The sequence below is a fragment of the Solanum stenotomum genome, chromosome 6, assembly GCF_019186545.1.
Source record: "Solanum stenotomum isolate F172 chromosome 6, ASM1918654v1, whole genome shotgun sequence".
In the NCBI taxonomy this organism is placed as follows: domain Eukaryota; kingdom Viridiplantae; phylum Streptophyta; class Magnoliopsida; order Solanales; family Solanaceae; genus Solanum; species Solanum stenotomum.
The window spans coordinates 22203696-22275784 of NC_064287.1; the positions used below are offsets into that span (position 1 = coordinate 22203696).

The 72089-nt window shown below is 37.1% G+C and overlaps 1 protein-coding gene across 1 annotated transcript; it reads left to right on the forward strand.

The window, feature by feature from the left end:
- Nucleotides 1-70143: 70143 nt before the first annotated feature.
- Nucleotides 70144-70518, forward strand: LOC125868579 (uncharacterized). The gene has a single exon (XM_049549208.1). The coding sequence runs from the start codon at nt 70144-70146 to the stop codon at nt 70516-70518; it is 375 nt and encodes a 124-aa protein (XP_049405165.1).
- The last annotated feature ends 1571 nt before the right edge of the window (nt 70519-72089 follow it).

Sequence of the window (72089 nt, forward strand, 5' to 3'; positions counted from 1 at the left end):
GAAAGGAAATGATACCATAATGCACGTACTCTATGTGTCTAATAATAATATGATATGACTACTTATGACTTTTTACAAATATAGTACACCTACTTTATGACACACCATACTTACTTTACACTTGTCCACCATTCCTATCTACTTACTTTAATATGCACATGCATAATAATGCATACTTGACTAATTTACATCTTATCTACATCTTTTTTACTACTTTACATTATTTACTTTATCTTTTTTGCCACTATATCTGCCATTTGCATCTTATCTTATCTTTTTTTATCTTGTCCATATCTTATCTTGTCTTGTCTGCATCTTATCTTCATCATCTTCTTTTACTCTAAATCGACATCTGGAATTATATTATCTTTACCGTTGCATTTTGAACATATGTGATCTGGATATTTGTGTCCAATTAACTTGCAATTAACTCTGCCAAAATAAATCCTTCTTTTAGTGCTCGTGTTGTAGGTGGTTCTTTTGGCTTAAGTACTGATAAAGTCTATCTTTGGACTTCATCCATATCTGCTTTCCTTAGCTCCCTTGAATTGGAATAAATCATTAACTGATCTCTTGCATAGTAGCTCCATATAGCGTTTCCGTTTAAATAATTATTTGCTAGCTCTTGTATAATGGTTGATATACCAATTATTCTCTTATTGGCATAAAAGCTGGGTATCTCGCTTTTTTGTATCTCTGGTTGTTGTTCAATATCTTCCGATATTATCATATCTTTTGTTAGTCCTATCTTTACCACTTGTATCGGAGGTTTTATTTCCTCGTATAATATCTTTGTTGTTGCCGTATAAAATTTTACATAGAATAAATTTCCATTAGTAACTCTCTTATATGTAATAAATGTTTTATGTAGTTTCGGTATTCCACTTAGTTCCTCTCCGTCATATGTATATACTGTATTTAATAGTCCGTAGTTATAACATGTCCTTACTAAGTTGGTGTTAGTTTTCGATTGTGCAATCAGTTTATTATAACCTTGTAATTTTTGGGTTAAATAATCCTGGTTGGGTTCTTGGGTTGTAGTAGATCTGGGTTTAAGGTTTAAAAATGTTTGGATTTTGCATATATTTTCTATATAGGTTCTGTAATATGGTTATATGTTATTTTGTCATGGTGTAGGCTATCCGCATATGTAGAAGTTTGTGGTTCTATAGTTAATGTGTTTTTTGGTGTTAGCCTCAGGGTAAATAGTTTTTCGAATAACTGGTTTAAGTTTGAATTCTTATGTTTTTCACTAACTCGTTGACTTGTACCTGCAGCTGTATTTAAACAAATGTTATGAGTTTTTAGGTGTTTCCCAACGTCATCTTTTAGCTCTGGATTTTTTCTGTCTTCTGATCGACATAGCTCCGCATTTTTATAGTCATGCTGCTGACTTATACTAGATTTAGACTTCAGAATATCTTCATTAGTCTTTAGCTTTTGTATCTCGTTGTCCATACTATCCACTTTTATACAAAGTGTAGTAATGGCTTTGAGTATCTTTTCGATTGTATCTTCTTTTTCAGTCTCAGTCTGAGTAGTTTTGTCGTTATAGGTAATCTGCAATAACATTCTTATCAGTTTTTATTACTTCAATTGTAAATGTAAAATTTAATATATTTAATATCAATCTCCTTATTTCTTTTGTTGTTACCGAATCTTGTATTTTTCTTGTTAGCCACCATTTTCCTTGTGTATTATCTGTTCTTATAATGAATTTGTTATATACGATATATGGGTTAAATGATAATAAACACTTATATACCGAATATAATTCTTTTCTATTTATTTCTCATTTTATTTCTGTATTATTAAATGTTCCTCAATAATACCTAGAGTGATGTTCTATCGTATTGCCATCATACATGTATTTTAATACTCCTCCATAACTTTTTTCACTCGCATCTAATTCTATTATATAAGTAAATCTTTTGTTTTCATCTGGAAAGTATAGTTTAGGTAAGTTTTTACATAATAATTTTACCTTTTGTATTTGTATTTGGTCTTTTTTATCGAACTGATATTCTATATCTTTCTTTAATTTTTGTTGTAATGGTTTTAAATTTTCTGCTAATTTTGTTATCTATTCTCTTACTTGATTTACTAGTCCTAGAAATGATTGTAATTTATTTTTCGTATCTAGCTGTTCATTTGAGTTAATTATTTTTTGTACTATATGCATTTGCATTTTTATTCCATTTTTATCTATTTGTATTCCTAAGAATTCTATTTGATTTTTCATTATGTCTGCTTTCTTTTTACTTAGACTTATGCCTGAATATTCTATAATATGTATGAATTTTTCTAATAATCTTATGTGTTCATCTTGGGTTTTAGAATATAGTAATATATCATCAATATATACTACACAATTTTCGAATTGTTTAAAGCAGTTATCCATAAAGTGTTGATATCTACCTGGTGCATTTTTATATCCAAATGTTAATACATTCCATTCATAGAATCCTTGTGGTACAGTGAATGTTGTTAGTTTTTTAGATTCTTCTTCTAACTTTAAGTGGTAAAATCTTGATTTACAATCAAATTTGCGAAAATAAATATATCCTTGTATTTGTCTTATCTTTAGTATTTTATTTGGTATCGGATAATTATATGTTTTAGTTTTCGCATTTAAGTTTCCATAATCAATAACCATTCTGCTTTTTCCTCTTTTTTGTTCACTATGTTTATTAACGATGTGTGCTTACTATTGCTTTCTTGTATATATCATTTTTCTAGTAATTCATTTATATGTATCTTAAATTTGGTTAAATCATTAAAATTATACTTTAATGGTTTTTGGGTTATTATACTATTATTATCAATTAGCTCAATTTTTACTTTTGTTTTATGTTTCTCCCATCCTTGTAAAAGATCCTCACTATATAATAATTCTAACTTATCTTGGATTATTTTTACTTTATCTATAGAGAATATAATTAATTCTATTTTAGGGTCTTCTTCTTTTATATTTTCTAATTTTTGTGTAATTTTTTCACTTCCTTTTATCCATTCTGTTGTTTTTCGTTTTTTATTATTTACTCTTTTTGCTCCTATTTTTTGTTTACACGGTGTCGTGAACCACCAGTGTGTTTTTGTTATTATATGTGGGTATAATTTTTCTAAAAATGGCATTCCTAATAGCATATCTTTTGTAGTTAATTCAAAGTTATATATTTCTTCTATAGTTAATATCTTATCCCATATTTGTATTTTTATATTTTTTGCCTTATATGTGATCATGCTTCCTTCATTATTAAATCCTGTTACTACTATAGGTGTTTTTAATTTTTCCCACTTATCTTCTGGTAAACAATTGTATTTACATATATTAGCTTCTGCTCCCGTATCTATCATTGGTGTATAATATCGGTTGTAATATCCTTCTATTATTATCTTTGCAAGTATATATATTTTCATATTTTTATCATACCAAAGTCCTTTTTATTATTACTCTTTTATTTTCATAATTTATTGTTAACTGTTTGTCTTCTAGATTATATGGTTTTACTTGTTCCAACCATTTTATTCCTAAAATGATATTTTCATTTCCTTGATATATTTTGAATTTTATTACTATTGGTACTCCTCCGATGATTATTTCCTTTTCTGTAGTTTCTTCGGTATACATTAATGCTTTTGGTAGTTCGGAGCATGATTGTTCAATAGTTATTATTTCATCTTCCGTCACTAATTCTCTTGTAATATAGTTTTCTTCTCGTCCTGTATCTATTAATATTAAATATTTTCGTTGTTCCATTATTCCGGTTATGTAGTAATGATGTGGTTTTATATCTTCTTCTATTGATTTTTGTGGGGTTTTATCTATTCTCCTTGAGGTACTCATTTTTGATGATGTTTGGGGTATCTCATTGTTTATTCTTTTCGATGTGCTTAGTCTTTCTTTTACTATTTCTAAATCTTCTTCTATATCAATTTCATTATAACTATAATCATTTTTATCTATGACTGTAACTATTCTTTCAAAGGGATCTTCTATTTTTATTTTGTCTATTTTATTTTTTGCTGTTATTTTATGTTTTGTTGTTAGAACATATAAGTTTTTACATCTAGCTGTAAATATTTTACTTCCTGGGGCTAGTTCTATCCCTGACATTCGCCAGTATAATACTAGTGATTTATCTATATTTCTGTCATTTATTGCTACTGAGTAGTTAGCACTTATTATAAACTTAAATTTTTGGTATATGAGGTTACCTCTTACTGCACTTATTATACTTTTTTCTATGGGTTGTATAATTCTATCATCCGCTAAGTATATTTCTATGGGTGTATCTATTCCTTCTCTAAAACATGCTTTTATTAATATTTCTGTTCCTCCTAAATGTACATATTTAATTGGATTTTTAGCCTTAATATCTTGTATTTCTTTATTTATTATTCGTTTATTTATTATTGGTATTTTGGCCTTTCCTTTAGTGTATTTGCAATCTATGATATGTTCTCTTTGACTTACTACATAATATTCTTCTTTTTGTCGTTTAAACCAGTTTCTTATTGTTGGTATTTCGAATATTTTTTCTACGCTTAGGTCTAATTCTTTTCCTTTTATTTGTTCAAATATAGTATTATCAAATATTATTTTTTGTTCTGCCGATTCTTCATCTTGATATTTTTCTTTAGTTATTATTTGTATATCTGTTTCAGTCATTGATATCGTATTCATTATCTGATTCTGTTACTAGATTATTTTCTTTGTTTTCTGATAATTCATATATACTATCTTCACTTTCTAATTCATAATCTACGTACTCTATTTGTGTATATTTTTCATCGTCTATTATTATTTCTAATATTTGTTTTTTCTTTGGATTTTTAGGTAATTTACAATCTCTAGCTATATGTCCTAATTTTCCACAATTATAACAAGTACATTTCGTTAGTTTTCTTTTTGGTCTATATGGTCTTTTGGTTTTGTAATTTTTACATAGTGTCTTCTTCTTGGTTTTTTATATTTATATTTTGATCTGTATTTTTTATTATATTTCTATTTATTTTTATAATACCTATTCGTACAACCAAATTGAGGTGCTATTTTATTTTTGCAACATGCCAAGTTTTTTACTAATATTTTTTCCACTTTTATTTCTTCTTTATGTTTTTCACATAGTTCCATAAACCATCGTTATAAGAATTTCATTCTAGCTCCTAAGGTGTCTGTTAATTCTGTTTCATTCCAACTTTTTATTATTTTTGAATTAAAAGGTTCTGGTAATTTTGTAAAATATAATTTTCTTATTTCTTTACTTTCTTCTGTGCTATATGTTCATTTATAATAGTATTTTCTAAATGCACATGTATATTCATCTATGTAACACATATTACATATTGCTAATTTTGTCATTAGATTTTGATTTATGATTTTTTTTCTTTATTTTGTTCTTCTACCTCTGTTGTCATACTACTAAATTCATTTCTTATAGCTATTTCGTATTTATATAGTATTTTCATAGTTGTAGTGGCTATTCCACCATCAAATTTTTTATTATTTCTTAGAGTTTTTAAACTTTCATCTGATAAATTTTGTAGCCATAATTTTACTGTTCCTATAAGCGTTCTTTCTATATATCCTGGTGTCTCTATTATTATTAATTATTTTGATATATATCATATCCATAGTTGGATTGTTTTATTTATATCTGCTACACAGTCTAAATCTAAAAAATCATGTCGTTCAGTTATTGGTTTAGGTGTCCATTTTTTATTTAATCTTTTATCCCATATAGTTTTTTCTCTATCATATTGTCCATAGTTTTCATTATAATATTTTGGATCAAAATTTTTTGGATTTTTTACTCTTGATGTGCTTGGTTTTTCATCCATGTCTACGTCTCCTGTATTTACTTCTAAATTCTTTGTATTATCTATGTTTGCTAAAAGTTCCGTATACGTTTCGCTTGTTTCCAAATGTTGTTCATCTAGATCATCATTATTTATTTCATCAACTCTTATTTCAGGTAGATTATCTTGGTTATTTTCTTCTTTTCCTTCTAATTCATCTTCTAATTGTAATTTTTCTTTAAATTTAATTATCTCATTTGCTAATTTTATTTTTTGTTCTTTTTCTTTTTGTTTCATTTCATACATTTCTTTTAACATTGCCAGTTCTTTTTCTAGTTCTATTATTTTAGTATTTTTTACTTCTTCTAATTGTTGTACTTCCCTTTTCGCTTGTTGTTTTATTTTTTCAATTTCCGTTTTTCTATCTATTTCTTCATTTTCTTTTGTTATTCTTATCATAGCAGTTAAACTATCTTCTAGTTTTACCGTTTCTTTTTCTAACATTAAACTTAGATTGTCACCTATTTTCTTATATTTTCTTCCTAGATTAGAAAATATTATATTAATTTTTAATCCGTCATAGTTTTCATATGTTTTTTCATCTATTGCGTATTCTTCCTTATTCATTTATAAATTGTGTTGAAGTTTATATTCTAAGCTTTCTATTTGTATTTCTAGATATAAAATAGTCTTTCTTTGTGTTATTATAGATTTTTTACAAATTCCTGCGAATATGTTATTATTAAGTCTATTTTGCCTATGTTCTAATTCTTGCCTTTTCGCTATAATTATTTCAGTAAGTTTTTCTTTATATTCATTATTCTCGCTATTCATTGTATCTTTAAATATTGAATATATTTATATTCTATTTTAGATATATTATCTATTAATTGATTTAATTTGTCATTATCGGTTTTGTAATATTGAGTTGTTTATATTCCGGATACAATTTGTTTAATTTTCTACTAGTATGTTTCTTACTATGTTTCTACTAGTATGTTTCTTACTAGAAATTGAACTGATTTAGTATGGCAAATGAAGTGCATAGGGAAACTGATTACACTTTCACTACTAGCATATATCAACAGGGCTAGAATGACATGGTCACCATTTCATAATGCTATTGAAAGTTTAATTGAATGATTAAATTCTCATAAGCTATTACATAGTAAGCTTACATAAACATAATACTAAATCTCGGACTCCTCTTCCTCTTCTGAATTAGATGCAATGGAAGGATTAGATGTAGCCCCATTGTTTCCATTAAGCAACACGAAACTCTCAATGTATTTGCTTAAGAAGAATGAATTACCATTACCAGTACCATGGAGTTCAAGATCCTTCGGTTCCCTGCTCAATGGATCATACGATACAAGATCTCCAGCGTCTTGTTCTACAAGAAATTCTCCATTTATTGTGAACCCAATAGCATTTCTAATCCCACCACTCAAATTCACAAAAAAATTCTCCATCTAAGACTTTGTTTTACCATATTGGTTCATCACCCAGACCACACAACTATTAAATGATGTACTATAGTGACTCTTTTTGTACGAAATCACAAAAATCTTTTCCCCACATAACGTAACAGAAAAATCCAAAGAAGAAACATGATATACTTCTTGTGGCAAATCCATTTCACAAAATGTTTCATCCCATAGGTCAAAAACCAACAAGCTATTTAGTGCTTTCCGCAACTTCATTCATACTATAGGAAAGCCAATGAATGGACCCATTTAAGTGAATACTCAAATTATCTATATAGAGTTTACCACTGAAGAAGACCTTTGAGTAATTAATGGGATTCCATCAACATGTACTCAATTTATAGACTTCAACTCCCACAGGTTCGATATAAAAAATTTTACGTCGTATATGAGTTATCCTCACCACTTTAAAATCATGAATTTTGAGATCGAACCCAAATCCAATACAAAATCTTTGATTGGATTCAAAACTAACAACAGAATTTGGGAGGGTGATAGTTTTGCGAATAACAGGGTTCCAAAGAATGACACATATCTCCATAGTGAGACATCATCAACAAGGCAAAACAAACCATTAGAGAAACCCACAACTCTGAAGTTGTGTCCATACCTAGTCATGAATGGAAACTTGAATTCTTTATAGAGGGTGAGATTTTGGGTTTTTGAACAAGGATCAAAGTAGACAGAACAATTTTGTTGTTTCTGGGAGAAGTTAAAGATGAGGAAAATGGGGGTAGCATTAGAATTGATCGATCTGTAAGTAGAGATGAAATGAGATAATACCATTGCTTTGATACACATCGAAACTGTAAAAGGCATTCAATGGGCAGCCTGTAAAGGATTTCAGGCAACAACCGCTCTGGCAAATAGTCCGACATTTTCTCTCTTCTACTTTGGGAGCGGAGATAGAGCTACTATATTGAAAGAAATGAATATATATAGTCATGATCTACAGCATGAATGATGTGACAAATCATCAGTCATTAGAATAAATTGTTGGTCTACTAAACACTTATTACACAATAATTAATTAGTAAAACCTATTTACTCTCTTAAATTATTTTCATTTATGAGTAATTAATGCAATGACGTATAATTTGTGTCTATTTGATTCCATTTAATTGTCAGTTTGTATTTTTCGTTTTGTACATTTCTTTTTGTAAATGTTAAGTATAGTTGAAAATTTTAATTAGAAATCTATGTTAAACAAATTTACTCTCCTTTTCAAATCAATAGTTAATATACAAAAATATATAATAAATGCAATGAATCTTTACATTACATGTCATTATAATACTATATAGACTAAATAGAATCTAGAAGCACTTGAATGCACTTGAATTTCTTTTAAATAATTTACGCATTCCAGTAAATTAACAGACTATATCATGATACAAATGTGTTTAATCAGCATCAAGTAGGAAAGTCATTGTTTTTAAATATTTCATGGGTCATTGATGAATATAACCAATAATTTTAATGTCATTATTGATGAAAAAAACATTTTAAGCTCTAATATATATTGAAGAAAATAAAGGCTAACAAGCAACCTCATGCAACAAATCAAATTAAGTATCCTCTCCTTCACTATTCATAAAACTACTTTCAATGATTATTTCTTATTAGTGATCATATGAGAGTTCTAGCACTAGAACAATACATCTACATGTGAATTGAAAAACACTAATTGGTTGTCTTCCTATATTTCAAGACATTTTCATGTTGAATTTAACAAAACTCTCCTTTCGTATGCTGGTTGGAATATTGGATCAAGAAACAATCATGAATTAGTGTGATGAACCAAATCGTTATGAGTGGCACCTGTTGGAATGTATGCGTCCACTTATCAGTCAAGGACTAGGTCCCTTGACTCAGCAAGAACAATAACTAAAATATGCGCCCACTTGTTTTGATGGGACTAGGTCCTCAGCACAGTTACAATAACAAACAATAAAATAAGTGTTGAAAGTAAAGATTGAACAAACAACTTTAAGTGAAAACCTCGTTGCTCAAGGGAGTAAAACCACGACCTGTTCTCAACAGGACTTTTCAAACTGCTTCCACTAATCTTCTCCAAACAAAAGTAAAAGCCAGTTTATAAAATGAGATTAGCCTATTAATCTCCACACTAAGCAATACCTTCTATCACTTAGCTGAGCCAGAGCAGATACAACACTGCCCGCTATACTAACCCTCGCTGATTAATATAGATTTTTCTAAGCGGATACCACACAGCCCACTAAACCACCACCCTCTGGACGATTTAGATTTTAACTAAGCAACAATGATGTTACCCACTAAATCACCTAACTCTAGATGACTTAGACTTTTCGAAACCGAAACAAGATCTGAATCCTTTATAGATTAGGATCAAATTTACAATGTAATCACATGAAACACAAAGCTCTAAGTACAACAAAGACTCTTTTTCACTCTATCAGGTCCCTTTGTTGATTTGAGCAATGTTCTTCTTTGAAGATGACCTTCTTTTCAAGCTTATGAATTTTAAGAGAAAATCCAAGTTTTGTTTGCCAAATCTTGAGTTTGTGTATTTTGGAAAGATAATATAATGAAAATGAACACAAACTCCTCGGGACAGCCCATTGGCTAAGAGCCTACCTTCTCTGTAAAGACATGCACTTGTCACATCAGAAGTGACAGCTTTACAGTTGTACAGTCGTCCTTTCACGTACGTAGTCTTGCAGGGACCAGGTCCCTTACAGACTTTTCTTAGTAAGTTCTTGAGAAGACGTGCTGGCTCTCTCTCCTTTTGAATGAATGAATTAGTTAGTTGTTTGTCATGTTGACTAAGTCAACCATAAAGAGTTAATACACATTGGACAAACAACCTCGTCCCTTTTGATTGGTGTAGTACTTATGACGGCTTCACCAACTTCTGACGCGGGTAGCTTTCCAGTTGTACCCCATTAAAGATCTGGACCAGAGAACTCTGCATGGGATCAGGTCCTTGCATTTGTGAGACACTGAAGCATACAATCTCGTCCGCTCTTCCTATTGGTGTAGGACACTGCACTTTTCACCTACCACCTGATATAACAGCTTTACAATTATACTCCATTTGTATCTAGATGAGAGCACTCTGCCAGGGACCAGGTCCCTGCATTTGTGAGGATCATCAAAACACCTAGAATATAACATTTTCCCCTTTTTTAATGATTACACACAAATATTCCTCACACTAAGTTTATTCAATCATTTCCCTGTCAGTAGTCCCAATAACAAGGATCTGGTTCCTTGTTAGATCGATAAGTTTGTTAAATAATCAAAACTTCATATCAACTTCGTACTAACATCTCATATTAGCTTTGAACTAACATTTCCCCCCTTTTGATGATAACATACTTATTCACTAGTTCCCCCTATCAGCAAGAACTCTTCGGTAACTGGAGTTTCATCATCCTCGAAGTTTGTCAAATCATCAAAACAACAAAATATCATTTTCCCCTTTTTGATTATAACAAACTTATTCACCAGTTCCCCCTATCAACAAGAATCTTCAGTAACAGGAGTTTCATCATCCTCAAAGTTTGTCAAATCATCAAAACATCAAAACATCAAAATAGCATTTTTTCCCCTTTTTGATAATGACAAACAACTTATTCCTCCTATCAGCAGGACCAGGTCCTCTTCAAGTAGCTAGCATTATTTCCCCCTATTGGCAAGACCCTGTCTTCTTCAAGTAGCTAGCATTTATTCCCCCTATCGGCATGGCCATGTGTCTTCTTCAAGGTAGCTAACATCATTGATCTCATACCTTTAACAATTACTTTCCCCCTTTTGACATCATAAAATAGGGTTAAAGCAGTAAACCAAGTTGACAAAAATACAGTTCAAGCAAATTCATGGCCACTTGGGAAACACTGAGCATGAGTAAAAATGCATAAAGTATTGAGACAGGTCAATAGAAGCAAGACATTTTTTCATTAAGAAATAAAGGATCAGCCATCAAAGCATTGCACATAATATTACAAATGAGAACCAAGACAATGCCCACTTAGGTTCAACAGAAAAGAAGGAACGAGGACTGACTTAGAAAGTTAGGAAGAGAAGGGATGACTTAGAGGCAAGAGATTGAAAGAATAGAATTAGTAGAGCATATCCCTCAACATGGTTTTTTTCATAAGCTTCTCTTAAAGTTCAGCATTCTTTGCTGCCCAGGCTACATGTTGAACCTTCAGAGCTGTCTTTTTTTTATTATTCAACTTGGTCTCTCTGAAAGTGTTGTTTCAGAAGCGGAGCTTTTAGACAAACCATTCCGGTATCGTTGTTAGCAATAGCAACTATCATAACTTCCAACGCATGCCTGAGTTTCTCATGACAGAAAGATTAAAAGAAATCAAACTTACTCAAGGCCTCCGAGATGAATAGATCAATAATTGAGGAACCAATTTTTTTTCTTTTTTTTTCCAGACACCCTCCTATATAGAATACTTTGAGTTCTCTTTCTATATTCACCTATCCAGGTAAAGGATTCGGGGAGCAAGGTCCAAGATATCTCACAGAAGAAAACCTTGTTGCGGCTCATAATTATATTCTACTAAATTGTGTAGAAGTACAACCATATGTGAAGTAAGATTTGAAGCTTTTATTTTCATTTATACATTAAAATTATAATAAAAACTTACATATAAATTGATTGCCTGTGACCCAAAGGAATTTTATTGACTCCCTTCGTCGAAATTTTCCACAAATTACGGAGAAGGAAGTGGATACGAAACTGGATGAAGATTTCGCATCATGGTTCAAAAGATATGTGAGTATTTGTACTATATATTTCCAATATAACTTATCTTAGTTATGAGAAGCTCTAATTATTTTTATTAAATAGGCACGAGTCCACATAGATAATCAATTCATCAAAGCCCTTGCAGAAGGTCCACGTCGATCAGTAAAGCCATACACTGGTTATAATGTTAATGGCTTTAAGTTACACGCTAAGAGTCGTAGTTCTTCTAGATCATCCAATAATAGCGGCGTATGCAAAAAAGGAACAAATTACAATGCAGATGACTATGACTACTATGGTGTGATTACTGATATCCTTGAATTGGAGTACAAAGATAGTACACCGATAAAGAGATTGGTTTTATTTAAGTGTGAATGGTTTGATCCCACACCAAAAGCAGGAATGAAGATCCACCCGCAATATAAACTTGTGGATATCAATCATCGAAGGAAATTAAAAAAGTACGAACCATTTGTTTTGGCAATGCAAGCGGCTCACGTGTATTATACCTCTTATCCTAGTTTACGACGTGATAAGGCTGAATGGTGGGCTGTGTGCAAAATAAAAGCTCGAGGTATTATGAATATGCCTTCATCGTCTTCATGGTCACCTCCTGCTGATAGTGTAGAGCCATTCCAATGTGATGAAGATGGTTTAACATTTGATGTGGTATCTGACAATGTAACTGTTGTACGGAATTATCCAAATGGAGAATTTATAAACTTAAGAGACGACGATGATGAGGTAGAAATTCATGATAAATCTGAATCAGATGAAGATGATGATTATAAGGATGACGAGGCATAGGATGCTAGTGAAAGTGAATAGAGTCAAGTTCTTCAATCTCTTCAACTATAAGAGTAGAGCGATTGAAACGTAGTCGAATAAGTTATTTTATTTCTGTTAAATTTTATATTTTTCTGGCAAAGTTCTTGAACTTTAGGTCATGTTGATTTTAGATTTCTTTGTGACCGATTTAAGTATTTGTTTTTAATAGTTTTCAGGTTGTCTATTTGAACGAGTATCCCTCACTCTCATTTTTATCAGAAAAATACCGACTCTGGAACTTCATTAAGAAATAGTGATGAAATAAATTTGTTCCTCTTCAAGTGTTTATCTTTTAATTTCCTTGTCTTAGATAACACATGAATTCCTTAACTTTTCAGATCCAATCTTGAACTTTGACTGATATATTAGTTAATTAATTATTCATATTTTAATTATATTGGATCATGATTCATTAGTCACGTTATTTGTGTATGTACTTGTATATTTGAAGTCACATATATGGCACCCAGGGGAGGTGGACCAGGTAGATATTCTGAAAAAAGGAAAGCAAATCCCAAGACATCTCCTCCAATGCTGAGTTCCATACCTAATCAAGTATCACAATCACCTGAATCATCAACACCAGAAATTCCACATTCAGTAGTAGAAGTCAATAGATTCATACCATCATCATCTTCCGCACTTGATACATCTAAAGATGAAATCATATCAAGAAATTCTTCAAACACAAATGATGCTACTCGTATCCCAATTGAAGTCATTCTTGGAGTGTAAGTGTACAAGTACCCTTCCATTTACATTTTTGTTCATTTTTGTTTCATTCTTATAATATGTATTAGTTCATCTTTAGAGGAAATTTCTTATTTTTTCAATATGGTAGAACAATGTAATATATATATATATATATATATACTAGTTTCATGGCACGTGTGTATCGTATATATAGTATACGATGTTGTAAAATAGAATTAATATTACTAAATTAAAGATTTTTAGTAAATAATTATAATTTAAAGAACGTGAAAAGTGCTTTTAAATGAATAATACAGATTGTTATAGAGTTACTTGTATTTTGAGATCAAAATGACCAGATATTATTGAAACATTTCAAAATACCTTCAAAGTTTAAATATGGGGAGAAAGTGACATTTCTTTAGTAGTATTATTATTTACTTCACTCAATTTTGTTAACAAATCTAACCAACAAATTTTTAAATAATATCGATACGAAAAATGTCACCAATAGTGTTTCCTCTTGAGGTTATGAACATAAATGATGGACACCATTTAAATGTAATTTTTGTCTAAAATATTCATACTTGAAATTTAGTATGTGCATGACACTAATAAGAATTACCATAAATATTTTGATATTTTATCTTTATACGTAATCTATCTTTTACCAATTAATATTTTAGTATGGCTATCATAGAGAGGTAATTTTAGGGAAAAAAAGGTACTTTATTGTTATAACGAATGATGGCTAAATTGAGGTTATTGAGGTTTCAGTGTATGTCCAATATTTATCTTGACCAATTCTTTGTTTTAGATATACACAGATATTTCAGTACCATAATTTAATTTTAATATATGAACAACATCACCTTTGGTGAAAAATATTTTGTTTCTACCTTATCTTTGTAGAATTGTAGTCTTCTCCTTTTTCCTACCGCATACATATAATATAGTTGTTGTCTAATGAAAGTATCTAGTATCTTATAGAAGTTGTATCATGATATAATATATTAAAAATTTTCGATAATAAAATTTAATAGATAAATAAAATTTAAAGTATTGTTTATAGAATCTTTAATTTGATTTTAGATTATTTTATGATCAATCACTATTTTCTTACCTATTTTTATATAGCTATCAAGGAGTGTATCTTGTGACATAAAATTTTCTCAAATTAAAATGAACACAAAATAATAAGAAAAATTATATGGAACGATACATAGCCAATGAAGAAGGGAGACGAAAATATATGTTCATGCTATATTCACTATAGTGTTTCATTTGATTAAAATCTCTTGTCACCAACTCTTTACTTTCTTCGTTTATTTTTACATACATATCTATTAAAAATAATTATTATCATGTCTATATTATAATATTATAAGTAAAAGTAAAAATTAATTTTTGAAATAGTGAATATAATAACAAAATTAATGATTCAATGGACTACATTGATGACCGTTGTTTTAGCAAAATCAGAAAGAAACTACTTCATTTGAGGGTAAAAAAATAAAAAAAAACAAGGAAGAAATATCTTAACCCAAATCATGTGACTTTCTTCATATTTGTTTATTATTATTGTCTTTCCCACAACTTTTCGTCACTGTTAACTCATAGAAATCATAAGAAAAAATACGAGTGTGAATTTATGAATGATTTTCTACAATTTTTTCACAAACTCTTTCTTATGTGGTACCTCGAATTTCGTTGAATTTTGAACTTAATCAACTGTTGCAAATAACCCTAAGATTTTTTAAGAAGAAAAAGAGTAGAAAACTTTAAAGAAATCATAGTTTAAAAGTGATAGGAAACCCTCTATTTATAGCTAACAAATAGTAGTATGAAAAGATGCTAAATATTTCTTATCAAAAAAGTTACAACAATTCGAAAAAGTCACTGCTCATCAGAAAAATCACAACCTTTTGCAAAAGTCACAACTCATATGAAAAGGCACAATCCTTCAAAAAAGTCACAACTCATGGAAAATGTCAAAACCCATCAAAAAAGTCGCAACCCTTTGTAAAAGTCACATCTTTGAGAAAATCACAACCCTTTAATAAGAAAGGGTAAATATGTTTAAAATAATATGAATAATTAAATTAATAAATAAAATAAATTGAGTATTTTAATTGGGGATATTATAGTAATTCAACATTCAATTTAGAAGTTCATGCTTTTAAGGTAGTACTAGTTTCACGGCACGTGTGTATCGTATCATATACTATACGATGTTGTTCAATGGAATTAATATTACTAAATTGAAGCTTGTTAGTAAATGATTATAATTGAAAAAACATAGAAAAGCGATTTTAAATAATTATTATAGATTGTCATAGAATTACCTATCTTTTTAGATTAAAATGACCAGCTACCATTAATTGGTACATTTCAAAATACATTCAATGTTTAAATATGGGAAGAAAGTGACATTTCTTTAGCTGTATTATGTTTTGTTTCACTCAATTTTGTAAACAAATTTAACCAACATAATAGAAAAAAAATATCAATATAAAAAAGGTCACCAATAGTCTTTCCTTTTAAGGTTATGACCATAAATTATGGATACCATTTAAGTACAATTTTTCTTTTAAATATTCATGCTCGAAATTTAGTATGTGCATAACCATTACCATAAATATTTCAATATTCTATCTTTATACGTAATATATATATTTTAGAAAATAATTTACTCAACAAATATTTGATTAAGGGTATCATAGAGAGGTAATTTTACGAAAAAAGGATACTTCTATGGTGGATGTCAACATTGTTATAAGTAGAATGTTATAGAGTGAAAAAAATTATAACATCAAAAATTAGTTCTAAAGAAAATTCGGTTGTTAAAGGGAAAATTTGTTATAATGTATGTCAAATATTTAGCTTGACCAATTCTTTGTTCTATATATATATATATATATATTTCAGTAGCATAATTTAATGTTAATATATGAACAACATCACCTATAATGAAAAAAATATTTCATTTTTTAAGTTTCTACCTTATCTTTATTGAATTCTAGTCTTCTCCTTTTTTCTGCCGCACACATATCATATAGTTATTTTCTAATGAAAGTATCTGGTATCTAGTATATTATAGAAGTTGTATTGTAGCATAAAACATTAAAAAATTTCAAGTAAAAAAATTGCTAGATGAATAAAATTTAATGTATTATTTATAGAAGCTTTAATTTGATTGAAGATCACTGTATAACCAATCACTATTTTCTTACCTAATTTTTTATAGCTAGCAAGGAGTGTATCTTGTGACATAATATTTTCTTAGTTTAAAATAAACACAAAATAACAGGAAATTCATACTTATATTTTTTTTTATACTCAATATAAATATACAAAAAGAAAAAAATATATGAAACACAATTCATAGCCAATGAAGAAGGGAGAAAAAAAAATTGTTCATGCTATATTAACTATAGTGTTCCATTTGATTGAAATCTCTTGTCACCAAACACTTTACTTTCTTTGTTCATTGTTAGTTACATACCTATTAAAAAAATATTTTTTATCATAGATATATAATCATAGTATAAGTAAAAGTGAAAATCTATTTTTGAAATAGTGGACTTACAATCAAAACTAGTAACTCAATGGGTGAAATGATAAGATGAAAAGTGATGATGACCTTGTCTACTTTGTTGTTTTCCTGTGGTGAAATGATAATAGTTTTACTCAAATAGTATTTGAGTAAGGATATCATATAGGGGTAATTTTAAGGGTACTTCTATGGTGAACGTCAACACTGTTATAAGTAGAATGTTATAGAGATAAAAATAACAACATCAAAAATTAGTTCTAAAGAAAATTAGGTTGTTAAAGAAATGTTGTTATATATTTATTTCAGTAGCATAATTTAATGTTAATATATGAACAACATCACCTATAATGAAAGAAATATTTCATTTCTTTAAGTTTCTACCTTATCTTTATGGAATTGTAGTCTTCTGCTTTTTCCTTCCGCATACATATCATATAGTTGTTGTCTAATGAAAGTATCTACTATCTAGTATATTATAGAAGTTGTATCATAACATAAAACATTAAAAATTTTCAATTAAAAAATTGATAGATGAATAAAATTTAATGTATTATTTATAGAATCTTTAATTTGATTTAAGATCACTTTATAACCAATCACTATTTTGACATCATATTTTCTTAGTTTAAAATAAACACAAAATAACAGGAAATTCATACTTAATATTTTTTTATACTCAATATAAATATACAAAAAGAAAAAAAATATATGGAACACAATTCATATTAATGAAGAAGGAAGAATATATATATATATGTTCATGCTATATTAACTCTACTGTTCCATTTGATTGAAATCTCTTGTCACCAAACACTTTACTTTCTCTATTCATTTTTACTTACATATCTATTAAAAAAATATTTTTTTATCATGGCTATATAATCATATTATAAGTAAAACTGAAAATCTATTTTTGAAATAGTGGACTTACAATCAAAACTAATAACTCAATGGGTGAAATGGTAAGATGAAAAGTGTTGATGACCTTGTCTACTTTGTTGTTTTCCTGTGGGCTACGATTGTCATTATATTGTGAATGATTTTTGAGCATGTGAGAATTGTTGAGTAGCCAAAACAAACAAAGCTTCCTCAATTGATTATTAACACAAAGGAACTTGACGTCCTCCCTTTCACCTCAAGTTTCTCTCTTTATTTATGCATCTACATCACAAGAAAAATTGTTAACAAAAACAAATAAATTTAGAATTAACTTCATATATTGGAACATTACATACTAATGTAAAAATAAAAAAATAAAGTAATTATTATATCATCAAAATAATTTTCCTCAAGTACTCAAGGTTATGGAATATATCCTCTTAGGGTAGAACAACTTACTTCATCAGAGTAGTGGTACCTCATATTCTGCTAAACTTCAAACTCACTCAATGAAAATAAATCACACAAAAAAATGTAAAATGTAAGAAGAAGACGAGTAGAACATAAAAAAAAATTTATGGTTGAAAAATGAGAGGAAGCCCCTCTATTTATAGTCAACAAAGGGTAGTATTACAAATGATTTTTGTGTCTTCTCTGAAAAGTCATGACATTTCCAAGAAGTCACAACCCTTTGGAAAAATCTCAACTTATTGAAAAAGTCGCAACATTTTGGAAAAACCACAACTCATTGAAAAATTGCAACCTTTGAAAAAAGTCACAACTTAATAGAAAAGTCACAACTCATCGTAAAAGTCACAACCTAAGTTAGGGATACTATAGTAATTTAACATTCAAGTTAGAAGTTCATGCTTTAAGGTAAATATATATATATATATATATATATATAGAGAGAGAGAGAGAGAGAGAGAGAGAGAGAGAGAGATAGAGAGAGAGAGAGATGCTTACGGAGTTTTTCATAGTCCACTTCACATCAGGGGCGGCACAACGTAACTGGGGGCCTAAAGCGAAATTTTCTTTGAGGCCTAAAAAAATTTCATACATATTTATTTAAAAATTATTTTTCTAATTGTTTAGATGCACATTATTACTTCAACTTTTTAATAGATGATTTATTTGAGTACATTTTTTTAAAAAAATAATTAATTTTAGGTAAGATTTTATTAATTCAATGCTGAAAAATATCCTTTTACTAAAGCAATAATTATATGAATTGTTAACATAATTCTCTAAGGAATAAGTTGACAAACTTTAAGCAAAATAAGAGTTAGAACCATAGAATCTGATTCAAGACGTTGATAACTTGATATACCTAACTTTGATTGAAAATTTAAGTAAAAAAAAATTGCGATTTACTTTGTTCAACACTGTTCGACTAATGATTCAGATTTCTGATAGAGTATTACTTTAACTTATCAAAGATTTGAAGAAAAAGAGTGAAAAAAGAGTTTTAAAATAAATAAATAATGTGAATGTCAGAAATGTAATAAGACAAAACAAGTTTTCTTGATTTCTTCTATTTGAATGGAGTTAAGGAGAATAAAATAAAAATTTGTTCTTGGTAAAAATTTGAGGCCTCCCAAAATTGGGGGCCTAAGGCATGTGCGTTAATTTTTCTAAGCAAGAGCCACCCTTGCTTCATATTTTATGTCATTAACTGTTTGCTTAAATTCTCTTGATTGATTTGCTGCCTGAGGATCGAGGTTCACGCAGTATGCGTATATTCTACCTGTAGAACGACTACAATATTGTCCTGTCCCATTTTTCTGTAATTTTGTGTTGATGCTCCGAATCTTGTTTCATTCTAATTATGAACATGTGTGTACACAGTGCTACTCTCCTGGTTACTTGCTACTCCATTATTAATAATTTGATCTATTAGATTTGAATATATTACTTGTTACTACTGATCTCTTCAGTTTTTTCTTAGTGTTATTTCTACATCTTGTTCTCTATGGGTCACACACTTTGTACACAGCTTATGGAGTCTGTACATTCTGCAATTTTGTGTTGATACTCTATTCAATTTACTGTTATTGTTGCTCTGTTCATGTTTCTGTAAAGAGTAACAAAAGTTAACAGAAGCATTAACCTGCGTAATTTTTTTTTTCTGATTGTGTTATCTTTTACCTGACTTGATGGTGTTAAATTATAATGTTTGTTACTTATTCAAGCATGGAGCCAAGTAATAATGTATCTCGGGCAGTCACAAAAATCCTAAAGGAGAAGCACATGATTGGAAGTCTGTTACACCAGAGACAAAGGACTTCTGTTGGGAGGAATTTAAGGTAAAGTTATACTAATTAAACAATTGTATGATTAAAATTTATGTTGTATCGGTGTCATGTATTATTTTTCTTTTGTAGAAACGATTTCAATGGGATACTACAATTGAAGGTGCCATAAAGGATACATTTTATGAGAAAATGTGCAGAACGATACAATGGTATGTTATCTGAAGCAAGGGTTGTGAGAAGAAGCGCAAAAATATCCCGGTATCTATTTGGGAAAGCTGGGAGTCTCATTGGGAGACAGAGGAATTCAAAGCCAAGTCCGCACAATGCTCAAAAAATCGCCTAAGTGAGAAAGGCGGCGAAGGATCTGACCCCTCATGCCATACAGCAGGCTCCAGAACTCACCGAGAGCATGCAAGACAACTGGTATTTTTATTTAGCCAAAGTTGTAATTTCTTTAAAGCTACTACCTGTGTACTTATTATGGTAACTCTGAATTCAATTTTAGGCTAAACTACTAGGAAGACCACCTAATCCACATGAGCTTCTAAGGAAGACACATATCAAGGCTAACAATGAGTTTGTAGACCAGAAATCTGAGAACACATATGTAAGTGACATAAACATTCTTTATTATTTTAAGATTTGTGTTTAAACTTTTGGCTTATATCACCCCTCATGATTACTCCTAATCTAATCAAGAAACTAGAAACAAAAAAAATGAAATGTATGATAATGAATTAACATTTTATCGCTTCTTCTCTCTCGTTGGTGTCCTTATTTGAACTTCGTTATATTGTTTTTCCCTATGGTCTATCAGAAACAACCTCTTTACCTCATAAGGTACAGGTAAGATTTGCGTACACACTACCCTTCTCATACTATACTTGTGTAATTACACTGGGTATATTATTGTTGCATAATAATGAATTCAAATGCCAAAAGATTGCTCCTCATTATCTTGAATCGTTACTATGTTTTTAGTGATAACTCTTCTTTTTGTTGAGTAAGGTACTGTACGTTATTTGATTGAGTGTTGGTTCTTGATAATGTAAAACATAATAACTGTTTTAGTGAGTGGGTGTACTTTGGAAGAAGAATAAAGTTTTTATTGAGAATTAAGTGTAATAGAATTAATGACCAATAGTCACTGTTTTGACATGATATAAAGTATTATAAGCCCTTGTTAGCATTCTGATTTAGTGTATTCAGCTATTTCATGATGGTTTATCTTACAAAAATATTTTTATAGCATTTATATCATATTTTTTTGCTTTCAGGATGCAATTATGTCTAAGATTGCATCTTCATCTCAACCTGAAGATGGAGCCAGTGTGTCACCAATAATTTATTTCTCACAAATTTATTTGGATGAAATTGGAGGGGTTAAGAAGACGCACATTTTTGGTCTTGGTTCTCAAGCACCTTTCTACGGACATGTTGGTGTATCCTCTTCTTCAACATCTCGACCTCCAAATCTTGACTTCAATGCTCGGGTGAATGAATGTGTTGGACAACGTATGCAAACAATGAAGGAAGAGATGAAAAATGAGATGAGATCAGAGATCAGTGAAGAGATTAAACAAGAAATGAGAGAAGAAATACGACAAGAATTGCGTGAAGAAATGAGACAGGAAGTGCACAAAGAGGTGCATGAGAAAATTGATCAAATACTCCAAGAACGTATGTCATGCATCATAGCTGGCTTACCTACACCTCCTTCTCGTAAACGTGACTCGTCAAATAATGACAAAAGTCTTATTTAGTTTATTTTAGAGTCGTTTACATTTATTACTGTTTTGATGGTTTATTTTAACTTCATATGGATGTTATTGTTATAAAATCACTTATATAGGGGTCCTAGGCTTAGGCAAAATGACCTCACTTTAATTTAACTCAAACCAGAAAGTCCAAAAATTCCCTCACTTGGCAGCCCACTGTCAAGGCTTCATGAGAGGCACCACAAGCTGTGGTCCTCACCATTGGCCGTGGCCCTACTTGTGGTCATGGACCAGTGGCTAGGCCACCTTTACTTGGCCCCTAAGAGTGTAAGGCATCACCACGAGCCTTCCCACGAGCCGTGGTCTTCACCACTGGCCGTGAAGTGGCCCATGAAGATGAGCCAACTTGGGCAGCCCTTAGGGAGCTACTGCCTAGCCCACCACGAGCCACACCACGGGCCGTGGTCCTCACCACCGGCCGTGGTGGTAGTCATGAAGGTGGGACAGTGATTGGGGAAGGCTGGGCAACCTTGGCCCCTTTCCCTTAGCCCTTGCCCTCTTCCTTGGCTCTAACCTTTACACTAAACCCTAGTTTAGCCTACTATTTTACGGGGTGTTGCATTATCTCCCCTTGGGAACATTTGTCGTCGAATGACGTTTCTAAACACCTTACAGAAGTAAGACTCAGGTCTAGAAGCCCATCAAGCATGCAACTCATAAAATGCACATAATCAAGGAGTAACATCAACTCCAACTCAAACATACTCAATGCAACACAAGGAAGTAGGAACTTCATCTAACCCATTATGCATGAAATCTCATAACTAATAATTTCCAAGGAGGAACTACCATCTCCAAGCTAAAAACTTGCTCAACAAAATCTCAAGGAGCTCATATGCAATTCGTTCTCAAAAAGCATTCATTCAATGAGGAACCTCTCAACTCTAAGCTAAGGCATGTTCGTCAATTCATCTCATAAAGTCTATAGGCAACTCATACTGAATGCACTAAGACATGATGAAATCGATCATATAAACTTATTTTCTTTCAAAATACAAGCCTTCACGAACTTGCATCACATAGGGAAATCGTGGGAACACCTAAACACATATCACTTCAAACAAGGAGCTAACCATAAGGAACTCTCCCTTGATTCTCACATTCTTAACTTGCTAGTCTAACATTTTAATCAAAACTCCCTCATAGGAAGAACATTCATCTAATATGAAACGTACTAAGGGAACTATGGATGTCGGATCTCCAACATAGAGACATGGAAAACCGGATGCACCTTTGCCACTCATTAGGCAAAGATAACTCATAAGCAACCTCACCACATGTGTCAAGATCTCTTATGGGTCTACAAAATGGGGACTAAGCTTCCCTTTCTTAGCAAACTCACTACCCCCTTTATGATGAGATGTTTCAAGTAACCCCAAATCAAAGCATTAGGAACTCACAATGACCTTGCTATCTAAGCTCGCCATCTTCCCTCTGGGAGGAAGCTTCAACTAAGGTCGGATCAATACATTGCTTAACTTTCACATCTAACACAGAAGACGATCTGGAACCATATTAAACCATAACACTACCCTTGGTAGAGTCTACTAACCGAACGACATTACCAGAAACTCATAATGACCATATCGGGTTCTAAAAGCCATCTTCGGGACATCATCATCTTTCACCCTCTATTGGTGCTAACCCGACCTAAGGTCAATCTTAGAAAAGTAACTAGCTCTTTGGAGTTGGTCAACACTAGAATTTATTTCCCTCACCCTAACTAGGTGGTACATACAACCCTTAAAAGTCATTTTTTCAGACAAGAAATAACCCAAACTTTTGGCATAGATTTTCCCCCTTCCACTCTCTGATAGGCTCATTCGGGAACTATAATTTGACTATACGGGTTCTACACTCAAATAGAAGCATAATGGGAGTGGAACCAAACCATCACAAGGATGACATCAAAATCTAGCAAAGCATAAACTTCTAATCAAGAAGCTTTCAACATACCGATAACCATATCGGGAGAACTCTCTTGTTCACCTCTAGCTTGGAGTGCATAAAACCTATTCTTCTTTGGAGCATTCGCACCTGAACAAATTGGGCCGGATTAAAGGTAGGGCTAAGACCTACGACGACTATCTCCATCATTTTTAGCAACTGTAGGACAATGCCTTATCTTGTGTCTCAGCTTTCCACAACCAAAACAAACATTGGAACCCTCTAGGCATTCACCCGCATGTCTTCTATCACACTTATCACACCATGGTAATAGAACACCACCACTATCTCCTTGAGGCTTAGGGTTAGACACTCTTTTTATGTTGAACTTAGGAATATTTGAGGAACCTTGCTCGGGGAACTTTTGTCTATACCTAGGGAGACCACGTCCATCAGACCTTGCATGAGAGGAATTATCATCCTCAAGTGTAGTCCTCTTTTTCTCCCTTGCTCCCTCTTTGAGTTTCTCCTCCTCAATTTGTTGGGCATGGACCATAAGACGAGCAATATCAATGTCATTACCAAGCATAGCCGTACACCATTCTTTCACTACTAAATCGGACACACTTGACATAAACTTACTCATTTCCCGACCTAGGGTCGGCCACTAGAGATGGAGCATATTTTGACAATTGAGTGAAGTTAAGAGCATACTCCTTCTCGCTCAAACTTCCTTGACGAAGGTTAAGGAACTCGTGCACCTTTGCTTCTCTCATCTCAAGGGGAAAACACCTATCAAGAAAAGCAGATTTAAAGACTTCCCACTCTATGGGACCCTCTTCTATCGCCTTGCTTATTTCCATTGATTGTACAACACTTGTGCAACACCTTTCAATTGATAAACGACCAATTCTGAATTATGTATTGGAGTCACCCCCATAATAGAAAGTACCTTATAGACCTCCTCAATAAACTCTTGAGGATCTTCCTCAACTTTGGAGCCATAAATTTCCAGAGGGTTCATCCTAGTAAAGTCCCTCACTCTTGATGCCGCTGTACCCACATTTGGGTTCACGGGGACTACTACCTCCCTATTGGCTTGGGCCATCACGGATTTAGCCAACACATGAAAAGCCATCCTAAACTCCACATTAGTCACATTCTTATCCAAAGGGTCAATCAGAGCTTGTGGAGCTTGTGGGGGAGCTTTTTGATCCACATTGTCTTCCTAATTCCTTCTAGAATTAGCCCTTGTAGTAGTCAAATCTTGTAGAACATCGGGTATGGATAAGGAGAAAGACCTTATAGAGTTAAACTCTATGGCACGACTTAGAGTAATGAAGAAGTGAAGTTTCCTAAGCATCTCGTAGCCTCTCATTCATAAATTTGGCGCGCTTCAGACTTATGAACAAGACTCTACTAGATGTGGTTTTGAGACATCCTAGAACCATTCTAAACCTTGTGCTCTGATTACCAAGTTCTTCATGACCTAGGGGTACACCCTAGATGTAACATTGCGTACAAGACCCTGAAGGACCTCATACAAGACACTTAACTTTCATAACATAAGATAATAGAATTTAATAGAAATTTAAAATATTTTCAATAACATCAAAGTATTTTATAAATTGAGCAGAAGTCTATTACACTTGTCTCAAACCATCTAAAACATGAATATCATTGGGACACAATCCATACAATAGTCTAAACATAAAATGAAAGACATAAGGACATGATGGCTATCTCCTCGAATGTTATGAGGACTCACCAAAACTTAAATCCTTGATCTACTATGATCCTAGCCACGGGGATGGAATTCAATATTGTTGGACCCTACATTTGATAGGAATAGAGGCAAGAGTATGCATTAGTACAAACATGTACTAAATATGATGGCTGTCATATATCATCAACATAAGCCTTAGTTAACATAATTCATAATCCATAAGTATAAGATATAACAACACAAGTCATAAGCATAGTCAATACACTTAAATCATCATGACATAAAAGGAATACTTCACAAGTAACCTCAAAGCATACTAAACCAAGACATGGGAAATCCTCCACTAATATCACTCATCAAAGTAGACCACCTTGGGCCATCCTTCAAGATCATCATCTTTGATTCTCATATTTATCTTATCTTTCATAGATAAGGGGAATCACCTCTAGTCATACATCTCATGGAAGGCCTTTCAAGCTACAATTCAAACAATTCATTCTTCATAACATAATTCACATTATTCTTTCTTTACTTTTCAAGACAAGGGTATTCACCTCTATTCCCCTATATGAAGGCTAATGGGTATTCACCTCTTGCCTTATTTAGGAATCATAGGTATTCGCCTCCATGTTCATTTTAAGGAATCATAGGTATTAGCCTCTATGTCCCAACATGGTATGACGTAGGTATTCTCCTCCACATCACATTATAAGGATCATAGGTATTCGTCTCCATGTCCAACATGATTTGACATAGGTATTTTCCTCCACATCACATTATAATGGCTAATAGGTATCCACCTCTTGCCTTTCTCTAGAAAGTATATATTAAGAGTAGTCACCTTACATTCATCATCACATGACATGAGTATTCACCTCATGTTTTCTAATTTTGGAATATGGAAGATCACCTCACACCCCTCTCAATGAAGGTCTTAGGGAATCACCTCAAGCCTCATAACATCTCATAGTCCTTTGACTTAGATTTATTTTAGGTGAGCAAGCTTTTCAACCTAGAATCATTCTATGTGAGAAAACCTTTCACATTTATACATTCATACATCAATAGGGTAGGTCATGTGGGTAAATATTTCCACAACAATCCTATATACAAGTCAACACTCATATATATATATATATAAGCTTTACTCTCAAAGACGTAATCATCATAATTCATCAAGTAAGCTTTACTCTCAAAGCCATGCTAGTCATTACTCATCATATTAGCCTTACTTTAAAAGCCCTATTAATCATCATTCATCATACAAGCCTTAATCTCAAGAAAACTCTAATCTCAAAGCCTTCAAGTCATAATTCATCATATAAGCTTCAATCTCAAGAATTACTAATCATGATTTATCATGAATACTTTAATCTAATTCAATTCTTGTTTATACGTTTTACTATAAAGCAATCTACAATACATATCATCAATTCTAGAAGAATGCATCTACATCCTCAATTTCCCCTTTCATGGCATAAATCCCACTTTCATCAATTTCATCTTTCTAGACATGGTTTAGACATGGGTACATATAATTTCATCCTAAAAACATGTTTTACTATCAATTTAATCATAAACAATAACTATCCACTCAACTGAATCAACATTCATCAATACCCATAACATTAGAAGAAACCCTAACTAAAATTGGGGATTTCATCTTCACAATTGGGGAAAACTAGGGGAATTCATGGATTGAAGGAATCCATGGATGAAAAGTCATCATACCTTGATTACAAAGCCCACAAATTATTGAGGATTGGAGGATTGACCTTGATCCTAGCTCCAAACTCTATCTTCTTCTTCAAGTTCTAGAGAGAAATATTTGAGAGGAAGAACTTTGGGATTTTTTGGGGTTTTGGAAATGATATCTTGAATGGTGAGTTTAAAGGGTTCACACCACTAATATATGTTTCCTAGTCTTAGACAAAACGACCTCACATTAATTTAACTCAAACTGGAAAGTCCCAAAATGCCCTCACTTGGCAGCCCACTGTCCAGCTTCAAGAGAGGCACCATGAGCCGTGGTCCTCACCACTAGCCATGGTCCTGCTCGTGTTCATGCACCAGTGGCTTGGCCACCTTTTCTTGACCCCTAAGAATTGAAGGCATCACCACGAGCCATCCCTCGAGCGGTGGTCTTCACCACTGGCCGTGAAGTCTCTTATGAAGATGAAACAACTTGGGGAGCCTGTAACATCCGGCAATTTGAAATAGCTATGAAGAAGCTTAGAATTGGAAATAGTCATTTTTTGGAAAGAATTAAAAATCTGGAAAATTTAGCTAAGTATGGAAAAAAAAGTGAGTTTTTGGTCAAATTTGAACAGTCATAACTCCCAACTCAGGATGAGTTAGGTGTATTTCCAGTTATCTATGGAAATCTCATGGAGTTATCTTTCCAACGCCGCCGAGTTTGCTCGATTATGAGTTCGTATGAGTGAGTTATGCCCTTTGGTGGGTTGTTGGCACGGGGAAGTCAGCCCGAAATTTGTAAGGGTATTTTGGTCTTTTCCCTAACCAATTCTTTTGGTTATATTATGGATTTAGACTGATTTTTAGATCAGTTTTCCCCTTTTAAAAGAGTGAGAGTGAGAGTTAGGGTTCTTGAGAAAAGAGGAGAAGAAGAGGAGAAGAAGAGGAGAAAAGAGAAGAAGAAGCAATGATTCATCAAGATCGTCGTGGATTTTGTCGGTGGTGATCCCTATTAAGGTATGTGAGTTGATAGTGTTGGGTTGGCTATTTTCCCCACACACCAAACTCATTTTATTTCTGAGAAAAGATTGGTTGTGTTGTTGAAGTTGTTGGTTGTGTTGTTGATGTTCTTGTTGGTTTAGTACATGATTTGGTTGTATTTTTGAGATGAATCCCTTGTATGTTGAGGGATTTTATGATTCTTAGTGTTTGGAGTTGAAACCCTTGAAGTTAGGGTGGTTTAGAGTTGGACAAAGGAGGAAGAAAAGTCGAGTTTTTGGGAAAAAGGGGTGGCGCGTCGCGCCTGCCACCGCGCCCCAAAAGGAACTCTGAAGTCCAGCCCTTGGGGCGGCGCGCCTAGCAGAGCGCCAGCAGGCCCTTTCTGAGTTTTGTGGTCTGGCGCCCCGCGCCTCTTAGAGCGCCAAGGACGCCAACCTTTCCTATTCATTCCCCACTTTTTCATGCATGTTCCTTGGTAATATACCTATGTTTTATAGTTGTTTTCAACACTCTAAGGTACATCTAGACATCCTAAACTCATCCATAAACATGTGATCATATACCTTGAATCCATAATCCAATTCAAGGCGAGCTAGGATCAAATTCAAATGAAGTTAGAGTCAAGTCTTGAAGTTAGAAGCAAGTCAAGCAAGTCTTTAAAGTTTTCCAAGATTCTTCATTGAACATTTTAACTTCATTTTAAGAGTATAGAGTTTCAAGTTAAGTAAAGAGTATAGAGTTTCAAGTTAAGCCGAGAGTATATAGTTGAGTTCTTTTCTTAAAAGTTATTAGGGAACTACGTATTCCCAAAGAAGTTTATAAATGTCTTCACATTTAAGATGAGAGGAAACTGAGATTTCCAAAAGAGTTTTGAGCAGTTTGAGTACCATCTCTTTTAAGAAAAAAAATGAGTTTTGCGAAAGAGTTTCTAAAACATGATTAGTATGGCCATCGAGTATGTCATCAATGTTTAAACAATATGGTCTCGAGATATACCATCAATGTTTATGCAGTATGACTTCCTGAGACATCAATGATTATATTAAAAATATGGTTTTGATATGTTCTTTTTAGAAAGAGTTTTCAAGAACAATTTCCTCTTTTAAGAGGGTAGTTTGAGCAATTATTTCAAATTAAAGGAAGATGTGTTTAAAACACTTATGAGCTAAAGTATTTTGGGAGTAGTCTTGAGCACCGAATTAGGGACACAAGTTCATATTAACTCAACTCTCCATAAGAACCATGTAGCCAAACATGGGATTGAACGGGTCATACTTTTTAGATGATCACATAAAGTTAAGCTAGTGGATCCACTAAGTTAAAGCGTCCTATATGACGGCAAAGAATAGGACAGTTCTGGCAGCGTGGACAAGACGCTGTATTACCACTTAGACATGTAGTGGTGGCTGTCGGTTAGAGAACTCCCATAGTAGAAATTGAATGTTTCCTCGAGGGGTTCTGCTTAGTGTGGATGGGGGTATGGGACTTCATTCATGCATTGCACATGTAGACTTTGAGAGGAAGCATGGTATTTTCATGATATTATAAATATGATTTTGACGTCTTGTTTTAAATAGTTTTACAAGCTTTATATATATTGCATGTGTCTTATTGCTTTATATTGAGTTCAGTTATTCATGAGTTGAACAGAGCCAAGGTAAGTTCTTTTTTGTATCTCTTTCAAGCTTAAGTAGTTGTTTAGTGGTCCAGCTCGCATACTCGTACATTTCATGTACTGATGCCAGTTGGCCTGCATTTTATTATGATGCAGACGCAGGTACCCAAGATTAACATCCAACATGCTGTTGATCCAGTTGAGCACTCCAGAGTCAGTGGTGAGCCTCCTTGCATTTCGGAGGACTCGATTATTTTGTTCTCTTAGTTTTGCTTTATTAGGATGTTGTGGGGTCTGTCCCAACATCCATCTCATTGTTATAGAGGCTTCATAGATAGTCAGTCAGTTAGTTTTGAGTCTCTTATCTATGTATATATGTAAATATTCTCTTTTGAGACTCGAGTTGCCTTTTTGGCCAGATTTTATCAGTTAGGTTGTTTTATGACCTTTCATTGCATTGAGTTATTCTGTTGAGTTAGGTTTCTACTGAGTTAAGAAATCCATGCCAAGGGTTTGCTTGGGAGCCAGCAATGGTCTTCGAGTGTCGGTCCCACCCAGGGTGTAGGCTCGGGGCATGATAGAGCCCTTGGGGAGCTACTGCCTATCCCACCATAGGCCATGGTACTTACCACTGCCCGTGGTGGTGGTTGTGAAGGTGGGGCAGTACTTGGGGAAGGCTGGGCAGCCTTGGTCCCTTTCCCTTGGCCCTTGTCCTGTTCCTTGGCTCAACCCTTACACTAAACTCTAGTTTAGCCTACTAGTTCACGGAGTGTTACTATTCTTAAAGGCAAAAGTTGTTGATTGGCCAATTTTTGACAAATCGGGGGAAGTTTGAATACCTTGGGGCATCGAGGTGAAGGTCGGGGTCAAAAGTTTGAAGGTCCGGGTCAAAAGTTGGCATGAGAGACCAGTCGGTGAGCTTTGTCGAGCTCACCAAATGACTCAGTGGTTTGCCTAGTGAACCCTTGATCGCCTTTTTATTTTATTTGAATTGAGGACAATGGTAGGTTTTATTTGGCGGATTGACTTCGTACCTACACCTTTTGGGTTGCATTTAGCTTGTTGTGAATATTGGTTTTGATAGCTTGTTCTAAATGCTTACTTTTGTGACTGTTGGGTTTTGATATTCAATGTAAATGTTGGTTTTTGATCCGAATTAAAATTTCACCTCTTGATTTTTGTGAATGTGGTTGTTCTCTTGCATATTTGAGTATCGGTTACGATCAATACCAATGACTTGAATAGTTTTCTTGATTGAATGATATGTTCGTGCAATTCCAATGAGGTGAATTTGAGTTGCATAAGTCATGTGTGACTGGTCAATTGTTAAAATGAAGCTTCAGATGATCGTTGCACGCGAGCTTGATACGCTCAAATTACACCTCCCTAAAGAAGCATAAGTGATCGTTATCAAGTACATAACCCAATTTGTAGGTTTGGGTCGATCCCACGAGGAAAATGGTTTAGCCTTAAATTTAACCTACAATTATATTCATTTAGTCAAATTACTTCTTGAAACAAGTAATTAAATAGGGGGAGGGGGTTTGTGAAACAAATTGTAAGAATCAGTAAGTAATCAGTAAACAAAAGTCAATTTCGGTTGTTATCAAGATGAGAAAATTAACTATGGTATACGTGTTACCCAAAAGCTCATAACGCAGTAATCCTAGTAATAGCAATCATTTCCTAGTGTACTACATGCAAAGTGATAAGTTAGGTATCTCTAAATCCTTGGCCCGACATCTACTGTCTAACCCCCAAAAACGAGGTTTACATGCCCTATTTATAGAAAACAAGTCCTAAATTAAAAGGGAAACAAAATAAGGAAAGTTTGTTCAGGCACGCGTATTCATTCCACGAGACTGACTCACGGACCGTCGATCTACGGTCCGTGAGTCCTTTACGTCAGCCAGGACTTAGAAAATTTTTCAGATTCCAAAAATTAGCTTTTCTAAAGCAAACGACGGAACTACAATACATACCGTAGATCGATCTACGGTTCGTCAATCCCTCTCCGTAGCTCCACAGTTAGAATCTTCAAATATCAGGTACTGGAACCCTCGCAGTATAATTCTACGGATCAATAGTATGGTCCGTAGATCAATCTACGGACCGTTAATGGCCACCGTGGTTCCACACTTGGTCAGATTTCCCTGATTTGCCTTCCATGCCTCGCCTGCTGATCTACGGTCACCATCTACAGAGTGTCAATGGACCTACGATTCGTAGACTACCTCCGTAGATGCCTTATTCTGTATTTCTTTCAGTTGTCTCTTTACGTCCGCTCCTAAACATCTTTCCTACAAAACATGATAAAAACACATAAAAACCTATACAAAAAGGCCCTAGACACACACAACTCTTAAGTGAAATGTATTAAAACTATCGTAAACTCACGGTATATCAACACCCTCAACTTAAATTCGTTGTTTGTCCTCAAGCGGCGCACTAAGAATCTAAACAACACTTGTATAGACGCAAGCAATTTAAGCACAAGATATCATATGGCTCTCTATCTCAATACTCTTTTCTGGTGCAATGGATATGAATTTGAGTACAGGGATTCATTCAACACTCACACTCACTCAAAAGTAACTTCAAGTACAGTTAGTGCTCAATACCATAAGCTTGCCCTTATTTTCACTGCTTAGACTCTCCAAACTAGATTCTAGGATCACTATAGGACTTTCTTGGCTTGTAACGCAGGCTCAGGGTCAGGTGTGGTACATTTGGGTACTTCTTAGTGACTTTCTTCCCTCCTTGACATTACACTAGGCTTTCAACTTCTTTTTGCCCAATTTTGGACTTCCTACTGTTTTACATTCTCTCCCTTGATTTTCTTCAACCATGGCTATGACTTTAGACTTTGTGGCTCTTTATTTTTTTCTTTAGTTTTTAACGAGTCACATCGTTTCCTCTCTTTTTCTTTTTCTCTTTTTCAACATCAAACTCTTTTCATATCCATTTTTCTTTCGGTTTCTCTCTTTCACAGCCACCCTCAACTTATGGGTTTTCCATTGGTTGAGGTGCAGAATATCCGATGTCGGATCAGGGCCAAGATTGAAGTTTCCTTTTACATTAGCCACCCTCAACTTAGGCTTTTGGCCTAAGTCGAGGTGCACATGTCGAAGGAGGGACCGGGGCCAATATAGTAGATTATGGGAAGATGAGTTATAGGTTTAAAAAGAAATGGTCTAATTTAGGCTCAAATCATTTGGATCAAAGGGAGCATTTAGTTCATTTGGTTGGATTCCTTTTAGGCAATTTGTGGACTTATCAGAACAACGACCTATGATCACTTCCTAGCCTCTAAATTAGATTGTCTTAGCAAGACTAACCGGGCAAGTTCTAGATTGGTACAAAATTGTTTGAACAATCAACTATTCTCACACACTCTTGGCACATAGTTTCATTATCAGATTACCCAGTTCAAGTTTTAGCTTAATTCATGCCATCAAGTTGATTCATTACCGTGTCATACTCAGAGCCAACACATTCAACTTATCTTAGCCTACAAATTCTAGCACACATCATAAAATTTGGACGGGTATCATTTTTCATAAGCCATCATGCTTCATTTTTTTTCATGTTTCTACACATACGATCCTAACACATGCCGATTCAACAAAAATTAAATAGTCTCTTGGGGAAAAAGAACAGAGGCAAGAAAACCCCAAGAGAGGATTATGAGTTGGGTTACTCAGATTTCACCCTATCACTCACAATCCATTTACCCCACCTCCAACAAAGAACTGTGCATTTGTCCCCAATACACAAAAAATAAGTAAAAACTAGTGGATTTGGGTGAAGCAAACCTGAGGCGCATAGCGCCGATGAACCATCAACAAGTGGATGGATTCGATTTCCCGAAGCCCGCTAAATCAACACTTGGGTCACCCTCAATAGTGCCCGCATCAACAAAGACACCACTATCAGTAGCGCTATCTGCGACTCTAACTACACCATCAGTGGTGCTCACATCAATCGCCATAGTAGGCAGAACCTCAGACACGGACATAGAACTCGACGCCCCAACAACTATCTCACGGGCCCTCTGCTGGCTCAGTTGCTCATCTATTATAGAGGCTTTCCATGCCTTCTTCTCCTGCCTGCGCTGCCTTTTGCTAGCCTTTTCCTCCTCCGTGAGCTTAGTTTTGTGACTAGAATGGTGCCTCATACCGCTGGCATGTGCAGGCTCGGGTTGCACATTCGCATCATCTCCACTAAATAGTGCACCCAAGACTGTATCGTTGCCTAATGCAGAGGGTGCAACCTGTGGCTCAATAGCTGGTGTGGCCAGGATGGTGTCAACATCAGCCCGAAGACTAGCTAGCTCGGTCTGAAAAGAGGACTTATCAGTAGTAGGAGCTTTCCTCTCTAGAACTCTCAACTCAAAGGCATCGAGCCTCGCATGAACTGCTTGGATCTTTTGGTCCATTTTTGCCTCCATTCGTGTTTCTACTCTCTCTTCGGACTCAACAATCAACTTCCGCATCCAGGGCTTAATGTGGTGCAGCAAGGTGGCCATTTAGGCCTCTAAGTTCTGGACTCGGGTTAGAGGTATAACATTGGATCCCAATGGTTGGGTGGCTCTAGATGAGCTGTGGGCCTGACTAGTGGCCTGGGAAGAGTAGGCAGGGGCATCATCAGTGTGAGCTGGAGGGATAGGCTCATCACCATGCATCTACTCCACCGCATCTACTAAATCAGTACCAAATGGCACATCGATCCGTGGCCCTGTGCGAGGAGCAACCACATTTGCCTCATCCTTGATCAGGCCAATATCTAAGGTCCCCGTAGGGTGGATCAAACTATCACAATGCCAGAGCAGCACTCCAGAGTCCCTCCACAATTGGAAAATCAAACGGAAAAGGCGTAAGTAGTGGAGGTGTTGAACACCCCTTCGTGAATTTCTGCCAGCAGCATGTGGGAAAAGTTGATCTCTAATCCTGCTACTAATGCTGCAACCATGAAGGCTCTGTCCCTTGTGCGTTGGTTGTCAGCTTTTGTAGGCGACACCGTGTTCCGCACCAACAACCAAAGAAATTTGGCAACAATGTCAAGGTGGCCTTCCGAATACCCAAACGTGGTGAACTAACCCACTCCACACGCTCTCCATCTGTAGTTATGTGCCTTGCCAACCACAGTAAGACAACCTCCCTCTACTCGGCATTACGTGTGAAGGCTCCACTCCTCACAACATCCCATCTGTAATCAAATTCGGCCGTGTTGAGGTCCAAAGTGTGATCAGGACAATGGCCATAGAGGAATCGACTAATGGTGGTATGTGAGATGTCTACTGGAAAACCTCGGACCATAGTAGAAGTGATAGGGTCCTGGGGTGTGGTCTTACACCTCTTGTCAATTGAACCTCGGAGAGTGGCAGCATAGGAGGCATAGAACTCCCGCACAATATCCTCGCTATAAGTCCCAAGGTCTCGAGCCATCCAGTCATACTTGTGAAGTTTAAAAAGCCAGTGGATGTCGGGGACAGTGTGCAAGCTCCCCGTGAGGACTCTGCGCTCCTCTGTATTTAAGTCGGGTCATCTTCATTTTGTCGTTCTTCATCTTGGCATCCCGATAAATTTGCCATTGGCCCTCAACACACCAGCTATTTGGCTCACCAGCCACTGGAGAAGGGTCATCATTGCGTACTGCTAGTACTGATTCAAAGCTAATGGCCTTATCAGACGAGGCTCCTTGTTCATTATCGCCGGAACCTGTGGCTGATTTAGCAATAGACCCTGAAGGCTGGGCAGACTCGAACCCTGAAGCATGGGTAGACTCGGACCTTGAAGCATGGCTAGACTCAGAGGGGGACGTAGACCCATTCAATGAACTGGAAGCATCCCCAGTTGGTGACCCGATCAGTGTGTTCTCCTCATCAAACTAGGAGATAGTGACTACGTTGGGAATCACATTCCGAGGGGTGCCTCTGGTGACTCGGGGTGTAGTGGGAGCGGTCTTTATGTTGGGAGGAACATATGTCGGACCGTCTCCATATCTTTATCTTCGTCAATTAATCTGAAGCTAGGGGCAACATATTTTGACTTGCCCATTTTTGTGTAGGTGACTAGCTTCTTGGGTGACATCGAACCTGTGGAAGAGTTATTAGTACCAAGACTAACTAACAACACACTCGAAATAATTTTAGAACTAAAAACGAACACCAACAAAGACTAAAAAAAAAAACAGACAGTGGCTACAGTGTTCATCTACTGTCCATAGACTGATCTACTGACCATAGTCCACATCCGTGGTTTGACACTTGATGAACTTTTCAAGTGCTTCCATCCACGGACCTTACCTATGGTCCATAGATTGATCTACGGTCCGTGGACAGGGACTCGTGGATAGGATTTGTGCCAGGTTTTAGACATACTTTACTTTAAATCTCACATGTTTGACCATTTTTAACAGGGTCCTAGTCTAATCATGTATTTCAACACTTAATCATGCTAGTTTTTCATTCTCAGGATTCTGTTTAATCATTTTAACTAGTATTTAAGACAAACTTTGGAACCCTAAGCCGAAACTTACATTTAGACTTATAATCTCATACGACAAGGCAACACAATCACTATCTATCGTTCCAAGGGTATTGTAACTTCCAATTGTAGCATGCAATTTCATCTAACAATTACCCACGGTCAAGACCCAATCCCTGACTTTCTATAATCTATCAATGAATCGAAATTCAAAGTGAGGAGAAAGTCTATTATCTTATAGCAACGGGAATGGGGTGATTGTGTGATGACAAATGCTTTCAAGACCAAAAACCACCTCTTCGTTACTAACCCAAACACCTGACCTTTTTGTGGAATATGGAATGAGTAGTATTTGGAATGGAAATGAATCGTGGGAATTATGGGGGAATGGAAGGGATGATTTTATGGGGGAGTTATGGAGTGATTTAAGAGAGTTGAAATGTTTGAAACGGTTGGAAAGTGAGTGGAGGGAAGTGGAGATGATTTCAAATTAGGGGAATTTTAAATAGGGGGTCCGGGTTGGGTCAGACAGAATTAGGGTTTGGTTCCATGAGACCCCGTCTACGGTCCGTGGATAAATCTACGGTCCATTGATTGGGACCGTAAATGACATTCTAACTTGGAAAATATCAGAACTTACCCGGGATCTACGGACACTATTGACGATCCGTGGACTGAACCACGGACCGTCAATGGGGCTCGTAGACCGCTACACCAGACCTTTTTCCTGCAGATTCTGCTTTTTTCCCCTGCACATGTAGCAACCATTAGCACGTTATTTTTACATTTTCTAGACACTTTTTAGACACGGACCCTATGCTATGTCTAACAAACACTAAAACAAAAGTAAAACAACTATCTAAATGAGTATAGAGAAACAACTAAACAAAGAAAATTACTAAAAGAAAAAAAAAACCTATTGTTGGCTATATTTTACATCTTGGGTTGCCTCCCAAACAACACTTGATTTAACGTCGCGGCACGACGCAGGCCTTTTGATTACTCAGAATTCATCAAGATGGTAGGCTTCAACAACTTCTTGCACACTTTCTGCATTTCCCAGATAGATCTTGATCCTTTGCCCGTTAACCATCAACCTTGTTCCTTCACTGTTCTCAAGCTCAACCGCTCCATGGGGAAGCACTTTTGTGAGCAAAAATGGCCCGGTCCATTTGGATTTTAGTTTGCCCGAAAACAAGCGCAACCTAGAGTTGAATAGAAGCACAAGATCACCCACAACAAATTCTCTCTTTTGAATTCTTTGATCATGATACCTTTTCATCTTCTCCTTGTACAAGGCTGAACTTTCATAAGCTTTTAGGCGAAACTCATCAAGCATATTCAAATCATTCATTCTTTGATTAGATGTGGCGCCCCAATCCAAATTTAGCTTCTTCATCGCCCACAAAGCCTTATGCTCTAGCTCTACCGGTAAATGGCAAGACTTCCCATATACAAGTTCGTAAGGAGACATACCTATGGGGTCTTATATGCAGTGCGATAGGCCTATAGAGCATCATCAAGCTTCCTTGACCAATCCGTTTTATTAGAATTCACAATCTTCACCAAAATCTGTTCGATCTCTCTGTTGAACACTTCAACTTGCCCGCTAGTCTGTGGATGGTAAGGAGTGACTACATTGTGGCAGACACCATACTTCTCAAGTAGTGCCTTGAACAACCTATTAAAGAAGTGGGAGCCTACATCACTGATAATCACCCTCGGTGTACCAAATCTGGAGAAGATATTCTTTTCCAAGAATGCGGTGACACTTTTACCTTCATTGTTGGGTAGTGCAACTGCTTCCACCCACTTTGATACATAATCAACGCCAACAAGAATATACTTCATCCCATGTGAACTCACAAATAGACCCATAAAATCAATGCCCCATACATCAAACAACTCTATTACCAATATAGGATTTATAGGAAGCTTTTGCCTCTTTAAAATACCTCCTTCTCTTTGGCAACGATCACAAGACTTGGCGAAATCATGACATCTTGGTGGATGGTAGGCCAGTAGTACCCATACTGCAAAATTATGTGCAGTCCGAATACCACTATGATGCCCACCAACAGGCGATGAATGGCATGCTTCAAGTACACTCAACATCTCAACCTCGGGCAAACAACGACGAATAATTCCATCAGCACAACTACAATACAAGTAAGGCTCATCCCAAAAGAATTTCTTCACATCATGCATAAACTTCTTCTTTTGGTGAAAAGACAAGTCCGGGGGCACCAAATTGCTTGCCAAATAATTAGCAAAATCTGCGAACCAAGGAATCAGATCATGAGAAGCAGCCAATACCTGTTCATCTGGAAAAGTATCATTAATTTCAGTCCTATCACCAAACTTAAGCATAGCCACTTTCTCTAATCTGGACAAGTGATCGGAAACTTGATTTTCAGTCCCGTTTCTATCTTTTACCACAAAATCAAACTCTTGCAGCAACAATACCCATCTAATCAGCCTCGGTTTTGCATCCTTTTTCACCATCACATACCTCAATGCTGAATGGTCATTATGCACTATGACCTTAGTACCAAGTAGGTAGAATCAAAATTTTTCGAATGCAAAAACCACCGCAAGAAGCTCTTGTTCAGTCACAATATAATTCTTCTAGGCCACATTTAGAGCTTTGCTAGCATATAAATAGGATGGAGAATTTTCTCTCGCCTCTGTCCCAATACTACACCAAGCGCCACTCCACTCGCATCGCACATTACCTCAAACGGTTGTCCCCAATCCGGTTAAATAATGATAGATGCAGTAACCAACTTCTCCTTCAGCTCTCCAAATGCTCTTAGACAAGCATCATCAAAATCAAACTTATACTCCTTTTCGAGAAGTTTGGGCAATGGATGTGCAATTTTAGAGAAATCTTTGATGAACCTCCTATAAAAACCTGCACGCCCAAGAAAACTTTGAACACCTTTTACATAGATAGGTGGTGGTAGCTTTTCAATTACCTCTACCTTTGCTCTATCTATCTCAATGCCCTTCTCAAAAATTCGATGACTTAGAACTATCCCTTCCTTCACCATAAAGTGGCAATTCTCTCAATTCAGCACCAGATTGCAATCTTCACACCTTTTAAGCACCTCAGCCAAATGATTCAGACATCGATCAAAAGAGTGACCTACCACAGAGAAATCATCCATAAATACCTCAATAGTATCCTCCACCATATAAGAGAATATCGACATCATACAACACTGGAAGATCGCTGGAGCATTGCACAATCCAAAGGGAATTCATTTGAAGGCGAAAATCCCATAAGGGCAAGTGAAAGTGGTCTTCTCTTGGTCATCTGGAGCTATAAAAATCTGATTGTAGCCTGAATAACCATCAAGAAAGCAATACCTACCTTTACCAGCAAGTCTATCCAACATCTGATCCATGAATGGCATAGGGAAATTGTGCTTTTCTGTCCAAGCATTTAGCTTATGGTAGTCCATGCAGACTCTCTATCCAATCTCAGGCCGCATCAGAACAAGGTCATTTCTCTCATTAGGAACCACATTAATCCCACCTTTCTTGGGCACACATTGAACATGACATACCCAACTACTATTTGGAATGGGATAGATAACTCCAACATCCAACCACTTGATGATCTCCTTTTTACATACCTCTTGCATAGGCGGATTTAATCTTCTTTGGTACTCAATACTAGGTATGTGTTCTGGCATGAGTTGGATTTTGTGGGAACAAATACCAGAAGGAATCCCAATAATATCCGCAATAGTCCACCCAATAGCTCTCTTGAACCTCTTTAACACAGTCACCAAGCACTGTTCTTGTCTCACATTTAAATCTACTGCAATGATGACCGGCAAAGTATTATCTCTACTCAAGAATACATACCTCAAATGCGGTGGTAGAGCCTTAAGCTCCAATTTTGGTGCCTCTACAACAGATGGTTTGTGGGTGGAGACTCGCGATTCTTCATGTCTAACTCATACTTCTTTGGTTTTGACTTATATTCGTACTATCGAGTGAAGCTACTAACTCATCGTACTCTTCAATTCCATTACTATCGAAATTCATCATAAGTGCTCTAGTGCCTCAACACCAAGTCACTCTTCAATTTGCACTTCTGTTCCACTCTCAACTCTGTAAGTTATAGCAGGTACCGTTTGGATCTCATTACTTTGCTTTATGGACCTACAGATATTGAAAGTTGCTTCTTCATTGTTCAGTCTGAACTTCATTTGCCCCTTCTCCATATAAAACAATGCACGCCCTGTGGCAAGGAATGGTCTCCCAAGGATGATGGGAACCTCAAAATCAACCTCACAGTCAAGAATCACAAAATCCGCCGAAAAGATGAACAACCCCACTTTCACTAGCACATCATGAAGTACACCATTGGGCCTTTTCACGGTTCGATCGGCCATAAGTAACCGAATCGTAGTAGGCTTTGGATCCCCTAGACCCAATTTCTTATAAATAGACAATGGCATGAGGTTGATGCTAGCACCAAGATCACACAATGCCTTAGCAAAGTGTAACAACCCTATAGTACATGGGATCGTGAAAGCACCAGGGTCTTCGTTTTTCTGCACAAGAGACCTTGTAGCAATAGCGCTACAATACTGCAATCTATCATCATCTTCAAAACTCACAGACCTTTTCTTTGTCACCATATCTTTCATAAACTTCGCATACCCAGGTATTTTCTCCAAAGCTTCTATCAAATGAACGTTGATGAAAAGCTGCTTCAACATAGTAATAAACCTGTGATATTTACCATCTTCAGTGTTCTTCACTAACCTTTGTGGAAACGGTGGGGGAGGTCTAGGTATGGGGACCACTTTCTAAGATATATCTGCTTCTTTCTCTATCGCAATCTCAGACTCTTCTCTAACCTCTACCACATCATCTTTTTTTCTAATCTCAACATCCACCACAGATGACATAGGTTGATCAATGGTTTGCTTACTCCCTCGAGTAGTTACTGCCATATAATGACCATCATTCTTTGGATTTTTGATGGTGTTGCTAGGAAGAGTGACAGGTTGACGTGGGTTCACTGTGGTAGACAACTGAGTCATCTGTTGCTCTAGATGCTTTATTGACACTGCATGGGCATCAACTTTTTGACCATTACCAGACAAGTCGTTTCTCATCTTCTTCACATTTTCATCAGTTGTATCAAACCTTCTCATCATCTTCTGCATCATATCTTCAATACGCGCCATATTGCCTCCAGCATCCCTAGTACCAGATTCCTGATTTTGAGAAGGGACATAAGGTCCAACCTGATCATTTCTGTTGCCATAGTTGTTTCAGTTGTAGTTGTTGTCGCGATTGAAGTTCCCATCCCGGACATATTGACCCTCTCGATTGTAATTGCCATAGTTCCGATCTTGGCTTGCTTGACCTTGGCACCAATTATCCGTGTTGGATCCTTGGGCATTTGGTCGGAAACCCCCCTCTGATCATTCACCGCATAAGCATCCTCTTCGTAATAACACTCTTCAACTGGTCGTGGAGTTCTAGTCAAGTAAATCACAACATTTACCTTTATTGCACTTCTGTTCACATGATTCAATACCAACACTAACTCGGTTCTCATCTGAGCTATCTCCTAATGCTCCATGCTTTATTGTTGCGAGAGATCTTCTCCAGTTTTTCTACAATCTAAGCGTATGTGCACTCAACATATGATCCTCCAACTATAGTATCAAGCACTGCTTTATTATTTTCANCATGATTCAATACCAACCCTAACTCGGTTCTCATCTGAGCTATCTCCTAGTGCTCCATGCTTTATTGTTGCGAGAGATCTTCTCCAGTTTTTCTACAATCTAAGCGTATGTGCACTCAACATATGATCCTCCAACTATAGTATCAAGCACTACTTTATTATTTTCATCCTACCCTCGATAGAAATATTCCTTCAGCGACTCATCATCAATACGGTGATTCGAAACACCTCTTACAAATGCAGTAAATCTGTCCCAAGAGCTACTCACAGACTCTCCAGGTAATGCCATAAAATTGTTGACCTTATCTTTGTGATTGAGCTTCTTGGACACTGGATAATATCTTGCTAAGAACACATCCTTCAGTTGTTCCCATGTATAGATTAAGTTATAAGAGAGCTCAGTGAACCATACAGCAGCGTCGCCTGTCAGTGATAGAGGGAACACTCGCAATCCGATAACATCCATATCCAAGTCTGGTCTACCTACAGAGCTTTTGCAAACCACCCTTAGCTTGGCTATGTGAGAATGTGGGTCCTCTGATGGCGATCCCGAGAACAAGCCCCTCGCTTAAGCATCTGCATCAAGCTACTAGTCACTACAAATGTGTGCCCCAGAGGCAAAGGGGGTAGGACAAGAGGTCCATATGAGTCATCAATGTTTACGTTATCCCTATAGTTGTCATGCAGTTGTGGGCCTGGTTGGCCATGCACCCTCACTGCATCTCCCAATTGATTTTCAGCAAGAACTTGGTTGTCTCCACCAACTACCCTCGGAGGTTGCAACTAAACTTCATCACCTAGGTTGCCTCTGATAGGTTTAAATTGAACTCCTTTATTGTTCATTCTTCGCAAAGATCGGTTCAACTCTGGATTGTAAGGAGTAAGTGGTTCACCTTGGCACCGTGTACTTGGCATACACTAGAGTCAGAACCTGAGAGAGACAAAAAGAAAAAGAAAAAGTAAAATTAGGAAATATTTGACCAAAGTTCAATAATGTAGTTAAAATTAATCTAAAAGCCAAATTCCCCGGAAGCGGCGCCAAAATTTGATACACTCAAATTACACCTCCCTAAAGAAGCATAAGCGATCGTTATCAAGTACAGAACCCAAATTGTAGGTTGGGGTCGATCCCACGAGGAAAATGGTTCAGACTTGACTTTAATCAACAATTATATTCGTTTAGTCAAATTACTTCCAGTAACAAGTAATTAAAGGGGGAAGGGTGGTTTGTGAAACAAATTGTAAGAATTCAGTAAACAAAAGTCAATTTTGGTTGTTATCAAGATAAGGTAATTAACTAGGGTATACCTGTTTCCCACAAGCTCATAAAGCAGTAATCCTAGTAATAGCAATCCTTTTCTAGTGTACTACATGCAAAGTGATAAGTTAGGTATCTCTAAATCCTTGGTCCGATACCTAGAGAATTTCACCCCGCAACTTGGTCCGGCTACGTGTGTATAATTTACTAACCCTTACCTTTACCTCATATTAGACATCACATCGATGTTTGGCTTAGTTATTACTTTGCACCAATCGACAGTAGCATATTAGATAGTATCACACTAAATCTATGATGATAATTCTTTTCTTGTTGATTACCTCCTTGGTCCGGCAAGTAGCAGCAAGACGAGTTGTAACGCGTGCACTCGTTAAAAAGACTTCTAAACGAAAGAATTATCAATGCATGCAACAACACTAATCAAGAATTGCTTAGTTAGTATTTATACTTTATTAATCGCTCATGGTTCCCACAACCCTAGTTGTGGAGTTTAGTTACCGATAATCATATGCACACAATTCATTGTTTTAGATGAAAGAATTATGAACTTACGTAAGAAGAATAATAAACCCAGAAATTCAACTTGAATTGCAACACCAAAATCTTTAAAACGAACTTAGGAAATTAAGAATTTTGCTAAAGTTGCAAGTTAATCTCCCATGTCAAGAACTAGAATAAAAGTAATAGTGTCTAAGCCCCAAAAATGAGGTTTACATGCCCTATTTATAGAAAACAAATCCTAAATTAAAAGGGAAACAAAATAAGGAAAGTTTGTTCAGGCACACGTCTTCATTCCCCGAGACTGACTCACGGACCGTCAATGGATCTATGGTCCGTGAGTCCTTTCCATCTGCCTGGACTTCAAAAAATTTTCAGCTTCAAAAAATCAGCTTCTTTGAAGCAAACGACGAAACTGCACTATGGACTGTATATCAATGTACAGTCCATCAATCCCTCTCCGTAGCTCCATACTTAGAATCGTCAAACATCAGGTACTGGAACCCTTGCAGTATCATTCTACGGATCAGTAGTACAGTCCGTAGATTAATCTACGGACCGTCAATGGCCACCGTGGTTCCACACTTGGTTAGATTTCTCTGATTTGCCTTCCATGCCATGCCTGCTGATCTACGGTCACCATCTACGGAGTGTCAATGGACCTACGGTCCGTAGACCACCTCCGTAGATGCCTCATTCTTCATTTCTTTCAGTTGTCTCTTTACGTTTGTGCCTAAACATCTTTTCTACAAAACATGATAAAAATACATAAAAACCAATACAAAATGGCCCTAGACACACACAACTATTAAGTGAAATGTATTAAAAAATACCATAAACTCATGGTATATCAGAGCTAAAGTTGTAGAATCTGGATTGATTATTATGTTAAATGCCATGTGTGGTGAGATTGTCCGGAAATATGTGCTTGGTGATACCTAGAACTTTCCCAGTTGGTTCAATCGACTAATGTAGGTGAATGATAGAGATGATCTTAGGCACACATTTTTGAGAGTGAACTAAATTGCTATTATACCTCTTTGTGACCACCTTGTGATATTGTGAACCTAGCTTGACACCATTTGAGCCTAACCTTTTCTTTGGATGAACATGAACATATTTGACCTCTTTCCCCATCACCTAAAACCTTCATGAAGCATTGGTCCATGTGAATAGCCAACTTAGGCCACAAGCCTAAGTTGGGGGTGTGGTGAAAGATGATGAAGGTGAAGAAGTTTATGACAAAGTCACCCTTGAAAGATTGTGTTAAAAGAGGACGGAACCCCTCCATATAAAAAGAAAAGAAAAGCAAAAGATTATTTTTTCTTAAAAAAGCATAAAAAAATAAAAAAGTGGTGTTTGAAAAAGAAAGTGCAATAAACCTTGTGCTTGGATAAAATAAAAGGGGTGTCCAATGCTTGACACAACCTCGGGTTGATTGTGAAAATCAAAATGGGTCATAGAAAAGGAGAAAATGTGAAATGCAAGCCATGCTTCATGAAGATAGAAGTTACTAAGCCAAAATGATCATACCTTTACCCTCAGCCCCGTTACAAGCCTTGAAAGACCATAGTGATCTTGATTGAGCTTATTGTCATGTTGATTGAAATATTTGGGCAAGCCTGGGTAGAATCATGCATGTGTTTATCTTTGAGAGTGTGAGAGTTGATTTTCATTCCTTAATTCTTAAATTTTTAATGATCTTTGTGTGGGCATGGAATCATTCTTGATGTGATGGCAATTTGAATAATTTCGTTGAGCTTGAATTTGCATTTGAAGCAAGCATTGTGAGCTTGATTTCTATTTGATGATGACTAGACACAATGTGAAAGTTCAAGTGCACAATGGAAAATTGCATGGATAGATTGAACCTTGTGTGAATTCATGTTGAGTCTTGAGTAGAACTCTTTATAGACATCTCAGTTGAACTGATTTATCTTTTGTTTTACTTGAGGACAAGCAAAAGTTTGAGTTAGGGGTGTTGATGAGTCGGAGATTTTTAGTCATTTAGGCCTTAAACTTCAATGTTCTAGTGTCCTCAATGCCTATTTTATGCTCCAAACTGATGTTAAAATACTAATTTGCAGAAAGGAAGGCGAATGAGCAAGACAAAGACATTACCGGGCAAAAAGGAGCAAAAAAGAAGAAGAAAAGAAAGTCTGGTACTCGCCAAAGCCAGCCAACGAGTCGCCGAGTGGACCTTCAGCTCGCCAAACGTTCCAGTAGGCCAGCCGATAGACCAGATCAACGTGGCAATAGGAAGGGTAATTCGGCATATTGCTGAAGTGTTTAGCAATGACAATTTAGCCCGCCAAAAGTAACAGAGGAATGGGTACAAAGGCAAGCCAAGAAGGTGAGAAGAAGAATACTCAGTGCGTCCCCAACTAGGTCGGCAAGCTTGACCTTGATCACCTAAAGTTACAGTAAAGAAAAGTTAAAAAGCCGAGTCAAGAATGCGATGGAAGGGGCACTTGGCAGATCGCCGATCAGGTCGGCGAGGCTCCACTTATGTCACTGAATGACTTCGAAGCTGAAATTTTGGGAACATATAAATGCAATTTTTAAAAGAAGAAAGGGAATTCTGACATTGTTCAGTTTTGGATTTTTTATCCTCAACATTCTAAACATTTTTTTTACACTTTTTGAGTAGAGATCTAGGGTTGGTTTGATTTTTATCTTTAATTGGAGCATTTGCAGACTTGTGGAGTGTTGCCTAATATGATGGAAAAAATAGTTGGAAATGATTTCTTTCTCTCTATGATATTTGGCTAAAACCACCATTCTTCGGGGTGTGATTATGTTATTGTATATTTCAATTAGCTTATGGGTGTTAGTATTTACTTATTTTATTGTTGATTTGAAGTGGGTTCAATTAATAGTTGAGTTTTAATTGATGAATTGTAGTTGCAAATACAATTCTAGTTTATCATTATAAGCTTGTTTGAGAAAGAAGTATTAGAGTTAAAACTATTAGTTGATGATTGTACTGATTGAGTTATTGTAGACTTATCTTGAGAAAGTGGTCTAAATGCAATCCTACTAATCTAGCTTGAAAATGTAGATTGATTGAGGTATTGGGCCTTTTATATGTGTTATGGTTGTCAAGTTTCGAAAGAACTCGCTTGCTTCGTGATAAGTTGATTGAGAAATGGCTATTGTGCATAAACCCTAGCCTACCCACTAAGATTCAACGACTTCTAGTAAATAATAATCACCCATTTTATAAAATTGGCATTCAGTTGATCACACTCCGAAGTAATCCCCTCTAGTTGTTTACTCTCGGTTGTTCGTAGTTGTTAAATATCCACTCAAATCCCCCTATTTGACATTATTGTCAACCTTATGTCATTTACTTTATTGTTTCGAAACTGTCTACATCTATAAACGATTAGAACACCATTTTACTTCATAGTCAAATTCTTTATCGTGTTACTCCCTGTGGGATCGACCCCAACTCTTCGTTGAGTTTATACTTGTTAGCGACCGCCTACACTTAGAATCGGATGAAGTTTAGTTGAACATTATCATAGTCGCATGCTCCTCATCACTTCAAGAATAAATGAGGATATCATCAATAAAGATGATAACGAACAAGTCCAAATACTATTTGAACACCCTGTTCATTAAGTCTATGAAAGCTGCAGGAGCATTTGTTAGTCCAAAAGACATAATTACAAATTCATAATGACCATACCGATTTCTGAAGGTTGTCTTCAAAATGTCACTATCTCTAACTCTGAGCTGATGATAGCCGGATCTGAGGTCTATCTTTGAAAAGCAACTAGCACCCTGTAGTTACTCGAACAAGTCATCAATCCTAGGTATAGGATATTTGTTCTTGATTATGACTTTTTTCAACTACCGATAGTCAATGCACATTCTGAGAGAACTGTCTTTCTTTTTCACGAACAACACTGGAGCACCCCATGGAGAGATACTCGGTCTGATGAAGCCCTTATATAGAAGTTCTTTCAACTTCTCTTTCAATTCCTTAAGCTCTGCTGGAGCCATTCTGTAAGGAGGAATCGAAATAGGCTGGGTATTTGAGAGGAGATCTATTTCGAAGTCAATTTCCTTTTCGAGAGGGAAAGAACTTTTGGGAACACTTCCAAGAACTCATTTACTACAGGGATGGACTCAAGAGTTGGGGTTTTAGATTTTGAATCCTTGACCCAAACAAGATGATAGATATACCCTTTGGAAATCATCTTCCTAGCCTTAAGGTAGGAGATAAATCGACTTATAGGCACTGAGCTACTACACTTCCACTCTAAGACTGGATAGTTTGGAAACTGAAACCGAATGATCCTAGTTCTATAATCGACTGAGGCATAATATGAATGTAACCAATTTATGCCTAGAATGATGTCAAAATCTACCATTTCTAACTCTACAATGTCTGTTGAGGTGGCTTTCTGGAAACTGTGACAGGGAAATTTCTGTATACCCGTCTAGCTATAACTAGGTCACCAACTGGAGTAGAGACTGAGAAGGGTTCTTAAAGAGTTTCTGGACTGACACTAAAGTTTACTGCTATATACAGAGTTACAAAGGAAAGTCTATCCCCTGGATCTAATAATGCATAAACATCTAAATGGAAGACTCGTAACGTACCAGTGACCACATCAGAAGAATCTTCCTGGTTATGGCGAACCTTGAAAGTATACAACCTGTTCTGGTGTTGATCACCACATGTACCAAATGAGGCACCCTGCTGAGTTGGGTGACCTACTAGTGCTGCTGGAGCTGTTGATTGAGCCCTATTATTATTACCTCATTGCCCCTGCCTGACAGAAAGGTAATCTTTTAACCAATGGCCAGACTGACCGTACCCAAAACACCATTCTCTTCCTGCAAAACACTTACCTGGATAGTTCTTACCAAACTGTGGACAAGTTGGGAAAGTCTTCTTACCTGAAGTACACCCGTAGACTTATTGCCTGATGCCCTACCTTTCTGATCCTGTCGAAACATGGGGGATGAAGCACTAGCTGATGAAGGTTTTGGGGCTATAGACCTCTATTGAAACTGTGAACGATTTCCACCACTCTATCTCTTCTAAGAGTACTTATAATTCCCTATTCTAGCCTTTTTTTGTCCCTAACCATTTCCCTAATCTTATCTCCCTCAACTTGTTGAGCGTGAGTCATAAGTCTGGAGATATCCATATCCCCTAACATAATAGAATTCATGCACTCGGTCTTTGCTAAATCAGATATTCCAAACAAGAACTTGCTCATTTGTGCCCTCGAATCAACAACCATATGTGGAGCTTACCTAGAGAGCTAGGTGAACTCATGTCACTTTGAATTTAGGAAAGGGAATCCTCACTCTCAGATCCTGGCCTTGGTAGAACTTGTCTTCTCTTGGACTGATATTGAACTCTACTTCAAGTTTATAAACTCATGTGCCTTAGCTTCTCTCAACACCCTTGGGAAGAACCTTTCAAGAAAAGCTATGGTAAAATAGTCCCAATTTATAGGAGCTGCATCCGCACCCCTATTGTCTTTCCACTTTATGAACTAGATATGAGACACATCCTTAAGTTGGTAGGATGCCAGTTCCACCCTGTCATTTCAGTAACCTGCATCACCTCTAGGATCTTCTTGACTTCATCAATGAAGTTTTGTGGGTCCTCACCGACCTTCGACCCTAGAAATTCTGGTTGATTCATATGAACAAAGTCTTGAACCCAAGCTGCAGTTGATCCACTAGTGGTGTTTGTAGGAACTGTGGCGTGCTGATTGTTTTGATTGGCTAATCTCTGAGCAGAGAGCTGGATCCCATTGCAAAATTTTGCATTCGCAACCTCATGGTTTGGGATTGGAGGAACTGCATTAGCATTCCGTGTGTTAGCTCTACGGGGAGGCATGATATGAAACGTATAACGATGGATTAGATAGGAGAAGTTGAACCATACCTTATGCACGATAAGAATATCAAAGAAAGTGAAGCTTTTTCCTAAAACACTTCGTAGCCTCCTTCACACCCATGAAAGAGACTCTACTTAGTGCGGCTTTCAGACATCCTAGGACTCTTGAACCTAATGAACTGATACCAAGTTTCTCATTCCCCAAGGCTACCCCCATTGATGTAACACGGGACCTAGGATCACGAGTGACCTAAAAGAAACCTTGATTCTAGCATATATCAAGCATGCTAGAAAACAACAAAGTAAATCATGTACTTTGCAGAAGCGAAAAACAATGGATCTAAAAATGGGGAAAACCCCAACTTGTCTGAACATATATAAAATAATAGGAGTTTTGTGATAACTAAACCAACAACTTAACAACTCAAGTTGAATCTACAATTATGTCTGAAAAGCCTCTAAATGAGTTGAGTTGTTGGGACATGCCCCAGATAACTCTAACAAAAACTGAAAACTTAATATAAAGACTAAAATGGAAAGCATGTCTATTGTACTCGAAAAATGAGAACTCACCACTGAAGCTGCTGAAGTCAGACCGAGAATCAAACTAAGTGTGATCTGGATGGTGAGTGCCTGAACCTACATCATGAAATGATTTAGCACAAAAGTATATGTCAGTACTTTGAATGTACTAAACATGCATGATATAGCTGTGCTAAGCTGAACAAAGTATATAATCTGAACAATGCATAACTGAGCAATGATATAATGTGAACAAGGATATAGATATGTACAGAAGTATAACTGAAAACTAAACTGGATACAAAGACATAGTACTAAGCATGAAGATAACATGCTGAACTGTATACTAGAGTAACTACTGAAAACCTAGTCAATGCACTAAGAGTATGTGTGGGAGCTACTATTAACCGACATAATCCACATGAGCTAAACGTGGAGTCTGATGTTTACACCCCATTGAGAGGACCCAATATACCTTGCCAGGGGTATAAAGGCATGGTTGTGGAGTGATCACCAATACTGATGCCCAACAGAGGGGACTTATAATCCTACGCGTAAACGTAGTTCTAGGGCTATGAGGGTACGCTGAACCCTAGTTTAACTCGAACTTAAGTCTACTCCCAACTGAATACATATGAAGCTAAAATGCAAAATACTGACATGCTAAGTGAGAATGAGACATTTATATACTGCGAATGTGATATTCGAAATCTGGAGCATGATTTTAATAGTTTAACTGACCTAGCAAGTATAATTCATGAAATACTAGAATTTACACAAACTAGGGTTCTGAGTTTCATACAAGGAATTAAGACAACATTCCAAGAAATATGTTATTTCGATTAAGGATACTAGAACGACTAAATCACAACAAATTTATATGGTTTTAGAAACCCTATGTCTAAAAAAGATATGGAGAATCAAGGAACTGACTGAATTCTAGAGACTTACTGGATGAAAGGAATCCACTAGTGAATTCCTACATACCGCGTGACGAAATCTTTGGAGAACTCCTTTAGATTTTAGGGCTGAACGTCGAAGAATGCATCTACCTTTTCTTGGAAGAGTTGGTCGCCTCTTTCTCTTCCTTTTTCTCTAAGTTGGTGTTTTTTGGAGAATAAGGGTTCTGGGTATGTCTGACTAGGTTAGTAGGCTTAGACTGAGTAAAATGATGTAGTTTACGCATCAAACAATGTAGTTTAAGGGCCCTAATGCATAGACAAAAGACCAAAATGACCCTGACTGAAAAGCTGACGAAGGCCATCCACAGTGGGATTGACGGACCATCGTTCGAACTATCGAACGTCGACTGGGGTCGTGTATCATGGTCTACCAGACAAGGCCTCACTACAACGAGAATAACTTTTTACTCTGAGCTTGGATTTTAGCAAACTCGCTGGCGTTGAAAAGAAGATTCAATTATCTTTAATTTTATATTTCATGGGCCAACTAATTCACTTTATGATAAAATACATGACTATTTGAAGTTTACCCAACAACCATTTTCCTCTAAATAGCTGCTGACCCTCACCTACGGTCGGTAAGTCAAACCACAGACCATACTGGTTGACCGTGGGTGGTATTAGAGACCATCAAACTTTGGACACCAACGACGGAACCAACCTACAGACCGTGTGTCAGACCACGGACCATCAGTGGCTTTCGTGGTTTTGGCACCAAGTCCTGTGCAGCTGCATTTTTTCTATTTTCTCAAATCTGAAGTGTTACACCTATGCTCTAATGAAAGATAAGAGGCGATTACCCATGTCACATGATGTAAGGACAATAGGTGATTATCCATGTTCCTTCAAAAGCTAAGATAAATATAATTAAGAATTATTATGTGGAAGTTAAGCTTAGTACTGAGTGGATAAGTTGTGATTAACTGTGTCCCATACACTATGTGCTAGTGGATCCTGATGAGTTGGGGATTTGAATCATATAGGGTTTAATATTCAAATATTCAGTGTCCTCTATGCCTATTTTATGCTATTAACTGATGTTAAAAAGAAGCGAAAAAGCTGAAAAAGTTGAAGGAAAGCAAAGTTGGTACTCGCCAAACACACTCGGTGACTCACCGAGTGGATTTTCTGCTTGCCTAAAGTTCCAGTAGGCCAGCTCATGGATAAGACCAACTTTGCCATAAGATAAGTATTTCGGCGAGTCACCGAAAGTGTTTGGTGAAGCCAATGTATCTCGCCAAATGTTACAGAAAAAGGTTGTGCAAGGTCATATCAAGAAGGCGAGAAGAGGAGCGCTTTCAGTTCTTGGATTTTGATCTTGAACATTCTAAGACATTGTTTTTATACTTTTTGATTAGATATTTATGGTTTGTTTGATTTTTACCTTAATTTTGAGCATTTGGGGACTTGTGAATTGTTGCCCAACCTGATGGAAAACTTTGTTGGCAACGATTTCTTGTTATTTATTATGTTAAGCTAAAACCCCCATTCTTAGGGGTGTGTATGTAGTTGAATGCTTAAATTAGTTTATGGGTGTTGATATTTACTGATTTTATTGTTGATTCAAAGTAGGTTCAATTAATAGTTTGTGTTTTAATTGGGGAATTGTAGTTGCAAATGCAATTCTAGTTTAGTACTCTAAGCTTGCTTGAGAAAGAAGTATTAGAGTTAAAATTATTAGTTGATGATTGTAGTAGTTGTGTAGTTACAAATTTAGCTTGAGAAAGTGGGTCTAAATGAAATCTTACAAATCTAGCTTGAAGAAGTAGATTTATTAAGGGAATGGGCAGTTAATATGTGTTGTGCTTATCGAGGTTTGAAAGAACTTGCTTGATTCATAACAATTGATTGAGAAATGGCTATTGCACCTAAAGCCTATCCTACCCACTGAGATTCATCGACTTTTAGTAAATAATAATCACCCCATTTTGCAAAAATGGCATTCAATTTATCACATTCCCAAGAAACTCTCTATTTGTTTACCCCCAATTTTAGTAGTTGTAATTTGCTTACCCAAATCCCCCCATTTGACATTAATTGTCAAAACCTTGTCATTTATTTTATTGATGCAAAAATGTCTACATCTACAAATGATTAGAACACCATTTTACTACTTAATTGAATTCTTTAATGTATCACTCCCTGTGGGATCGACCCCAACTCCTATTTGGGTTTATACATGTTAGTGACTGCCTACAGTTAGAATATGATGAAGTGCAGTTGAGCGTTATCAGAAATGGCTTCACTACCGAGGAGTGGTGTTTAGAATTTTTTTATTAAAGTTTAGTTGTGAACTGATTTTGTTGTAGTTGAATCAACTTATTTGTGTTCTTTGTTGGCTGCTCTAAAATAGTTGAAGAGATGAGTGTCCTTGGGATTAATGCCAGCCAACTTGGGAACAATGATGACATCGGAAACTTGCACGATTTCAATGAAGATTAGTTAGGAAGTGTAGGTGCTATGTGATTGCCTCCGACTGTGGGCAATGTGGCGTTTCTTGTGGCATGCACTATGTTGCAACCATTGCAAATGAATGGTCTCTTTGGAGGACTTGTTGATGAGGACCCTCATGACCACATCCGAAACTTTTTGGATATCTGTGGGCCATTTTCTTTCAAGAACATCACTCAGGAGTCGGTCTGACTTTGTTTGTTTCCCTTTTCTCTAATGGGGGAGGCAACGAAGTGGTTGGCCGATTTATCGGGGGAATCAATTACTTCTTGGGAGGAACTCACTAAACATTTTATGTAAGATTTTTCCCTCCCTCGAAGATGGTGAAGTTGAGGGATAATATTCAGAACTTTAAGCGAGTGGATGGTGAACCTATTAACGAAACATGGTTGAGGTTCCAGAAGTCATTGCTCCAATGTCCAATTAATGGACTACCGAACAATGTGTTGTTACAATATTTCTACCGGAGCCTCGACTCAGTCAACAAGGGTTTACCGTACCAGCTAATTCTAGGAGGATTCATGCAACAACCATTTGACATAGCATCTACCCTTCTTGATTAGATGACAAAACTAAATCGAGCTTGGTATACTACAGAAGATTAGGTGTCTCCGTTTAACTTTGGGATGACAAAGGAAAAAAAAGGAAAGAACCAAGAGCGAGATGAAAACATGGTCAAAATGATGACCCAAATGGACCTATCGAACAAGCATGTCACGGGGAATGGTCACGAAGCTATGAATCCAGCTTAAGCGATATTTGAAAACAAAGAAGTGCAACGAGTGTCAAGACTAGAGAAGGGTTTTAGTTTGAGCTCTTTAAGGCTAGGTGAAAATCAAGGTTGGAACATGTTTAGTGAGGATGGATAGAAAGGTTACAATAGAGATGTGGCTGACCAGAATAAATCATGAAGGGGAGAAGATGACGATGATGCTTGTTACATGCACATGAGTGATAGTCCAAGATCTAGGGATAGTTCTGGGAGCTTTCGGGTAGATGATTTGTCGTCTCAAATTCTAAATAAGGTGGAAGGATATGAAGAAATGCTTAAAGAAATGAAGACAAACTTCTCATCCTTCAATAAGAAGGAAAACTCTCACTCGGATTCCATCAAGCAACTTGAAAGTCAAATGAGTCAACTTTTAGCCCAATTAAAGTCCAAACCGCAACAGAGTTTTGTGAATAATATGATGGTGAATTCAAAGATTAATCATGATAATTCTTGGCGGTGTTGACTCAGAGTGCAAAAGTAGTAGGTGGTGACGTGAAAGTGAATGGTGAGGCAAACACTAGTAAATATAGAAATGATGCAAATTATGTAGAAGGGTTTGACCAAGAACCATAAAATGACACACACAAAGAGGTTGATAAAACTCCAAGAGAACTCATCACCGAGGAATTGCAAACATCACAGGAGGGGGTTGCTTCTTCTTCGAAACCTACAAATTTGTTGCCCAAAGTCAACCCACCATTCACTCAAAGACTAAAAAAGGGATGAATATGAAAAGTTTCAAAAGTTTCTATCTATTTTCAAGTCTCTGTTGATTAATCGTCCTTTAATAGAAGCATTGTTGGAAATGCCGGGTTATGCAAAATTCATGAATGAATTGGTCACCGAGAAGAGGAGTATGGATTTTGAAACAGTTTAGGTGTCTCATAGTTGTAGTTCTATCATGACAAGAAAGCTAATCTGGGAGAATTTACTATTCCATGCACTATTGGAATGCTTCAATTTGCCAAAGTGTTGTGTGATTTGGGGGCAAGTATTAACTTGATGCTATATACCATTTTCAAACAACTTGGGTAGGGTGAACCTAAGTCTACAACAATGCGTCTTCTCATGGCCGATTGATCTACTAAACATCCCATTGGCATACTTTATGACATTTTGGTGAAAGTGGATAGGTTCATATACCCGACTGACTTTGTTATTTTGGACTACGAGTTTGACGCCGAGGTACCTGGAGTAAACCATGAGGAGCTAAATACGTCAAGCTAGAGTAGAGATAGGAAGAAAGAGCTGAGGATAATAGGAAATCATACCGATCTCGGCCTCCCAAGTAGCACCCTCAACTAATTGATTCCTCCAAAGAACCTTCTTAGAAGAAACTTCTTTATTTCTCAACTTCTTGACTTACAGGTCTAAAATCTCAACCGGAACTTCCTAATAAGAAATATTTTCCTTAACTCCTGATATACAATGAGTTTACATTATTTTTGATGCATTTCACTTAGGGTTTGTGTGTGTATTGGTATATTTTAGATTAGAAATGATGTTTTCTGTATAGTGTTTGAAGGAAATAGTCTTGGATACGATTGATGAATATGCGAGTTGAAAATGTGTAGAAGTGACCACCACAGAGTCACCGATGGACTATAGGTCCAACCACGGGCTGTGGATGAGCAATCGTAGGTCTTGGCCTGGAAGTTGAGTTCCAGTAACTCAAACCACGAAGTTCTAGGATGGACCGTAGTCCAGTCCACGGACTGTGGGTGAGGCATCGTAGGTAGAACATCAGGGAAGTTTGACAAGTACGGAACCACAGAGCAAGATAATAGACCGTAGGTCGACCCATGGTCTGTCCTGCACGTCCGTCATTGATGATCTGAGAGTTGGAGGTTCCAGTACCTGATAAAATTGTCCAAGTGTTGAGCCACGGAGGGGACCTACAGACCGTAGGTCAACCCACGGTCTGTAGGTCGAAGCGTCGCTTGAAACCGCGTCCTGCAAGTTATTTCCTTATTTTGTTTCATGTTTTCTTTAAGATTTGTTTTCTATAAATAGGAGTTATAAACCTTGTTTTTGGGGGTTAGACATTATTGTAAGCTCTTAGTTTTGGTCTTTTAGGAATTAAGTTGCAAACTTTAGCAATTGGATTTCCGAAATTCGTTTGATACAATTTTCACTTTGAATTTCAATTGGACATTTTGAATTTCTTCTACTCTAATCGTAAGTTCATGATCTATTTCTTCTTGAACATGAATTGTGATCTTGCAAGCATGAGTAGCTAAATCAACAACTAGGGTTGTGGGAACCATGAGTAATTAATAAAGTAGGAATAATAACTAAGTAATTCTTGTATAGTGTATCAGTATGTATTGGTAATTCTTTCACTTAGAAGTCTTTTTTAAATGTGCGCAATGTTAGAACTCGACTTGTAGCTACTTGCCGGACCAATGAGCTAGTTAATAAAAAAAGAATTATCAACAGAGATTTAGTGTGATACTATCTAATAGTCTAATGTCAATTGGTGCTGGGTGAAAACTAAGCCATACATTGATGTGATGTCTAATTTGAGGTAAAGGTAAGCGTTAGTAAATTATACACACGTAGCCGGACTAAGTTGAGGGGTGAAATTCCCTATTTGGAGGACCAATCACTTAGGGATACCTATCTTACCAACTTTGCATGTAAAATATTAGGAAAGGATTACTATTATTAGAATTACCGCGTTATGAGCTCGTGGGGAATACATACGCCCTAGTTTCTCTCGCTCATTGATAGCAACAAAGTTCGAATCTTGCTTACTTGTTACTTAAACAACAATCGGTTATTTGTTTCACAAATTCCCCCCTTTAATTTCTTGTCTCAGAAATAAGTTAACTAAACAAATATAATGGTGAGTTAAGGTTAAGTATGAATCATATTCCTCGTGGGATCAACCCCAACCTACAAGTTGGGTTCTTTACTTGATAACGATTGCTTATACTTCTTTAAGAAGGTGTAATTTGAGCGTATCAAATTTTGGCACCGCTGCCGGGGAATAAGGGTTTTGGATTAAGTCTAACTACATTATGGAACTTTAGTCAATTATTTTCTAATTTTGCGTTTTCTTTTGTTTTTGTTTTCTTTAGGTTTCCACTTTAGTGTATGGCAAGTACACAGAGTCGAGACGAACCATTGACCCCATACGATCTAGAGTTGAGCACAACTTTGAGAAAGATGAATAATCAAGGGGTCCATAATAATGCAGTCATAGAGGAGCCTGAAGAAAAAGTGAATAATGAGAATGCTCAGGTTCAGGGTGAAAATCTACGTGGAGATGCATTGAGGGTGACCAACCCACCTACACCAAGATTGTGTGATAACTGTAGGGTCGACTTCAATACCGTTGAATCTGAAGGACATATTGTTCTCCCTCCTCTACTTCCATGGCATACATTCGTGGTGACTAACAGTTTGATGCAGATGCTTACAACAAGGGGTTTACTCTCTAGTATGGCTTCAGAAGATCTATATGGGCACATGGCTAAGTTGAGGAGTGCTTACAAGAGTTGTGTGGGTCGACTAGAGTTTGACATGAATGTCATAGTGTTGAGAGTCTTCCCTCTATCACTGACCAGAGATGCTGTGGTAGGGTTTTCTGAGCTTTCGTACAACTCGATTCACACATGGGATCAATTGTACAAGGTGTTCATGGCAAATTATTTTCTGTTGTTCAAGAAGTTGAATCACAAGGACAAACTGAATAACTTTGTAGCAATACCTTGAGAGTCTGTGAGTAGTTCGTGGGATAGGTTCACTGCATTCATATAAAGTGTTCCAAATCACCGCATTGATTATGAGTAATTGAAGGAGTACTTCTACAGAGGTCAGGATGACAATGGTAAGGCTGTGCTTGATACTATCGCTGGAGGATCTTATGGTGAGTGCACTTTAGAGGAGATCGCTAAGAAATTGGAGAAGATTTCCCAAAACAATAAAGCATGGAGCACAAGAAATTGAGACAATTGAAGAAACACTTTTACAGTTCAAGCTGCACCTAGTCAATCTCCCGATGACATTCATGATGAGATGGCTCAGATGAGTACATAACTTGGTTTGGTATTGAAGCATGTGAACGAAGGTACAAAAAAGGTGAATGTGGTAAACTACTTGACTAAAACTCCACCACCACTAGTTGAGGAATGCTACTATGAGAAGGATGCTAATTTGGTGAATGATCAGACAGGGGGTTTTCGAGTCAACGCCCAAGGTTCCAACTCGAATAATTGGCGCCAAGGTCAAGGAAACCAAGGTCGGAACTATGGTAGCTACATTTGAGAGGGTAACTCTATCTTATATGGGAACTACAATTGCGACAACAATTACAACTGGAACAACTATGGCAATAGAAACGAGAGAAGTGGGCCTTATGTTCCTCCTGTAAATTAGGAATCTGGCAATACGGAAGCTGGGGGTAGCATGTCACGTATTGAGGATATGATGTAGAAGATGATGAAGAGGTTTGATATGATTGATGAAAATGTGAAGGAGATGCAGAATGACTTGTCTCAAATCCGTCAAAAAGTTGATGCCCATGCAGTGTCGATCAAGAAACTTGAGCAACATATGAATCAGTTATCTACTACAGAAAACCCATATCAACCTGGCACACTTACTAGCAACACCATCCAGAATCCAAAGAATGATGGGCATTGTATGGCAGTCACTACTCGAGGAGGTAAACATACATTGATCCCCTTGTGCTGTCTGAGGTTGAAATTGTGGTTGAAAAAGATAATGATGAGATTGAGGTTACTGGAGAGTCAAAGAATGCTACAGAGAAGGAAGTGGATATAACCCAAAAAGTTGTTCCTATGCGTAGACCTCCACCTTCATTCCCACAGAGGTAGGTAAAGAAGAATGAAGAAGGAAAACACCACCGGTTTATTACTATGTTGAAACACCTTTCTATCAATGTTCCTTTGATAAAAGTTTTGGAGTACATACCTGGGTATGCGAAATTTATGAATGATTTGGTGACTAAGAAGAGGGACGTAAGTTTTGAAGATGATGATAGGTTGCAACATTGCAGTGCTATTTCTACTAGGTCACTTGTGCAGAAGAAAGAGGATTCAGGTGCTTTCACTATTCCTTGTACCATTGGGTTGTTGCATTTTGCGAAGGCGTTGTGTGATTTGGGTGCTAGCATTAATCTGATGCCATTGTGTATTTACAAGAAGTTGGGTTTAGGGGCTCCAAAACCGACTTCGATGCGACTACTCATGGCCGATAGAACTATGAAGAAGCCCATTTGTGTTCTCCAAGACGTACTTGTGAAAGTGGAGTCGTTTATTTTTTCGGCAGATTTTTTGATACTTGATTGTGAGGTTTCGATCATCCTAGGGAGACCTTTCCTTGCTCTTGGGCACGCCTTGGTCGATATGGAGAGAGGGAAGATGAAGTTTTGATTGAATAGTGAAGTGGTAACTTTTAATATTTGTAGGTCCATGAAGCAAGAAAGCGAACTCAAGTCAGTGTCTGTGGTGGATCATATTGCGGAGCGAGGTTCTGAAGTGTCTATTGAAGAGAGGTTGAGTGTTGATGCACTGGCAGCAGTAATGATGAATTTTTAGGGTGATGGTATTGAAGACTATGATGTATTAGTCCCTGCACTTGATAGGTTCGAATTCTGTTCCAATCCAAAGAGATTGGACCTAGATATGAAGAATCGCGACTCTTCACTCGTAAAACTGTGTATTGAAGAGGCCCCAGAATCAGAGCTCAAGGCTCTAGTATCGCATTTGAGGTATGTATTCTTAGGGAGAGATGGTACTTTACTAGTCATTATTGCGGCCGATTTGAGTGAAGTGTAAGTTGAGGTGTTGGTTTCTGTGTTGAAGAGGTTCAAGCGGGCCATTGGGTGAACTATTGTGGACATTATTGGGATTCCTCATGGCATTTGTTCTTATAAAATCCAACTCATGCCGGACAACAAGCCTAGTATCGAGCACCAAAGAATACTAAATCAACCTATGCAAGAGTTCGTGAAAAAGGAAATCATCAAGTGGTTGGATGCTGGAGTTATTTATCCCATTGCTGATAGTAATTGGGTGTGTCCTGTTCAATGTGTGCCCAAGAAAAGGGGAATAACCGTGGTTCCAAATGCTAAGAATGAGCTTATTCCAATGAGGCCGGTGACTGGTTGGAGAGTGTGCATGCACTACCACAAGCTAAATGCCTGGACTGAGAAAGATCACTTCCCTATGTCGTTCATGGATCAGATGTTGAATCATTTCGCTAGTAAGGGTTGGTATTGTTTTCTAGATGGGTATTCGGGCTACAATCAAATCTCCATAGCTCCAGAAGACCAATAGAAGACCACCTTCACTTCCCCTTATGGGACTTTCGCCTTCAAACGATTGCCATTCGGGTTGTGTAATGCTCCAAAAAATTTCCAGCGTTGTATTATGTCAATATTTTTAGATATTGTAGAGGACACTATCGAGGTATTTATGGATGATTTCTCTGTTGTAAGTACTCGTTTGATCGTTGTTTGAATAATCTGGTCGAGGTACTAAAACGTTGTGAAGAGTGCAATATTGTGCTCAATTGGGAGGTTTATCAAGGATTTCTCAAAAATTGCACACCCATTGTGCAAATTCCTTGAGAAGGAGTGTAAGTTTGTTTTTGATGATGCTTGTGTAAGAGAATTTGGAGAGTTGAAAGAAAAGCTAGNCTCTGTAAAAGGTGTTAGAAGTTTTCTTGGGCATGCAGGCCTTTATAGGAGGTTTATCAAGGATTTCTCAAAAATTGCACACCCATTGTGCAAATTCCTCGAGAAGGAGTGTAAGTTTGTTTTTGATGATGCTTGTGTAAGAGAATTTGGAGAGTTGAAAGAAAAGCTAGTTTCCACACCTATCATTATTTCACTCGATTGGGGGCAACCGTTTGAAGTGATGTGTCATGCGAGTGGAGTGGCGCTTGGTGTGGTATTGGGACAGAGGCGAGAGAAGATACTTCACCCTATTTACTATGCTAGCAAAGCTCTCAATGTGGCTCAAAAGAACTACACGGTGACTGAACAAGAACTCTTTGCTGTGGTTTTTGCATTCGAGAAATTTTGGTCCTACTTGCTTGGTACTAAGGTTATAGTGCATACTGACCATTCTGCATTGAGGTATTTGATGGCTAAGAAGGATGCAAAACCGAGGTTGATTAGATGGGTATTGGTACTGCAAGAGTTTGATTTTGAGGTGAAAGATAGAATGGGGACAAAAAATCAGGTTACTGATCATTTGTCCAGATTAGAAAAGGAAGCTATGCTCAAGCTAGAAGATGGGGCTGAAATTAATGATGCTTTTCTAGATGAACAGGTATTGGTTGCTTCTCATGATCTTATTCCTTGGTTCGCAGATTTTGCTAACTACTTTGGAAGTGATCTGGTTCCATCAGATTTGTCTCTTCACCAAAGGAAAATATTTATGCATGATGTGAAGAAGTTCTTTTGGGATGAGCCTTATTTGTTCCGTATTTGTGCTGATGGGATTATTCGTCGCTATGTGCCTGAGGTTCAGATGATGAGTATACTAATGGCATGTCATTCATAGCCTGTTGGTGGACATTATAGTGGTATTCAGACTGCTCATAAAATCTTGCAGTCTGGGTATTACTGGCCTACCATCCACCAAGATGCTCATGATTTCGCCAAGTCTTGTGATCGTCTACAAAGAGAAGGAGTAATTTCAAAGAGGCAAGAGCTACCTATGAATCTGATATTGGTGATTGAGTTGTTTGATGTATGGGGCCATGACTTTATGGTTCCATTTGTGAGTTGACATGGGATGAAGTATATTCTTGTTGCGGTTGATTATGTGTCAAATTGGGTGGAAGCAATCACACTTTCAAACAATGAGGGTAAAAGTGTCACCACATTCCTACAAAAGAATATCTTCTCCAAATTTGGTACACCTAGGGCGATTAACAGCGATAGAGGTTCCCACTTTTGTAATAAGTTATTCAAGGAGTTGCTGGAGAAATATGGAGTCCATCACAATGTAGCAACTCCTTACCATCTGCAGTCTAGTGGGCAAGTTGAAGTGTCAAACAAATAGAAAAAGTAGATTTTTGCAAAGACTGTGAATGTCAATAGAACAGATTGGTCATGGATGCTTGATGATGCTCTATGGGCTTATCGCACTGCATTAAAGACTCACATAGGTATGTCCCCCTACCAACTTGTATATGGGGAGTCTTGCCATTTGCCGGTAGAGCTAGAGAATAAGGCTGTGTGGGCGCTAAAGAAGTTGAAATTGGATTGGGGCACCACATCAAGTCAAAGAGTGAATGACATGAATGAGCTTGATGAGTTTCGCCTAAAAGCTTATGAAAGTTCATACTTGTACAAGGAGAAGATGAAAATGTATCATGATCAAAAGATTGAAAAGCGTGAATTTGTGGTAGGTGATATGGTGCTTTTATTCAACTCAAGGCTACGATTGTTTTCGGTCAAGCTAAAGTTAAAGTGGACCGGGCCATTTAGAGTGACTCAAGTGTTTCCACATGGAGCAGTCGAGCTCGAGAACAACGTGGGATCGAGGTGCAAGGTGAACGTGCAAAGGATCAAAGTCTACAAGGGCCAATTGGAGAGTGTGCAAGAAGTGATTGAGGCCTACTATCTTAATGAAGTCAGAGTAATCAAGGGGCCTGCGTCGTGCTGCGATGTTAAATCAAGTGCTGCTTGGGAGGCAGCCCAAGATGTACAATCTAGCCAATTATAGGTTTTTTTCGATTTAGGAGATTTCTTCTTTTATTTTAATTTCTATACCCCTTTAGATAGGTGTTTTATTTTTGTACTAGTGTTGGCTAGATATAGAATAGGGTCCGTTTCTAAAAAGTGTCCAGAAATTTTAAAAAGAAAGTCCTAATGGTTGCTACATGTGCAGGGACGGAAGGTAAAATCTAGAGAAAAATAGTTGTGCAGAGGTCTACGAACCCCATCGATGGTTCGTGGGTGTATGCACATACCGTGAAGGCGTCCGTAGACCCCTAAGTAACTCTTCTAAAATTCCAAGTGTCAGAGTGACCAACGGACCAGACCTACGATTCGTAGGTCAAACCACAGACCGTAGACGAGGTCTCATGGCTCCAAAACCTAGGAATTGCCTGACCCGACCCGGACACCTTATAAAATAAAATCACCCAATTTAATTCATTTCCTACATTCAAAATTCCCTCCAAACCGTTTTTAACCCTTTCCTCTCCCACAATCACTCCATTTAACTCCCATATCCCACAGATCATTCCCCATTCACTTCCCCGAATACCCATATCATTCATCCCCCTTCCAAACCCCTCATCTCCATTTCCCTAGTGATTTCACAATCCGGGTTCGGTGTCAAAGGCTTGTGAAAGGGTCTAGAAGTTTATTGCATCATCACACTCACCCATTTCAATTGTTTGAAAGGTAACCGACTTCACCCTGACTTTGAATTCACTGTTCGTTGTTGTTTTAAGAAATCACGAAGTTGGAACTTGACCTTGGGCTGTTAGGAGTGTTATTTTAGAGTTGAATATTGAATTGTATTCTAGAATAGCCCATGGTATGATAGTATGTGAGTGTGTAGGTTATTACAACTAACAAAATCAAGGGAAAAGATCTAAATGGATGTTTTGACTCAGGGTTCCTAGTTCGGTATGTTAAAAAAATCAAATTGTGACTAATCAGAACCATAAGGATGACAAACTACCATATATTGTGTTGAAATGCATGATTAGACCTAGGGTGATTAATTGATGTGTGAAAATTTGAGTACAAAATGAGGCATGTCTGAAACCTGGCACTGATCTGACCTGTGAGACCTCGTCCATAGATCGTAGGTCAGTCTACGGACCGTAGGTTAGGTCCGTGGGTGTGTTGCACATGAAATAATCATATAGTGTGGAACCACTGAAATGGACTATGGTCCGTCGTTCCATTGATCGACCATTGTGCACATCCGTGGTTCACATTAAAGACCCAACTTTTGGGTACTCTGACCTAAGGAGGGGACCTATGGACTGTAGGAACCCACCGTGGGTCGACAGTTTAGCTACTGCCCATAAATTTTTTTATTTTTCATTTTGCTTCTTTTCTTGTTGTAAAATTGTTCCGAGTGTGTTATTTGCTTGTTTTGGTACTAATTAAGCTTCTACATGTACTATGGCCCCCAAGCAAGCTCTGATTTACGCCGCAAAGAGCAGATCAAAATTAGTTGCACTGACCTTTCAGCTGATAGATGAGGATGCGGATAGGAAGACTGATGGGGATTTTGTCCCACCTCCGACCAGGACATCCCCCACTGCTCCACGCACTGTATAGAATAAAGCCCGATGGGTGATTACCGACGTGGTTACTGCCCTCCAATCTAATGAGGGGGCTACACCGATCGATTTACCAGCTAGCTCTGAGTCCCAATCCATCTCCGGCTACATCTCAGGCTCCAAGTCTAATGGAAGCACAACCTCATCTTTTGAGGCAAACAGTATGAATGATATCCCCGTACCTCCTAGTTCCGAGCCTCCAGCCGTTCCTGCTAAGCCTAATAGGTGGTGTGTAACTGGCCAGCACCAGATCTGTATGGATGCTCGTGTGCTAAATGAGAAGGGACAAGATGGCTCGACTAGTAACCGAGGAGCGCTGAGTTCTCACAGGCAGCCTTCATACCGCACCTGCCATCCACGAGCTCTTCCAGAAGCATATGTAATAATGGATAGCCCGTAGCCCAGGGTCCTTCAGCGAGGAAATAATTAGGGAGTTCTATGCTTCTTAAGCCGCCACCCCAGAGGATCGATTGTTAGATGGGTCAAGCCCTCAGCCTAGGCTCCACTCATGGATACACTAGTGCATGGGTTTTCAGTTGACATATCTGAGACCACTCTCCGTCGGGTCCTCTATGGTCCAGGCCACACTCTGCCTAGCAATACAACCGAGTTTGACTATCACATGGACATTGTTAGGAGTGGGGCATTTCAAAGGAATGCCAATCATAGAGAGTAACTTTTGTGCTAGTTAGCCCGTCATCTTGCTAATGACATAGAGCGTGTCGAGTGGGTCCACATCCCGGGAATGGATATCAAGAAGGCAACCCTGACATTTGTGGACAAATTCTTCTAGTTGTTGGAGTGAAATCATGTGTCTCCTACTCAGGTAGATAATGTACCTACATGGGACCGAGTAGTCATGGGTGCATCTTTAATTATTGGGTTGGAGGTCGATTTTACCAGCATGCTGATTGCGAAGATACACAAGAGGGCCTTCAAGGCCACCACCACCCTAACTTTCCCATGCCTAATCTTCCAGCTTTGCACTGATGTTGGAGTACCAGTTTGGCACTGTGATAGGTTGCTTGAGGCAACAAAGACCCTAACTATCAGCCTGATTCGGGATAAGGCCAATGTAGTTGCACTTCGCAGGGAGCCACAGGTTGAGGGGCCACCATTATGAGCTGACCTTATAGTAGATGTGGAGTAGATAAAGGGTGATAATCCTGCCCTCCAGCCACTACAGAAGATGTCCCGGCTTCCCTATCTCCGACCGCTAGTCATGCCTCTAGCTCCTCGAGAGCCACCCCTTTTTTAGGGTATGTTACCTTGCCTCTAGCCTGTGTCCAGAAGCTAGAGGCCCAGATGGCTACCCTACTTCAGCTTTTGCGGCCTTGGATGCAGTGTGCGATAGAGGAGTCCGAGGCTAGGATTGAGTAGCGGGTGGTGCATATGATAGACTAGATGGTCCAGGCTATTCATAAGCACCTAGATGCCTTTGAGTTAAGAGTTCAAGAGAGGCCAGCCCTGATTATTCATGTGACCACTCTCGAGAAGGAGATAGAGAGCCTTCGTGCTGATATTACTGACTTCTTTCTCCACCAGAGACTGAGTTTGAGTCCACCCCCACGACCCGAATTGATGATATGGTGGTGAATGCCTTATTCGGAAATGACATGCTACCACCAAATTCTTCCCGTGCTGCTGGGAACCGCCCCCACTCCAGTCGTAGTTCTGGCGTTGATGAGGCTGAGAGAGCGAGTAAGAGGGAGCACCAGCAGTATGAGGTGGCTCAACGGGCTTCAATAATTGATAAGGAGATGAGACAGCAGCGGGCCTGGGAGATAGGTGTAGGCCAATCTAGCGGTGTGAGCATTACTGATGGTGCAGTGAGAGTTGATGAGAGCACTACTGAGGGTGCTGAGAGGGTAGATGGGAGCGCTACTAATGGAGTTCCACATGTTGATCTAGCAGGCTACGAGAAATCGGACCCACCCGCTTCTCGAGTTGTCTTCGGCAAATATGCGCCATAGGTTTGCTTCACCCGGTCCTTTGCTTTTTACTTTTTGTGCATTAGAGACAATTGCACTTTATTTTGTTGGGGGTGGGGGTAAATGGATTGTGAGTGATAGGGTGAAGTTTGAGTAACCAAACTCGTAATCCTCTCTTGGGGTTTTCTTGCCTGTATTCTCTGCCCCCCAAGAGACTGTTTAATTTCGATTGAACCGACATGTTTAGGAATGTATGTGTAGGAGGAAGTAGAAAAATGAAAGCATGAGGGCATGAGAAATATGATCCCTGCCCAAAAATGATGAATTGTGGTAGATCTATAGTCTTGATGAGTTTAATGTGCTGGATCTCAATGTGACATGATAAGAACCGACTTGACCTCATGACTTAAGCAAAAACTTAAACTTGGTAATCTGATAATATGATAATGAAACAATTTGCCAAGAGTGTGTGAGAAAAGTTGAATGTTCAGGCAATATGTGCCAATCTAGAAATTTCCTCGTTGGTCCTGCTAAGAAGATCTAGGCTAGAAGTTGGGAAGTGATCATAGGCCCTTGTTCAAATTAGTCCACATAAGACTAAAATGATCCAACCAAATGCAATCAATGTTACATTTGATCCAAATATTTGAGCCTAACATATACCATTTCTATTGATTCACCTAACTCACCTTCCCTAAAGTAATTATTTTGGCCCCGGTCCCTCCTTAGACATGTGCACCTTGACTTAGGCCAAAAGCCTAAGTTGATGGTGGCTAATGTAAAAATTTACCTCAATCTTGGCCCTAGTTCGACATCGGATATTGTGCACCCCAACTAATGTAAAATCTATAAGTTGAGGGTGTCTATGAAAGAGGAAACCAAAATAAAAAAGGGTATGAAAAGACTTTTTTATTGAAAACAAAAAAAGAAAAGATAGAAGAGGATGTGACTTTGTGCAAAAGAAGCAAAAAGATGATAAATAAATTTTTTGAAAAATAAAGTGAAAGAAAAAGAAGAAAGTGAAAAATAAGAGCCACAAAGTCAAAATGTCACATCCATGTTGAAAGGAGTCAAGGGAAAGAAAGGAAAATGAAAGGATGTCAAAAATAGGTTGAGAAAAGAGGTAAAAATCTAATGTAATGTCAAGAAGGGCAGAAAGTCACTAAAAAGTACCCAAACCTACCATACCTTACCCTGAGCCTACGTTATAAGCTAATAAAGTCCTATAGTGATCCTAGCAACTAGTTTGGAGGGTCTAATTGTACTTGAAGTCACTTTTGAGCGTGAGTGTTGAATGAATTGTAAACTCAAATTTCATATCTTTTGTGTGAAAAAGATCTCATTTGAAGTGAGGGCACTAGTTGCATTGTCGGAATGTTGGTACCTTGGTTGTTGTGAAAATAGTATGTTTTGGTGTCTATTGGTCGATCTATGTCATATTTTGACCCACATTAGTAAGCTTGATTGAGTCTGAATGAAAAGATTTTCACTATAAAAGGGAGTCGGGATAAAAATCCATGTGATTGCTTGAGTTTGAATATCTGCTTCTACACAAATGTCGTTTAGAGTCCTAGTGTGACTCTTGAAGACAAAAAACGAATTTAAGTTGAGGGTGTTGATATACCGTGAGTTTACGGTATTTTTAATACATTTCACTTAAGAGTTGTGTGTGTCTAGGGCCATTTTGTATTAAAACAAATCTTTATTTTGTTATATTTTCAGGAAATAGGCTTGGACGAGGTCGAAACAGATGACAACTAAAATTCTACAGAAGGAGCCATCCACAGAGGTGACCTACAGACCGTACGTCTGGTCACGGTCCATCATGGGTAAGCATGGAATGATCATTAGGGAAGTCTGACTAAGTGTGGAACCACGGAAGCAAGTAACGGACCGTAGGTCGACCCACGGGCTGTCCTGTACATCCGTCAATGATAACTGGGAGTTGAAGTTCCAGTTCCTGAAAAGTCTAAGTGTGGAGCCATGAAAGAGGACCCACATACCGTGGATCGACCCACAGTCCATTTTGCACGTCCGTCGCTCGTAACTGGGAGTTGAAGGTTTCAGTCTCTGTATAAAAGTTCTAAGTATCAAGCTACAGAAGGGACCTACGTATCGTAGGTCAATTCATGGTTCGTAGGTCAATCTCGTCGATCGAAGCAGCGTCCAGAAAGTTTATTTCCTTACTTTGTTTCCTTTTTGTTTAGGACATGTTTTCCTATAAATAGGGTATGTGAGTCTTGTTTTTGTTGGTTAGACATTATTTTTTACTTTTAGTTCTTGGTATCTTCTTGGGAATTAACTTGCAAACTTTGGCAATTTGATTTTCGGATTATAAAGATTTGTGCTTTGAAATTCAATTGAAGATTTCGGGTGTCTTCTACTCTAATCGTAAGTTCATGATTTCTTTCTTCTTAAACATGAATTGTGATCTTGCTAACATGAGTAGCTAAATCCACAACTAGGGTTGTGGGAACCATGAGCAATTAACAAAGTATGAATAATAACTAAGTAATTTTTGAATAGTGTTGATGCATGTTTTGGTAATTCTTTCACTTAGAAGTCTTTTTAACAGTGCACAATGTTAGAACTAGCCTTGTTTCTACTTGTCGGACCAATGAGGTAGTTAATAAGTAAAGAATTATCAATAGATATTTAGTGTGATAGTATCTACTAGTCTAATGTCAATTGGTGCGATGGAGAAAACTAAACTATACATTGATGTGATGTCTAATATGAGGTAAAGGTAAGGGTTAGCAAATTATGGACATGTAGTCGGACCAAGGTGCGAGGTGAAATTACCTATTTGGAGGACGAATCAATTAGGGGTACCTATCTTACCAACTTTGCATGTAAAACACTAGAAAATGATTACTATTATAAGGATTACTGTGTTAAGACCTCGTGAGGAACACATACACCTTAGTTTATCTCTCTCATTCATAACAACAAAGTTCGATTCTTGTTCACTTATTACTTAAACAACAATCGGTTATTTGTTTCACAAACCCCCCCTCCCCTCCTTTAAATACATGTCTCAGAAATAAGTTGACTAAACGAATATAATCGTGACTTAAGGTTAAGTCTGAACCATATTCCTCGTTGGATCGACCCGAACCTACAAGTTGGGTTCTTTACTTGATAACGATTGCTTATTCTTCTTTAGGGAGGTGTAATTTGACCGTATCACCATCCGCCGTCTAGTGGGAAAGTTGAGGTGTCAAATGGAGAGATAAAGCAAATCCTTGCAAAGACTGTGAACGCCAACATAACAAATTGATCAATAAGGCTTGATGATGATTTATGGACCTATCGCACCGTATTCAAGACTCCCATAGGTATGTCCCCCTACCAACTTGTATATGGGAAGTAATGCCATTTGCCGGTAGAGCTAGAGCATAAGGCAATGTGGGCTCTAAGAAAGTTAAATTTGGATTGGGGCGCCACATCAAGTCATAGATTGAATAACATGAATAAGCTTGATGAGTTTCGCCTAAAAGCATATGAAAATTCGGTCTTGTACAAGGACAAGATGAAAATGTATCATGATGAAAAGATTGAAAAGAGTGAATTTGTTGTGGGTGATCTGGTGCTTTTATTCAACTCAAGGTTGTGCTTGTTTCCTAGCAAGCTCAAGCCCAAGTGGACCGGGGCATTCAAAGTGACTCAAGTATTTCCACATCGAGCGGTCGAGCTTGATAATAAGGAGGGAGCGAGGTTCAAAATGAATCGACAGAGGATCAAGGTCTATATGGGAAATCGGAGAGTGTGCAAGAAGTGATTGAGGCCTATTATCTTGATGAAATCTGAGTAATCAAGGTGTTTACGTCATGCCGCAACATTAAATCAAGCGCTTCTTGGGAGGCAACCCAAGATGTACAATCTAGCTAACTATAGGTTTTTCTTTTCGATATAGGAGTTTTCTTCTTTCTTTTTGATTTTTGTAGTTCTTTAGATAGGTGTTTATATTTATGCTTAGTGTTGGCTAGATATAAAATAGGGTCCGTGTCTGAAAAAGAGTCCAAAAAATGTAAAAAGAAAGTCCCAGTGGTTGCTACGTGTGCAAGGAAGAAAGGCAAAATCTGCAGAAAATAGTTGTGGAGTGGTCTACGGACCCCATCGACGGTCCGTTGGTCCATCCAAGGACTATGGATGGTGTCCATAGATCCCAAGAAAGTTTTCTATTTTTTCTAAGTGTCAGAGTGACCTACAGACCCAACCCATGGTTCGTAGGTTGACCCACAGACCGTCAATGGGGTCTCGTGGGTCCAACCTAGAGCTTTTCCTTGACCTGATCCATACCCCTTTTAATAAAAACCTTTCATTTTAAAACATCCCCCACTTCCATATTTCCCTCCCAACCGATTTTAACCTTCCATATATCCCTTTAATTACCCACAAGACCATTCCATCCTAATCTACATTCAATCCCATTTCCCATTTTTCCCTGTTTCTCTCCCAAGATCATTCCCCTTCTCATTTTTCTTCCCAAATCGATTTCCAATGTCCGGGTTTAGTGTCGAAGGGTAGAAAAATTTCAAGGTTCTTCATTGCACTAACACACTCACCAAATTCGAATTACTTGTGAGGTAAACGATTTCAACCCAACTTTGAATTCGCTAGTCATTGTTCAAATCATGAAATCACGAAGTTGAAACTTGACCTTGGGTTGTTAATCTCCTCTTTGAATGTCGAAGTGTCGTTAGAAACACCCTTGTAATGAGAGTAAGTGAGTGTGATATAAATTAAAACCACATAAATCGATTAATAGGTCTAAATAGGGAGTTTTGACTTAGGGTTGTTCAATGATTTTGTATAAATATTAATAAAAAATGAATGATCGCAACCCTAAGGATGAAGAACTAGAAAAATATGTTGAAATGCATGTGTAGGTCTAGTTTGATGGTGTGTTTGTTGAAATATGGCATTAAGTGTGATTTCAAAATCTAAAACCTGGCACAAAACTAACTCATGACTTCAACCTACGGACCATACGTGGAGGTTCGTGGACCAGTGGCACACACAAAATTACTTAAGTGTCAAACCACGATATGGACTATGGTCCATCGTTCTATTGACAGACCGTTCTGCACATCCATGGTTCCCACATCAGAGACCTAACTTTGGGTACTTTGATCTATGGAGGGGACCCATGGGCCATCGTTCCATCGACGGACCGTAGGTACCTCCCGTGGGTCAACAGTTCAGCTACTGTCTAGGAATTTTTTTAGTTTTTGTTTGGGTTCAATTCTTGTTCAAAAATTCTTCCATGTGCTTTATTTCCTTGTTTTGGTACTAAGAACTTTTCCACAGGTACCATGGCTCCAAAGCAAGTTGTTACCTACGCACCAG

Coding starts and splice junctions, on each gene's coding strand:
- LOC125868579 (XM_049549208.1), top strand. CDS start 70,144: ATGTGGGCTCTAAGAAAGTTAAATTTGGATTGGGGCGCCACATCAAGT.